This window comes from Helianthus annuus, chromosome 6 (genome assembly GCF_002127325.2).
Source record: "Helianthus annuus cultivar XRQ/B chromosome 6, HanXRQr2.0-SUNRISE, whole genome shotgun sequence".
Taxonomy (NCBI): domain Eukaryota; kingdom Viridiplantae; phylum Streptophyta; class Magnoliopsida; order Asterales; family Asteraceae; genus Helianthus; species Helianthus annuus.
Window position 1 is genome coordinate 33601438 of NC_035438.2, and position 72089 is coordinate 33673526.

General features: G+C 40.4%; 6 protein-coding genes across 6 annotated transcripts; 1 reads left to right on the forward strand and 5 right to left on the reverse strand.

Moving 5' to 3' along the window:
• Nucleotides 1-7799: 7799 nt before the first annotated feature.
• Nucleotides 7800-10761, forward strand: LOC110865198 (photosynthetic NDH subunit of lumenal location 5, chloroplastic). The gene is made up of 7 exons (XM_022114419.2): nt 7800-7957; nt 8046-8234; nt 9561-9711; nt 9801-9889; nt 10035-10089; nt 10161-10246; nt 10401-10761. Exons 1-7 carry the CDS (start codon nt 7934-7936, stop codon nt 10551-10553), a joined length of 747 nt encoding a protein of 248 aa, XP_021970111.1. The 5' UTR covers nt 7800-7933; the 3' UTR covers nt 10554-10761.
• Nucleotides 10762-11070: 309 nt separating this feature from the next.
• LOC110944609 (subtilisin-like protease) lies at nt 11071-15552 on the reverse strand. Its single transcript, XM_022186265.2, has 2 exons — nt 14577-15552; nt 11071-12293 (listed from the first exon to the last, which is right to left on the reverse strand). Exons 1-2 carry the CDS (start codon nt 15550-15552, stop codon nt 11071-11073), a joined length of 2199 nt encoding a protein of 732 aa, XP_022041957.1.
• Nucleotides 15553-17296: 1744 nt separating this feature from the next.
• LOC110865197 (subtilisin-like protease) lies at nt 17297-19355 on the reverse strand. The gene has a single exon (XM_022114418.2). The coding sequence runs from the start codon at nt 19338-19340 to the stop codon at nt 17343-17345; it is 1998 nt and encodes a 665-aa protein (XP_021970110.1). The 5' UTR covers nt 19341-19355; the 3' UTR covers nt 17297-17342.
• A 1776-nt stretch (nt 19356-21131) lies between these two features.
• Nucleotides 21132-23757, reverse strand: LOC110865194 (ubiquitin-conjugating enzyme E2 27). Its single transcript, XM_022114417.2, has 5 exons — nt 23423-23757; nt 21904-21952; nt 21625-21784; nt 21454-21543; nt 21132-21359 (listed from the first exon to the last, which is right to left on the reverse strand). Exons 1-5 carry the CDS (start codon nt 23598-23600, stop codon nt 21252-21254), a joined length of 585 nt encoding a protein of 194 aa, XP_021970109.1. The 5' UTR covers nt 23601-23757; the 3' UTR covers nt 21132-21251.
• A 1391-nt stretch (nt 23758-25148) lies between these two features.
• On the reverse strand, nt 25149-27520 carry LOC110865193 (tubulin-folding cofactor A). The gene is made up of 4 exons (XM_022114416.1): nt 27427-27520; nt 26600-26774; nt 26279-26365; nt 25149-25471 (listed from the first exon to the last, which is right to left on the reverse strand). The coding sequence occupies exons 2-4, from the start codon at nt 26750-26752 to the stop codon at nt 25370-25372; spliced, it is 342 nt and encodes a 113-aa protein (XP_021970108.1). The 5' UTR covers nt 26753-26774; nt 27427-27520; the 3' UTR covers nt 25149-25369.
• Nucleotides 27521-30922: 3402 nt separating this feature from the next.
• On the reverse strand, nt 30923-33537 carry LOC110865192 (GSH-induced LITAF domain protein). The gene is made up of 3 exons (XM_022114415.2): nt 33218-33537; nt 31333-31459; nt 30923-31241 (listed from the first exon to the last, which is right to left on the reverse strand). The coding sequence occupies exons 1-3, from the start codon at nt 33445-33447 to the stop codon at nt 31158-31160; spliced, it is 441 nt and encodes a 146-aa protein (XP_021970107.1). The 5' UTR covers nt 33448-33537; the 3' UTR covers nt 30923-31157.
• Between the last annotated feature and the right edge of the window lie 38552 nt (nt 33538-72089).

The following is a 72089-nucleotide window of genomic DNA, read 5'->3' on the forward strand; positions in this document are numbered from 1 at the left end:
ACCAACGGTAGATGCTTCTCCCAGTTCTTGCCAAAATCGATCACACATGCTCTAAGCATGTCTTCCAGGGTTTGGATGGTGCGTTCAGACTGCCCATCCGTTTGCGGGTGATAAGCGGTGCTCATGTCCAAACGTGAGCCAAAGGATTTGTGCATAGCTTGCCACAACTCGGAAGTAAAACGAGCGTCTCGGTCGGAAATAATAGAAGTTGGCACCCCGTGCCTGGAGACTACTTCCTTCAAATAGATTTCTGCCAAGGTAGAAAACTTGTCTGTTTCCTTAATGGCCAGAAAGTGTGCAGACTTAGTCAAACGATCTACTATCACCCAAATAGTATCATTCCCGCGTTGAGATCTAGGTAGCCCTGTAACAAAATCCATGGAAATCTGTTCCCATTTCCATTTCGGGATTTCGGGTTGCTGTAGTAGGCCTGCTGGTTTCTGATACTCGATCTTGACTCTTGCACAGGTCAAACATTTGCCAACATAGGTTGCTATGTGGGCTTTCATGCCAGGCCACCAGTATGTGGTTTTCAAGTCGTGGTACATCTTATCTGCACCAGGATGTACTGAATAACGGGACTTATGGGCTTCGTCCATCACAAGCTCTCGTAGGTCTCCGTAAAGTGGGACCCAAATGCGCCCTGCCACATAGTAGGCGCCGTCCTCTTTCTGTTCTAGCTGTTGTCTTGATCCTCGCAGGGACTCAGCCCTGATGTTTTCCGGTTTCAGAGCTTCAATCTGAGCATTTCGAATCTGGGTAGGGAGACTAGACTGGATGGTAAGTTGTAATGCTCGCACGCGCCGTGGTATAGTGTCCTTTCGGCTGAGGGCGTCTGCCACGACATTGGCCTTGCCCGGATGGTACTTGATGGCGCATTCATAATCATTCAGAAGTTCGACCCATCGACGTTGTCGCATGTTTAACTCCTTCTGCTTGAAGATATGCTCGAGACTCCTGTGATCGGTGTAAATGGTGCACTTGGTACCGTACAGGTAATGTCTCCATATCTTAAGCGCAAATATTACCGCTCCCAGTTCCAAATCATGCGTTGTGTAGTTCCTTTCATGTGTCTTAAGTTGTCGAGAGGCGTAAGCAATAACTTTCTCGCGTTGCATCAACACGCAACCGAGCCCACGAATAGACGCATCGCAGTAGACCACAAAGTCGTCAGTGCCTTCAGGTAACGAGAGAATAGGAGCATTGCAGAGGTTATCCTTAAGCCTCTGAAAAGCAGATTCCTGTGCTTCATTCCACTTGTAGGTGATGCCTTTCTGAGTGAGTGTCGTGAGAGGTTGTGCAATCTTAGAGAATCCCTGAATAAATCTGCGGTAGTAACCTGCCAATCCTAAGAATTGGCGAACTTCAGTGGGAGTCTTAGGGGTAGGCCAATTCTTTATAGAGTCGATCTTTGCAGGGTCGACGTGGATTCCGTCCTTGTTAACCACGTGCCCAAGGAAATGGACTTCTCGAAGCCAGAAGTCGCATTTCGAGAACTTGGCATACAGTTGCTCATTGCGAAGGAGTTCGAGGATGAGGCGTAGGTGTTGCTCATGCTCTTCCTGACTTTTCGAGTAGATCAGGATGTCGTCTATAAACACGATCACAAATTTGTCGAGGTAGGGTTTGCATACTCGGTTCATAAGATCCATGAACACTGCAGGGGCGTTGGTCATTCCGAAGGGCATAACGAGGAATTCATAGTGACCATAACGAGTTCTGAATGCAGTTTTGGAGACGTCTTCGTTACGGACCCTTAACTGATGGTAGCCTGATCGCAGGTCAATCTTAGAGTAGTAGCTCGATCCTTGCAGTTGATCAAACAAATCGTCGATTCGAGGGAGAGGGTAACGATTCTTGATGGTAACCTTGTTCAACTCACGATAGTCAATGCACATTCGGAACGTGCCATCCTTCTTCTTAACAAAGAGTACCGGTGCTCCCCAGGGTGATGAACTAGGGCGGATAAATCCTTTATCCAATAGTTCTTGTAGTTGCGTCGAGAGTTCCTTCAATTCTGCGGGGGCTAGTCGATAAGGCGCACGAGCTATAGGCGCTGCTCCGGGAGCTAGCTCGATTTGGAATTCGACCTGACGATGGGGAGGGAGTCCAGGTAATTCCTCAGGAAATACCTCGGGATAGTCGCGTACTACTGGAAAGTCTTCAATCCTCTTTTCCTTTTCCTGCGTGTTGGTAACAAGTGCCAAGATAGCGGTGTGCCCTTTCCGTAAACACTTCTGGGCCTTCAAGAACGAGATAACGCCTGAGACTTCTCCGCCTTTGCCACCTTGTACAATGAGGGGTTTGCCAGAACGGCGAGGAATACGAACTGCTTTCTCTTGACAAAGGATCTCAGCGCGATGCTTGGATAACCAATCCATACCAATAACGACGTCGAAGCTTCCAAGAGTAACAGGGAAAAGGTCGATACTAAATGTCTGACCAGACAACTCTAGTTTGCAACCCTTGACAACGTGTGAGGCCTCGATGTTTCTACCATTAGCTAACTCGACGACATGAGGAGAACTTAGTAACGAAAGCGGACGCTTAAGCTTCTTACTAATACGTAGGGATACATAACTAGCATCGGCACCGGAATCAAATAACACAGAAACATAACGATCATCGAGTAGGAACTTACCCGCCACGACATTGGGGTCATTCCTTGCTTCACCAGCTCCAATCACGAAAGCTCTTCCTCTAGCACCATTCCCAGCATTGTTGTTCTGATTGTTGTTCCCAGCTCCCTGATTATTGTTGCGGTTCTGATTCAGTTCAGGGCAATCCTTCTTAAAGTGTCCCTCAGCTCCACACTTAAAACATGCCCGGTTGTTTCCCTGCTGCTGTTGCTGTTGGGGTTGTTGCTGATTCTGTCTAGCTGGGAACTGACTTCTACAATCCTTGGCTTCGTGCCCCATCTTGTGGCATCGCTGACACTGGCCCTTGTTACACGCCCCATGGTGGTGTCTGTTACACTTGTTGCACTTTGGGTAGCTTCCCCGGTAGCCACCCTGTTGCTGGGTGCCTTTGCTGTTTTCAGTTTTCCTTTGCTGTGCTGGGGCCTGAGTGGGGTTAGCATCCTTGCTTTGACTTCCTTCCCACTTACGCTTGCTGTCACTAGAAGTTCCAACAATGGCACTAATCCTTTTGGGCAACCGGCCCTCTTCTACGGCCTGATCTGTAAGTTTGTGAGCAAGTCGAACAATCGGCTGAATGGTAGTGTGGTTGGCTGAAGTGACATGGCTTCGAATCTCTGGAGCCAAACCCTTGATGTACAGTTCGATCCTTCGGTACATTGGTCGTGACATGTTTGGGCAAAGAGCAGCATAGTCGTTGGACAACTTGGTGTAGGTTTCAATTTCTGACCCAACCATCTTGAGCTCATAGTACTCATTTTCAAGCTTGTGGATGTCATCCCGGTGACAGTATTCATCCTTAATCATATCCTTGAAATCCTCCCATGCCGTAGCATTTGCAGTTTCCAATCCAAACATCTGAATCTGCGCCTTCCACCAAGAAAGCGCGCTTCCTTCAAGCGTAGCAGTAGCAAACTTCACCCAGTTCGCAGGGGGACACTCGCAAACAGCAAAAACAGCTTCAATCTTCTCAATCCAATGCAGAAGACCTATGGCACCCTCAGTGCCGTTGAAAGGGAGAGGCTTGCAATCCATGAAAGTTTTGAAAGTACACACTGGTGGTTGCGCAGGTGCATGCTGACCTGTTCGTGAGAAGCGAAGCGTATAGGTTTAGAGGCGAAAAGTCGATGTGGCGGTAGGATCTAAACATCCTAAAACAACGAGCTTACCTATAGGGTGAGCTGCAAAAGCCGCAGCCACTGTGTTGAGCAGGTTAGTGAACTGAGCCTGCGTCATGTTAATGTTTCCTCTTCCGCGTCCACTCATTGTCTTCATAACCAGAAAACATAGTATGAGTGTGATGTCGTAGTGTAGCGAGAATGAGATAGAAGAGAGAGGTGTATCTATCTAGTTTAGGCACACTAGTACGTATAGCATAACAGGAACATAAAGCAAACAAGTAAACACTGGTCCGAGCTATGAGGTCAAAAGTGTCGAGCCTTGCACTTAGAGTGTAGTGTCGTTACGAGTCACGGGTTATAGTCTGGTTTTCTCCAAAAAGATTTTTCCTTTTTAAAACCAAGTTCACTATAACCAATGGCTCTGATACCAATCTGTCACACCCCCAAAATCCACCTGCGGATAACACCCGCTTCGGGGGCGTGACTGACCAGGATCCAGCCACCAATTATACCGAATACTTAAGTTGTTAACAAAAGTAATACTTACTATTCATAAGCTTAGCAAATATTAAGTTCAGAGTTTAAAGTTTTAAGTTCAAAACAGTAATAAGTAGCGGAAGCATAAGTAAGGTAGTTTAAAACAAAGTTCATGATTCAAAATAAGGTAACGCCCAACACAAGGGTGAACAGACACTACACGTTCCCAAGCTGCAAGCTCCATCGTCACTGGTTACCTGCAAAGCATGCAGTAAGGGGTCAACAATAATGCTGAGTGAGTTCACTAGTTGTCCAGTTTTAATTACCAAAAACTTTGTTTCACCGGTTAATTTATCCGTTTATACATGCCCTGGGGAGCTACCCCAAAAGTTAGCGACTAAACTGTTTTTCCAATACCGAACACTAGGTAACCGTTGCGTATCCGCAGGATGCCCCGATGTCAATGTTCTATCATCATTGACGAATATCTGAGTACATTAGTTCACGCCCGTCCCAAACCAGGGCACGGTGTGAGGCTGGTAAACACCTAAATAGCGCTATCAACTAATAACCCGCTCGCCTAACCCGGCGACTAATCGGTATCTGTAGTAGGGACTTGAGTGATAGAGTTTCGTTTAGTGCCGTTAGTTGCAATCCGTATAAACAGTAATTAACCAAAAGGTTTCCCAATATCCGGGAAGGAAAAGTAAGTTTTGTTCCCAATGACTAGGGAAGGTATGTAAATGGTATCCCCTTTTACCAGGGGATAGGATTGTTTTAGTCTCGTGTCCCAAACCACCGGGACGCATGCTTTTAAGTTGTGAACTCACCTTGGGTTGCTCGGTAGGTTTAGGTTACTTGTCAATCACGTTGGTCACCACGTCCTAACATGGTTACCGGTATAGGTCAGGTTCGGTGCACAAGCATTCACGTAAAACACATATAGGCACGTATCAAGCATATAAGTAAACAGTCATTGGGTTATTGGGCCGGCCTAAACAATTAAACAGTCAACCGCATCACATAGTCCATTTAACAGATAGTCCAAGTTAACACAGAATGGCCCAATAACCAAAATGGACAGCCCACTCGCAACTAGCTTGTCTCGAGTCGCAACCAGGTGGTCTCGGCTTGTCTCGTTATGGTTGCGAGTCGCAATCGTGGTCTCGAGTTGTCACGTGTTGGTTGCGAGTCGCAACCGTCGTAGTCTCGAGTCGAAATCTCGTGGTTTCGACTTGTCATGCTTTGGTTGCGAGTCGCAACCGTGTGGTTTCGAGTCGTAATGCCGTCGTTGCGAGTCGGAATGCTGTCGTTGCGAGTCGGAATGCTGTCGTTGCGAGTCGGAATGCTGTCGTTGCGAGTCGGAATGCTGTCGCTTTCATATACACGTGATGATGCAGAAAAGACAGTCCAAATTGTACATATGAAATCAGACCCATATTTGGAAACAGCCAATAGGGTTTCTACAAACACTTTTCCTAATTTTGACCATATACAACAATAGATCAAACATTACCATTTTAAAATCTTCAAACTATCTTCAACAAGTTCATCAAGTTCATAGTTTTTTTTTCTAGGGTTTTCATGCCAACATAATCACACATTTTGGACCGAAAATCACCTATTTCTAACAAGATTAATATGCAAGAACAAGTAAAACATACACTTAGTGGCATTAACATAACTCGGTTGGCCCTAAACATCCTTAAACCATTATTCCATAACCATTTAAGCATGTTAGCAAGTATCATACATAGGGTTTAACACACATAGTCAAAACTTCACAATCTTCCTAAAAATCATGCATAGTATTTCTAACCAAGCATAATACTTCTAGTTCATTTAACCAACATAAATCTTATACACAAAAGATACACAAAGATAACACTAACCGGTTATGAAAGGAGGAGCCGAAAACAAAGAAAAGAGAACCGAGAAGATGGAGTGTCCGAATTGATCTTGACCGAGTTTCCTTGTCCGAGATCCTTGAGCTTGAACCGAAAGTTTGGAAGAGTTTGGATGTTGTTGGCTTGGGGTTTTTAGTTGAGAGAAAATAGAAGAGGTGTGTGTTTGTTTGGTGTAACAAATGAAGGAAATGAGGAGGAGGTGGGATATATATTCATAGGGTGTTTCGGGTTGGGCTTGGGGGTTTCGACCCAAACCGGTTACGGCCCAAAGGCCCACTCGAAACCAAGAGGCCCACTCGCAACCGCCCGGTTGCGAGTCATGGTCTCGGGTCGTGGTTTCGGCTCTCATATAAATATATACATAATACATACATATCACACATATCATGCAAAAATCACGTTTCCATTTAATAATATATATATACACACAAAATATTACAAGGTGATCGTTCGGAAAGACCTCGAGTGTCACAGAAACCTCTTGTCGCACAATACCCTAGTGGCTGCTCTACATTTGCACCATCTAGCTTGGATGCGATCAACATCACTATCTGTCTCCCTATCTCTTTATACAAACGATCCTAAATATTTGAACTTAGTTGTCTGTGGAACCCTTTGACAGTCAATGGTAACATGAGTATCATCATCGCCGCCTACCTCACCAAAACCATCATAAAGATACTCAGTTTTAGAGCGACTAATCCTTAAACCACTAACCTTTAAAATTGCTCACCACTCCTCTAATTTGTCATTCAAGCTTTGTTTAGTCTCCGCTATTAACACAATATCATCTGCGAAAAGCATACACCATGGAACTGTCTCTTGAATCGATCTAGTCAACTCATCCAACACTACTGTGAAAAGAAACAGACTCAACGCAGATCCTTGGTGGAGTCCTACCTCCCCAAGGAAAAAATCGTCATCCCCTACAGGCAAACGCACCCTAGTTTGAGTCCTAACATACATATCCCTAATTATGTCTATATACTTCCAAGGAACTCCTCTACTCTCTAAACTATCCCAAATCAGGCCAAGTGTGCCACTGTCGTATGCCTTTTCAAGGTCAATAAACACAATATGTAGATCTCGCTTCTTTTCCCAATACCTTTCCACCAGTCTTCTTAGAACGTGTATTGCTTCTGTAGTTAACCGCCCTGACATGAAACCAAGTTGATTTACTGTAACCTGAGTTTCTCTTCTAATTCTAGTCTCGATTACTCTTTCCCATAGTTTCATAGTATGACTTAACAACTTAACCCCTCTAAAATTACCACGACATTGTGCGTCTCCTTTGTTCTTATATAAAGGCACCACGTCACTAGTCCTCCACTGATCCGACATCTTTCCAAACTTAAAAGTAAAGTCAAACAAACTAGTCAGCCAATAAACTTCTTCCTCTCTCAAACACTTCCACGCCTCTGTCGGTATATTATCTGGAACAAAAACAAAAGTGATATGAGTTTAACCATTACAAGTATAAAGCTACGTGGATATCAAAAACAAAATTAAAATGTGCCATTTCAAAATATAAAAACATCCATCCTACATAAAGTAGATACAAATGTGTCACCCCATGGCCCATTTGGATAAAATATATGTCATGTGCGACTTTGGGCTCAAGAACTCATCCACCAATTTTCAAAACCAAAGGGCTCACAAGTAATTTCCAAATTGACAGGCGAATATACCAATAATCCACCCACTAGTCATCTCCGTCATCCTTTCTTCTTCTGCCGCCTAAAAAACCCTCAAAACATAAACATTTATCCACAACAAAACCAATAACCAACCTATGGCACTCTCGTTCACATCTCTGGTAACTTTCCCAATCTATTTTCTATAATTATCTTTAGTATACATTACATTACATTGCTTCTTTAATTTGTTTCAATTTGCTCTTTCAGTCAAACATCGGTTCGCTCTCAGCTCCCCGAACCTCATCACCCGCACATCTGACCACAAACAAGTTCGGTAAATGTACGGTGTTAGCGTCTTCGAGCTCTTTATCAGGCTCGCTCCGGTTGTCCTGTTTAACAAACCCTAGGGTTGTTGAGAATAAGTCACGTGCCTTTTCTGTTAGGGCTAGTGCTCAGGTATGTATATGCATTTTGTGTAGTTGTATTTTTAAGTAATTATAATGTTTTTGGATGATTTTTTAATATGTTGAGTAGTTGTTGGTTACATTTATAGTTGTATATAGTTGAGTTGTATATGTGAAGTGTACTGTTTAAAAGATATTGAATGAATATTTTTAGGCTTGTCTTACAATTAGGGCTGGCAATTTTGAAACGAACACGATAACACGACACGAACCTACACGAAGTGATCATGTTTCGTGTTTGGTGTTTGGCCTTAACAGGTTTCGTGTCTAAAACAGGTCGACACGATAATACCTTAACAGGTTTCGTGTCTAAACAGGTTAAAACCCATTAACCTGTTAAGACCTGTTAAGTACATGTTAATGATTAAAAATTAAAAAATATTATATGTGGATTTGGACATGGGGTCATCAATCGTGGGACCTGGGATGAATTATACACAAACAAACGCGGTTCTTTTTCACAATCCAAACCCTAATTTTTAAATCACTCTCACAAACACCACCATTCCCAATTCGGTTCACAGCTTCCCCAATTTGGTCGTGTTCGTGTCTCAAACAGGTTGTGTTCGTGTCTTAACAGGTTGTGTTCATGTCTTAAACATGTCGTGTTCGTGTCTTAAGCAGGTCATGTTCGTGTCTTAACGAGTTGTGTTCGTGTCTTAAACAGGTCGTATGATACGTTGGTAATTTTTTCGTGTCTTAACATGTTGTTTCGTGTAACCTGTTTATTAACAGGTTCGTGTTCGTGTTTCGAAAATCTGACACGACAAGATTTTGTGTCGTGTTTACGTGTTTCGGGTTCGTGTCTTATCGTGTTCGTGTCTTAACAGATCGGGTTGACCTGTTATGCCAGCCCTACTTACAATTATAGATTTGGTTTTAAAAAGCGCGAGGCACACAAAAGCAATAGGGTCTAAAAATGAGGCGCAAAGCGCAGAAGCACACGGTTTTTTGTACGCGAGGCGCAATTTGTTATGTAATTTTTTTTTTTTTTTGTATATTTTCTTTAGGTTTCTAGCATAATTTAGACAATATTTTGACATAGATAAGCTTTATATATGTTTGAATATATAAATTATCTACATGTACAACCTAAAAAGCCAGCTGTACAACATCTTGTAAACGTCGTGCTTTATGTAGGCTGAAGCGATGACCCTTGCGCCTTTTTTAGACCAAGGTTATATAGATAAGGATTTGCAGATTTGAAAATCATGAACATTTAGAAAAAATGAGTCCAGTTGGTGCAACATACGTAGCTTATATTTTTAAGTGTTATTGAGTTTGTATTAGCTTATATTTATGGTTTTTCTACATATAGGAAGTGGCTACACAGGCTAAAGTAACCAACAAAGTCTTCTTTGACATAAGCATTGGAAACCCCGTGGGGAATTCCGTAGGAAGAATTGTGATTGGGCTCTTTGGTGATGATGTGCCTCAAACGGCTGAGAATTTCCGTGCTCTGTGTACAGGTTTACATTCATGTTATTTGTTAATTGGTTTTATTAAGTTTTGATGGACCCATGTAATGAACTTACGGGTAATCTGGTCTCACTTTCAGGAGAGAAAGGTTTTGGCTACAAGGGTTCTGCGTTTCATCGTGTCATCAAGGATTTCATGATTCAAGGAGGAGACTTTGACAAGGGCAATGTATGACTTATTGATCCCGTCTTTGTACTTGCACATTGTCCCGGTGTATTTAACCATGATCTTTGTTGCATTTATTCTGTACACTTGCATGATCATTCATTTGGACATGTCACGTAATATATCTGAATGCTTTTATATTATGCAGGGCACTGGTGGCAAGAGCATATATGGCCGGACATTTAAGGACGAAAACTTTAATCGTGAGTTCGTCTATCCTTAACAAGCCCGTATTAATATTTGGCACATCCTAATATATGTTGAAACATCGCAGTAACGCATACTGGACCTGGAATTGTTAGTATGGCTAATGCAGGACCCAATACTAACGGAAGTCAATTCTTCATATGCACAGTCAAGGTAACCACAATCTGCTGTAGAATGTAGATTATCTGATAACATGATTAAAGGTTAAAAAATGGTATCATATAATCAACGATAAAAAAACGTTATTGGTGTTATCGGTATGATATCGTCTCTTATTGACATTGTTCTGTAATTGTGTGGTGAGCAGACGCCATGGTTGGATCAGCGGCATGTTGTGTTTGGACAAGTTCTGGAGGGCATGGATGTAGTCAAGTTGATCGAGTCACAAGACACTGACAGAGGTGACCGCCCAACAAAGAGAGTTGTTATCAGTGATTGTGGTGAGCTTCCGTTGGTCTAGCCAACTAAGGTCGGCGGTTGTGAGTGTACGAGTTATTGTAGCCTTTTCAGGCAGAGTAGTTAGGACATGAAGAGGTGGTCGGACTATGAGGCTCTGTTCATTTGGATAACATAGATGTGTCAGCGACTATCTTTTAGCCTTCCGTCTATTGATACTGTTTCATAAACAGTTTTCGATTTTGAAATAAAGAGTGGCTTATTTCAGTTAAGATGTGTTTGGATTGTAGGTTCTTGGTATTATGGTTAAGTAATGATTGAAACCCTTGAATTGGGTTTCCTTCACCAAACCCTCCAAGATATATATGCTTCTAACACTTTCCTAAAGATGCAACTATATCGAATTCCTAAGTTTAATTTTCTAATCTATAGTAACTAATTGAAAACATATGTATTAAACGTCGACAATCGAACAAACATGTATGTTTGGATAAAAGATTTGTAATGTTATGGCATTCATTGATCTTTAATGTATCGCATCATGTATATGAGTATGACTTATATGCTTAAAAAGGCTACAATCATTCAAACTTGAAAGAAAATGGGGTTCTAACAGTGTATTTACCAGATATCCAGGTCATGTGTCCCTGACCATAAGGACCTTTTGCGTTATCCTCTTTACCTCGAGTAAATGTTACTTTATATGTCAACTTTTGGTGCAGCCCTGTGAAGCTCAGCTCTTGAGGATGACTGCTAATGCTTACACCCTGCGGGACAGAAATATCCCTGATGGCGTAAGTCGAGTTAGCCATACCAACGTTAGTCACTGTCCTCGAGTATGTTTTGCTATCACCTCTTTTCAGAGATATAGCGAACGAAGGATAATTCAGCTGGGCTTCAGGTATGGTTTTTGAGCAGTTAACTTTCTTTTTAACGATTGTTTGAACATGTTCGGGCGTATATCCTAATCCACAAAGATACGGAATGTAGTCATCAGGTTGGATATCAAAAACAAGCCCTGGCTCGTGAGCTTTCGGTGGGTTTACGTGACCCGAGCCGATGGCAAACACGTTTGCAGGGCGCTCTCTTTCTTCAATAATGGCATGTCCATTTCGATTCACTTGACTCGCCGTTGTCATTATAGCAGACTTGATAGCAGCAGGAGACCATTCCGGGTGGACGCTTTTGATCAGTGCTGCTATGCCTGCAAGATGAGGACAAGCCATTGATGTGCCACGTACGACGTTAAACGCTGCTTTGGTTCCTTTCTGGTGGTCAACCGACTCATTCCAAGCTGCGAGAATGTCAACACCGGGTCCAACAATGTCTGGCTTTAGGATTCCCGGACTTTGGGAATTAGGCCCCCTAGAAGTGAAATAGGATACCTCTGGATCGGTTTTTGCCCCTGCCACGGTTCCTTTGAAAAGGATAGTTGCAGTTGGTGAAGAAGTTGAATTTAGATACTTTTTAATCTCATCCCCTTCTTTGTAACCAACAAATGATGCGGGAAGAACATGAGCTTCGGCGGCTATACTCGCACCACAAAGAATATAATTAGCAATAATCATGGCGGCTCCTCCGGCATCCTTCACTACCTGGCCCTTTACGGTGTTGTCAATATTGCCCACATCACACACTACTACCTTCCCCTTGACGTCAATGCGGTCCAGTGATCCTTCCACGCACAGTGCTGCTAATATATCACCATCTTTGCCGGGGTAAACAAGAGGACGAAGCTTATGATCAAAACCCTTTGGTTGATATAACGATTCGCCATCAAATATCTTCTTGTTTCCGAGAAGAACTGATACGAAACCGATGTTGGGCCAAACCGGGCCAGGTCAAATTGGGTCAGAGCAGTTGCGATTGGATGGGGGGAAAAGAGGCGGAGGAAAAATAATTGGCGGGAAAAAAGACCAAGAAAACAGGGGATTAGTCGAGAATTAAGGAGGTGGAGACGTGGGCAGAAACTGCTGCATATTTTTAGTATTTATATTTCTAGATTTGTCAATTTTTAGGTCGTTGTTTTTGTTTATCTGAATTAGGGTTTTATACCTTAGAAGCGGAGATTAGCCTTCTCGAATTGGCCAACTATCCTGTTCTTGTTTTTGTTTGAATCAATCGAATTTCCAGTTTCTAACATTTGGTTCCATTGCCGGGAATCACACACTCCATCGGAAATTTCTGAAATCCGATACTCAACCGTTTCACCCTTTCAATTATCCAAAATCGAAGATGCCTGCTACACGAGGGAATCCAGATCCTACTCCTTCAAACCCTGACCCTGTGGCTGTCCAATTAGCAGCCATCGCGTCCTCTATGGAGTCCCTACAGAATGATGTTGCTGCTCTCAAGGCACGTGACAAAAAGAAGGAAAAAACTGGCGGGGGGTTTAACCGATTTGATGATGAAGATTCTTCCGGAAGCAATAATCGACACTTCAGACCTCATAACAAGATGGATTTTCCGACTTTCAGTGATGGAGATCCGCGTGGGTGGGTCCTTAAGGCCGAGAAGTATTTCCGGTATTACAACATTCCTGAGGATGAGAAGGTTGATGTGGCGACAATGCATTTTGAAGGTGACGCTCTTGATTTTTACTCATGGCTTTCTACAGATCAGGCGATTGAATTCTGGGATGAACTGGTCCATGCCCTTCATAAAAATTTTGGGCCTGCTGAGTTTCAGAATCCGGACGAACACTTATGCAATGTAAGGCAGACCGGTACTGTGCAAGAATACAGACAGGAATTCGCGAAACGGTCCTCTCGGGTGTCTAACTGGCCCGAGCACTGTCTACTAGGGGTGTTTTTGAATGGGTTAAAAGAAGAACTGAAGGCAGATGTCAGAATTCATAAACCAAGGACGGTTTACAAGGCCATGAGCATTGCCCTCGAGTTTGAGTCCAAATTCAGCCACACCTTATCAGGAAAAACTATCAAGTCTACGGGTGTAGCAACAACAGATTCACGACCAGCCTATTCAAGCAATGTTAACCAAGTTGTTCCCGTCCAAAAACCCACTGAAAACCGCCTCAGCGATGCAGAAAAACAGAGCCGTTACCTCAAGGGTGAATGTTTTCGATGTGGGGATAAATATGGCCCTGGACATCGTTGTAAAACGGGGACGTTCAAACTCCTTGAGATCACGAATGAGGAAGGAGCAGCTGAAAACGAGCAGGAGTGCACCGATGAGCTAGCTAAGATCAGCCTCCACGCGTTATTTGGTCAGACATCTCTAACAACCATGAAACTTCGGGGCCATATAGACAAGGCTGAAATCTTAGTTTTGATTGATAGTGGGTCCACTCACAATTTCATCTCAGATAAGTTGGTCAGTAACCTGAACCTCGTCACCCACTTCATCTCTCCTTTCGGAGTCCAAATCGGGAATGGTGATGTCCTAAAATGCAATCGTATTTGCAAGAATTTGGTGCTGCAGATTGCGAACCTACAAATCAAACAAGACTTCCACCCCTTTGATTTGGGAGGAGCTGATGCGGTACTCGGTATTCAATGGCTTGCAACGCTTAACACGGTTCAAGCAAACTGGAAGGAAATGTTTCTACAATTCACTATCAATGGGAAGGAGTACAAGCTTATGGGACTGCCACCGAATCTGCAGCCATCCGCAACATTTAACCACTTCACTATCGAACCCTTTGAAGAGCACACTTCTGGACCAGCAGCTCAGTTGATTGTCACCCAACTTGAGGACAAGTTGTTTTCCCCGGCAGGAAGTATTGATACGAAACCGATGTTGGGCCAAACCGGGCCAGGTCAAATTGGGTCAGAGCAGTTGCGATTGGATGGGGGGAAAAGAGGCGGAGGAAAAATAATTGGCGGGAAAAAAGACCAAGAAAACAGGGGATTAGTCGAGAATTAAGGAGGTGGAGACGTGGGCAGAAACTGCTGCATATTTTTAGTATTTATATTTCTAGATTTGTCAATTTTTAGGTCGTTGTTTTTGTTTATCTGAATTAGGGTTTTATACCTTAGAAGCGGAGATTAGCCTTCTCGAATTGGCCAACTATCCTGTTCTTGTTTTTGTTTGAATCAATCGAATTTCCAGTTTCTAACAAGAACACTGGTCGTTATTCTTCTATCAATGGTACTAGCCCCGACTGTAAGCATCCATGGGGCCTCATTTGATAATGAACTATCCAGAGGTCCCTCGTTACCTGCTGCGAAACTCACGAAGATCCCTTTCTGCATGGCATTGAATGCGCCTATTGCCATTGAATCTTCATGGAATGGCAACTGATCTCCGCCCAGTGAAAGTGACATCACGTTAACACCGTCTTTAATGGCTGCATCCATGCCTGCTAAGATGTCGCTCAACAAACAATCGTCGGTACATACTTTATACATGGCTAAGTGTGCTAGTGGTGCCATCCCGCTCGCAGTGCCGTTCGCCATGCCAAATACATTTGCGTTGTCTACTGAATTCCCTGCGGCAGTGCTTGAAGTGTGTGTCCCGTGGCCATCCTCGTCCATTGGAGAGATTCCATGAACAAAGCTTCTTAGTCCAATCAGTTTGTTATTACACCCGGCTACCTCACATTTACCCTTCCATGTTGATGGTGGAGCGGGGACGCCATTGTCGTTAAATGAAGGATGCCCGGGAGTAACTCCGGTGTCCATAATCCCAATTATGACCCCCTTCCCTTTGTTCGAGTCTTTCCACAAACCAGAATCTTGGCGCAAGCCCAGAAAGTATGATGACCGAGTTGTTTGCAGCTGATACACACCTTCAGGCCTTACGGATACAACTCCACTCAGGTTCTCAAGTGCCTCTGCTTGATCTACCGACAATTTAGCAGCAAATCCTGTAATCACATGGCGGTACGCATAAACCATCTTTGGCTTCTCGTTTGGGCGGGAAGGTATTTTGGACAAAAAGGAGTTGTACCATTCTTCAATCTCATGCGCCCGAGGAAAGTCTTGGCCTTCAGGTAAGCTTAGGTGAACAATGTAGGTTTTGAGGTCATCGGCTTTGGTTGGAAATACATTGAAAATGACGGTGCAAGTGAGAACTAACACTAAACTGATCGTTGGAAACATTTTGCTTATGATGGTGGAAGATTTTGAGGATATATGCCTAGAGCTGCTCTTGATGCATATTTATATATCATTGAGGGGGTAATCACCGATCAAGTGGACCCTTTTGCATATCGAACAACAGATAGTGATACACACATAAGCTTGAATATTATGCTCACTCAATCGCCTAGAAATAGGAAATTGTTTGTATATGTTTGCTTTAGTTGAGTTTGTTTATTCATACAAATTTCCTTCTCTAGTATATTTCTTGTTGCTTTTAGGATACATACTCAAGTTCCGCATATCGAACAAAAACATCAGTGCTATCCTGTAAAAACGCAAGGAATCACTTTGTGGGCCGGCCTCGAGTGTTTTGTGGCAGGATCTTAGTTGAGTAATCGTGCGTGCATATGGTTACTGCCATTACCGAAGGTTTTCTAAGTCTACAAGTTTGTTTATAAGAAAACGAAATGGCCTAAAACTTGGTAAAAAATGAACAGATGGACTGAACATGATTTATATAAATTGGAGAAGAATATAATTAGTTTTGTTGAACTCTACTGAACGCAAGAATCTTTTGCTAGTGCATTGCTATTTATTGCATTGTGACAAATTTCTTGCTTCAAGTTTTGAAGAACTACCAAAACTTCAATTATCTGAACAACCCAAATTTTAATTTTCTATACTATATCTTCAACTCAATAATAACTAATTTAGTGACGACCTATGCTTTGGTCCATAACACCACCAGTGACAAACACAAAGCCACCACTATAGTTAATTTTGTATGCTAAAAAAGGGAATTGTTTAGTGGCCATTTGACTTTCATAAAGTCAAAAGTAATCACACAATATGCAAAGAAAGTTTTCAGTTGAAATGAAAGCACTTAACAGTAATTTAACTAGTATTTTCAATTACAAGAAAAGATATTATGTAACACCTTAACTTTTATTTATTTGATTGTTTAACCAAGTTAAAATGATTATTAAAATAAATTTGAAAGTTTCTTAATTTGACCTATATTTCCTCCAAACAATTCTTGAATTCATCACTGCTAGGGTTATACTACTAGTCTTAATTTTGTTTTAAAGCTGCTGTGGAACATATAAGGTTAACCACATGAACAATTTCCTTTAACAAAAACAATTTAATAGTTAGTTAAATTGTGTTACTGAAAATAAAATTTAGAAAATTCGTTACTTCTATACGTAATGTGTCACTTTATTAATTATGTACTTGAATAAAATCATTTTAACTAAGATCTTTATATGGTTGAAGTAAGAGAGCAGAAAAAAATACTTTAATTAACTATATCATTTAAATATTTTAATCATTACCGGTTATCAGTGGCGGACCTTGGAATTATTTTCATGGGTGTCACTAATATTTAGTGTTCAAATATTTATCAACTTGATTATATATTTTTTTTCGGTTTGGGTCGGGTCAGACTATTTTGGAAACTCAAAACCAAGCATTATTCAAGCTCAAAATCCTGACCAGTAATTTCTGAAATTTGAATCTTCTTATTCATTCATTAATATACTATAAAATAATTTAGAAAAAAAACTTCAAAATGCCATAATCAAACAGGAATCATCGTACGAACTCTGGTTTGTAAGAATGTAAAAACTTATGTTATCTGATCCATCAGATCAATCCAAGATGCCATATAAATTAAACATTAAGAATTGAACAAACATGTACGTTTGGATAAAAGATTTGAAATGTTACAGCATTCTTTGATCTTTGCTGTATCCCATAATATTACTTATATGAATAAAAAGGCTACGATCGAACTCGGAAGGATCTATTCATTCAAACTTAAAAGAAAATGGGGTTCTAACGGTGTATTTACCAGAAATCCAGGTCATATGTCCTTGGCCATATGGATCTTTCCCCTTATCCTTATGGCTTCGAGTAAACGTTACTTTGAATATTAACTTTTGTTGCATGCCTGTGAAGCTGAGCTCTTGAGGTTGACTGCCATATAGACCTTCCACATTAATGCTTACGCCTGGTGGTACAGAGATATCCCCGATGGTGTAAGTCGAGTTTGCCACACCAACATTAGTGACCGTCCTTGTGTATGTCTTGCTATCTCCTCTTTTCAGAGATATTGCAAAAGAAGGATAATTCAGCTGGGCTTCAGGTATGGTTTTTGAGCAGTTGACTTTCTTTTTAACGATGAGTTGAATTTGTTTAGGTGTATAACCTAATCCACAAAGATAAGGAATGTAGTCGTCCGGTTGGATATCGAAAACAAGCCCTGGCTCATGGGCTTTTGGTGGGTTTACATGACCCGAGCCAGTGGCAAACACGTCTGCAGGGAGGTCTCTTTCGTCTATGATGGCATGTCCATTTCGGCCCACTTGACTTGCCGTGGTCATTATAGCAGACTTGATAGCAGCAGGAGACCATTCCGGGTGGACGCTTTTGATCAGTGCTGCTATGCCTGCAAGATGAGGACAAGCCATTGATGTGCCACGCACGACGTTAAATGCTGCTTTGGTTCCTGTCTGGTGATCGACTGACTCATTCCAAGCTGCGAGAATGTCAACCCCGGGTCCAATAATGTCTGGCTTTAGGATTCCAGGACTTGCAAAGTTAGGCCCCCTTGAAGAGAAACAAGACACCTCTGGATCGGTTTTTGTCCCTGACATGGTTCCAAAGCAGCATTTAACCCTTTGGTCCAGTGATCCTTCCACGCACAGTGCTGCTAATAAATCACCATCTTTGCCGGGGTGAACAAGAGGCCGAAGCTTATGATCAAAACCCTTTGGTTGATATAGCGATTCACCATCAAATATCTTTTTGTTTCCGAGAAGAACACTGGTCCTTATTCTTCTATCAATGGTACTAGCCCCGACTGTAAGCATCCATGGGGCCTCATTTGATAACGAACTATTTAAAGGCCCTCCATTACCTGCTGCAAAACTCACGAAGATCCCTTTCTGTATGGCACTGAATGCGGCTATTGCCGTAGAATCTTCATGGAATGGCAACTGACCTCCACCGAGTGAAATTGACATCACGTTAACACCATCCGCAATAGCTGCATCCATGCCTGCTAAGATGTCACTGGACCAACATTCCGTGCTGTAACATACTTTATACATGGCTAAGTGTGCTAGTGGTGCCATCCCACTTGCAGTGCCATTCGCCATGCCAAATACGTTTGCATTGTCTACTGAATTCCCTGCTGCAGTGCTTGAAGTGTGTGTCCCGTGACCGATCTTATCTATTGGAGAACTTCCGTTAACAAAGTTTCTTATTCCAATCAGTTTGTTATTACACCCTGCCACCTCACATTTACCTTTCCATGTTGATGGTGGAGTGGGGACGCCATTGTCGTTGAATGAAGGATGCCCGGGGGTAATTCCGGAGTCTATAACCCCAATAATGACCCCCTTCCCTTTGTTCGAGTCTTTCCACAAACCTGAATCTTGGCGCAAGCCCAGAAAGTAAGACGAACGAGTTGTTTGTAACTGGTACATACCTTCAGGCCTTACAGATGCAACTCCACTCAAATTCTCTATTGCCTTTGCTTGATCTACCGACATTTTAGCAGCAAATCCTGTAATCACATGGCGGTACACGTAAACCATCTTTGGATTCTCGTTTGAGAGGGAAGCTACTTTGGACAAAAAGGAGTTATACCATTCTTCAATCTCACGGGCCTGAGAAAAATCTTGGCCGTCAGGTAAGCTTAAGTGAACAATGTAGGTTTTGAGGTCATCAGCTTTGGTTGGAAATACATTTAAAATGGTGGTGCAAGTGAGAACTAACACTAAACCGATCGTTGGCAACATTTTGCTTATGAAGGCGGAAGAGTTTAAGGATATATGTCCAGAGCTGCTCTTGATCCATATTTATACAACATTGAGGGGGTGATCACTGATCAAGTGGACCCTGGTATATCGAACTACAGCTAGTTATACACACATGAGCTTGAATATTATGCTCACTCAAACGCCTAGAAGTAGGAAGTTTGTTTGTATAGTGCTATGTATGTTTGCTTTCATTTAGAGATTCTCCATTCATACAAGTTTCCTTCTCTAGTAATATATTTATTATTGATTTTAGGATTATATATTATACAATATTAGTTGTTACAGTTCTCCTTTTTGGTTTATCTAGGAGCATACTCAAGTTTGCATATCAACCAAAACTACAAAAGCAGCAGTGCCTATCCTGTAAACACGCATGGGATCATTTTGTGGGCCGGCCTTGAGTGTTATGTGGCAGGATCTTAGCTGCGTCGTCTTGTACAGTTGTATGCATATGGCTGTTGCCATTACTGAAGGTTCTCTACATCTACAAGTTTGTTTTTCAGAAAACGAAATGGCCTAAACTTGGTAAGAAAATAATTAAACAGACGGACGGACTGCACATGATTCATATAATTTGGAGAAGAATATAACTAGTTTTGTTGAGCTCTTCTGAATGGAAGAATCTTTCGCTGGTGCATTGCTATTTATTGCATTGTGACAACTTTCTTGCTTTTAAGTTTTGGAGAACTATCTACATGATGATGACAACCTAAGCACCTACCCTTCTTTCTGAACAACCAACATTTTAATTTTCTGTTAGTTCTTCAACTCAAGAATAACTAATTAGTAACACTTTAATTTTTATTGATTTAGTTATTTAACTAAGTTAAAACTTTTTTATTACATAATTTCTTTGACCCGTACCGATTTTTACCCGACCCGTTATTTCTTCCTTTCCAACAAAAATTCCTGTATTTTTTACTGCTCAGGTTTTAATAGCTTTGTGCCTTTCAGCCCTTAAAATCACCTAAACCATTATTTGACCATGTTGACCTTGGCTGTTGTGGAATATAATAATCTATTACTTGAACGACTTCCCTAAACAAAAACAATTTCATAGTTTAAACATTTTTACGGCTGTAAATAAATTTGTGCTTACTAAAAATAGAGTTAAGAAAAATCGTTACTTCTTTATGAAATTGTCACTTTATCAATTATATACTTGAATAATGTCATTTTAACTAAGATCTATATATAATTGACGAGAACAGAACTTATTACTTTAACTATCATTATTGGTTATTTAATGCAAGTGATTTAACCTTAAAGTAGTTATATTTTGAGCTAGCATCTTTTAGGGGTGTAGCCGAACTTGAGCTTGAGCTTGAGCTTGGCTTGTTTCAAGCTCTGTATCCAAAGCTTGAGCTCAGCTCGTGAAAAGTTAACGTGAAAAGTAGTAATGTGACAACAGAAACCAGATTTAGTCTTCAGCCTAAAGAGAATACAACTGAAACCAGTACTGACTCCACTAATTTGATCATATAATCAACCATGCATATTCTCTCATTGGCAACTACTTTTCAACCGTCAAAGGTAAGGTTTCCAAACGATCATGACGAGAGTCCTAGGGCTACAGAAGAACGACAACCGTCAGTACATCACCACCATGATATTCGGCTCAATTAGACAAGCTTTCTCAAGCTTCACAGGTTTTGATTTTGTTCACTGTCTTACATATGTCATATGTGTTTCAACGTAAATGTACTTTTCAGTTTTCACCTAATGTCACACTTAGGAAATGTATGACATCTTTTGTTTTGAATATAAGGATAGAAAAACATTTCCAAATATACGTGATTATCATAAATATAAATCCGTTCCAGATTAGAAGTTCCAATTCATCCATACCTCCGTTCCTATCAGAGCAAACCAACTATACAAATAAGCACCCTATTTCCGACACAACCGTTCAAGTGCCATGTTTTCATCACCGCCAAAAGCTTCCAGCGTCTTTTTTACCAACCCTTCAGGGAACCCCATTTCAACCAGCTTCTGCACCTGCGACAAAATTCATACCCCACTACTTATATTATTTAAAGTTTTCGACACAAGTTTGTTACACTTTTATGCATTATTTTTTTAATTTTAATACCTTCCCACTGAACCCACTGGATGAAGCCTTGGCAAAGTCCTCTGTCCAACGCCGAGCTGTAGCAACATATGTAGCATTATCGCTAAGATACTGCAGGGGAGGAAAAATAATTACAGTCGGATAAAAAATAGAAAAAGGTAAAAGTCAAGTGTGATGAGGTAAATGTGTAACCTGTTTGGCAACAACAGCATCTTGGGGATCGTTTGGTTCCGGGGTTGATAACAGAGCTTGTAAGGAAATCAGAGCGGTTTTCAGGTTTAGAGCTGGACTCCAGTTGTTCTTTAGGATATCAAGACATATAGCTCCAGTTTGGCTACTGATATTTGGATGCCTTGAATTTAAAAAAGGTTTACGTCTTAGAATGTAAATTTCGAGTGATAATGTAATAAAACTTCTTTTTCATTTTATTCCCAAATGGGGTTTATAATTTTTATATTTAATAATTCTTACCAAACTTTTGTAGTGAACTTCATTTTAGGAGGCACAAAGGGATACCCATCTGCAAAACATCAGTAAAAAATGAATATCTCAAGACCTAAAATAAACATAACACTATAGATTATAGAAGATGAGTTAAAGCGGTTTTGCAATCAAAGGATACTTTCTGACTTTCTTTCTTGAGTTAAATGCCATTTTAGTCCCTGTGGCTTGGGCCATTTTGCCAGTTTAGTCCAAAGGTTTCATTTTTTGCCTGTGGGTCCAAAAAGGTTTCACCGTTGCCATTTTAGTCCACTAGGTTAACTTCATCCATTTTTTCTGTTAACGTGAAGGGCAATTCGGTCATTTTATATGGCCGAATTGCCCTTCTAGTTCACAGAATTACATATCAAATGACCGAATTGCCCTTCTCGTTAACAGAGAAAATGGATGAAGTTAACCTAGTGAACTAAAATGGCAACGGTGAAACCTTTTTGGACCCACAGGCGAAAAATGAAACCTTTGGACTAAACTGGCAAAATGGCCCAAACCACAGGGACTAAAATGTCATTTAACTCTTCTTTCTTTCTTTCTAAAGCATTACTTGACCTGACTGGCTGGCTGACTCTACACTCTTAAAAGAACGACAAAAGTGATCAATCAAATGAGTAATCACAGCTCTAGGTACTGGCTGTCTCCTTAAACTATCAATGACCACTTAACTGTTAAATAAGAAGCTAAAACTTGCCACAGAAGCTGATATACGAAAATTTGGACTCTTCAAGCAAAACCGAGCATTATCACAGGAAGTAACATATAAACCTCTTCCCTTTGACCACATATGGGACAGCAATGTCTAGTGCTTCACCTATCAAAGTTACCTTGTAAAAGTTTAACATTCTCATTACCTAATTTCCTCAGTTCAATCCATGATCACTTCAGAACAAAGTATTGTAACTACTTTAGTGGAATACTATGGTGACCACTAACACTTTATTCATTGTACATAGTTGTCAATAGCGGTCGCTATAGCGAATAGCGTAGCATACAGGTCGAAGGTATAGGGTATGTAGCCATAAATAGCGGGATTTCAGTTTTTTGTGTTTGTTTTTAAATATAAATAGCGATTAAATATAGCTATAAAATAGCTGGATTTTAGGTTTTTGTTAAATATACATGTAAATTGTAAAATATGGGGTATTTAAATATAATATACATATAATTTTTTTTTTCTAGTGTATCGCTATTCGCCATGTGGCATAGCTATTTGTCGCTATTCGTCACTAACAAATATGATTTGAAGATAGTTAATTCGACAAAAAGTAAAAAAAAAACTACAAACATTCTCTCTTTATACATAATCATTCATTACATTCCTCCTCTTTATGTTTGTTAATCTACAAGTAAACACAGATGCTCAGCTAATAAGCTAGATCAATTTAACATATACAATCAATAAAGTTACAGATCATAAAATTAAACAACAAATCAACACAATCACATAACAACAAACAGCATAAACCGTACAAATATATATGTAAAGAAAATAGACCTGGTAAAGTAATATCGACACCGAATAATCCGCCTTCGTAGGGAGTGGAAAGAGGGCCGGGGATGGTGGCGGTGAGGTGGCGAATGTCGTTCTCGTCGGGAGTTAAAGTCATGCCTACTATGCTTTGATCTTTGTTGAAATGCGTCAGTTCCCTTTGGATCCTCGTTGCATCGGCCATTTTGTTGACAGAAGATCGTTCTAGTGTAAGAGAAGAAAACCCTAACAATTTTGAGTGTATGGCTGCTGCTGCTGTGGAAGTGAAGAAGAAGAACCCTAAATGAAATTGAAATTAGGAGACCCTACTACTCATTGAACAAACTCACTTGTAGGGGTTGCTGTACGTAACAGCTAGGCAACCTTGTCTAAAAATCATCTCTTTTTTTTAAATGTTTTTTTTTTTTCTTTTGAGGAAGTTGTTCACGAGTCGAGCCGAGCCGAGCCAGGGTAAGCTTCGGCTCGATTTTTTGGCTCAATTTTGAAAAGAAAAATAAAACATAACTCTCCAAATTCAGTAGTCTAAAATATTTTTTAATAGTTCAAAAGAACATACCCAAACCAAAATCAAGTTTAACAACACAAAATAAGTTCTAAATTTCAACGAAAGACAATATAGGTTCATTAGCATAGTCCGAGCTAAAAATAAAATATATTAAAAGTAAATTAATCCGAACTAAGCCAAGCTAGTAAGCAAGAGCCAACCGAGCCAATCTGACTCATTACGAGCTCCAAACCAAGCTATATCAAGAAGCTTTTTCCAAACTAAATTTAAGCGAGCACCAAACTACAAGCTTTTTGGATAACCCTATAAGGGAATACTAATTTGATAATAAAATACTGGATTTTTTATATTTAAAAATAGAAGAAGATAATAAAGTATAAAAGTAAATAAAATGTCAACAGTTGTAAGTTTATTGTATTCTTTAAAAGATGAAAAGGTATATTTTTATAAGATACTACATAAAGTTTGAAAGTAAATAAAACAAATGTAGATCACTCTGTCTCTCATATGTTTGTCTCTGAAGAAGTGAAGGAAAGGAAACGCGTGACCATGCATCATATGATCAAGAATTCAGAAATGACGAAGTATTAGTCAGCTACCTGACACTATTTTTTAATTGATGTAATATCAATGGTTACGTTTTTTTCCTCCTTTTTTGGATTCTATCTATGGAATTGTAGCCGATGTGAAGTTAATACACTTGATAGAGGCTCTTGCTTTTTAGTGGGGGTCTTGGGTTCAATCCTAAGCAAGATGATAATTTGGTGTAATTTAGTAGTGATTAGGAGTTGTGTACCATTAGCCATTCAAAAAAAGTCTATGGAATTGGAACCGCCTCTGTTTTATTATTTATTACACTTTTTATTTGAATAAATAATGAATATATACAATTACAAATTGCATTATAATATCGATTTTACTAACGGCTATAGAATATGCTGCCAGTATTGTTAATGACACGCTTGTAATGGAATTGGTAACAATATTTCCTCAGTATTTTTCAAATAAGGTCAACTTCTTAAAGACTATGTTAAGAAAATCATTATAATAATTGAACAGAGTTCGGTCAATTTATGTATTTGAACAGAGTTTTGCCCAGTTTGACTAAACCAGCAGGGTTTGATCAGGTTAAAGTGCGGTGTTTACAGAACCTGTTTAGGACCCGGTTCCAGCGGGTTTGGTCTGATTTCAAAACCATAAGATTAGCCAACTTCAAACTCAGGTATCTTAAGAACAACATATCCATATTGCAGAAACCAGACTTTTAACAACAATTACATTGTGCAAACAGCAAAGTTAGTGTCTTATTATGACAGGTTTCAAACATTCAAATTTCTCCCTGCACCTGACTGTAGACAAGTAAAGATGTCGGGATGAAAAACTAGATAGCCATCAGCAAAACAAACACAGAATATGAATAGGAGTATCTAGGATTTGTAAAGTACATTCTAAGATTGTGTTGTTTCAAATAGCTTCTCGATGTCAACAACAGTGGTTTCAGCTTCAGTGACTTCGGGTCCTTCCTTTTGGTTTGCTTCTTCCAGCTCAGCCTGAAATCAACAGAGCCTATCTCATATATATATCCTATAAAAAGCCCGGCTCATGATTTTTCAAAAACATTAACAGAAATAATAATGGTGACAAATTTAACCCGCTTAATTACAAATGGGTTGATTCCGATTAACAGGTTAAAATCAGAAAAACGTAGCTTAAATGGCGACCTGTTGAAAGTCACCGAAGTGTAGTTTCAATGCATTCAACCTCCTAAATTACTTTGTATCAAAACATTAGATTAATACTGTAATAATATAGTTTTATTATCATGCTTAACATATATATTTACTTAAAAGGTTATAAAAAATGTTCGCGATCTGACCCGACCCACAATAAAAATGACCCATACACAATCCGCCCTAATATGCTACCTTTTCACCTCTAAAATCTAAATTAAACATTACACAAAATCAACAGTCCCTATTGAACACTGCATACAAAGTCGTTTTGTTATGTAGAATTTTTGCAAATAAATAGTCTTCCCCTTTCTAATTTTTAAGTTGATCTTTATTTGGAATTGGATATTAATGGAGTGCTCTCTTTGTCTGTTTAACGAAAGGTATTCATGTGGGGATCCAAACTACATCACTTTCTTCAACAGTTGATAAATACTTTTTTTGGTTTGTGATATTATAGTTATCAGAATACAAACTTAAATCAGCCCACATAAGAAACGAGACACTTATATAGTTATATCCTATGTTCTGGCTATTGACTAATACAATCTTCCACAGCAGATAGTGAGTTTTGTCAGACAATTATCATACTAAAATAAAATATAAACTAATATATAAACTGCATACCAATATTCCTTTTAGGTCAGCTAGCGAGGACTCAAGGCGTTTGCGACAGTCAGGAATCATCATCCTTGATTCAGCCAACACATTTTCCTATTCAAATAAACAAAAAAAGTACTTTAATCATAGAAAACATCTCAATCACAATTGCAAGTTCACTAAATGAACAAACATTCGTAATTAAAAAAAAAAAAGATAGTACCAAAGCTGCAATTGTTGTTACCCCAATGACACTTTCACCATCAAAACACCATATGTCGAAATACATCTTTTAAACACTTTTTAAGAGTTTATTGAGATAATGAGTTAGATGTATATGAAGTTTACCTGTTGTTTAAGATCATAAGGATCAGCACCCTTCTCCTTCATGTCAGCCGTTTTGGCTGCTTCCCTCTCAACCTCTTTCTCATAAGAGTGTAGCTCCTTGACAATACGCTTGCATGCTGCTGTCTTGATTTTCAGATTTCTAATAGTTGCCATATTTCCTTATAGCAAATGTTACCTACCAGAATAAAACAAAAACATTCACATCACAAAGTCCACTTCAAATCTGACAACTGTAAGCCTATAACTTTGCAGATTTAATTAAAACGTGACATATATAGCGTGTTATAAGTAGAGAACTGCAACAACCGCACAAATACTTTAACTGTGATACACAGGGTGGTCATGTAACCGGATAACTGTCTCTCTCTCCTACTATGTCTATAAATCACTACGTACAACATTGGTTATGCGATGAGCGTGTCTTGTATCTCAAATCATTTAATTGTGTGGTTTTCGACATGTATACAGCTTAATATTTGTCTATTCTTCTAAGACAATGCAATTATTCTCAATTCAGAAGTACAAATATGAGATCTATATATATAAGCATACAGCCTCACAGCATAAATCCATGAGGTAATTATTCAACTATAAGTTGTTGAAAATTCCTTTTAACAAATAAATAAATTAGTTGCAGGTGGATCATATGGTATAAAACTTCGAACTATCATAATAAACAATCATACATTTGTCAATAAACTATAAACAATGAAGATTGGATCAAGTAGAAAACCTAATTTTGACAAATACGGGGCATAAACATACAACAGTTTAAGAAATACAAAGCATAATCATATAATCGAATGATGAAACGAGTGATTGTGTACCTGCAAAGATGAATCGAGTGATGATCGGCTGCAAATTGCAGATTGCCGGTAGTTGCTCTCGGTATACAAATAAGGGCTAAATCATTAAAAAGGTAAAAAAAAAAAAAAATACAAATTACTAATTGTAAACATAAAAAATTAAAAAAAAAAGTTGCATTTTGAAACAATTTGGTAGGTATGATCGTGATACCGGTACCGAACACCCGCATTGAAAATAGTCTGGGTACTAGTACTGAATATGTTGGGTACAGCCCGTCATTATCGTTTGACGCACAAACATGTAATTGTTCGTCGAATAATTAGAATGATACATCCAATTTATGAGGATTTATTTTTGTAATAAGTTTTGATGCATATTTGTAGAACAATACATTTAACCCATTACATCACTATATCTAATTTTTTGTGTTTGATTTAGTGTTATAATAAGTTTTGACATACATGCATATAATGACGCATCTATTACAACGATGCGTTTTTCTTATATGTTGATTTATTATTTTAATTCGTTTTGATATACATACATATAATGATGTATCTAACTCATTACAATAGTTGTCAACCTATTTCATTGGTGATGTTTAACTTCTTATGTGTAGATTCAGTGTTGTAGTTAGATTTGATGCATATGTGCATTAAGGTGTGTTTAACCCACTACAATTGTGAATCCAACTTAACACGTCTGGTTCGATGTAGTAATGAGTTTTGATGCACATGTATATAATGATGTTTTTAAAGGCATTTAATGGTGTATGTATTTAAGCCATTACAATGGTGAGTCTAACTTCACATGTTTGATCGAATTCATTATCATGTATATAATAGTGTATTTAACTAATTACATCCAACCACACAACTTCAATGCACGGATTCAAAGGCGCTCTATGAACCCTTGCCCCGACCAATCAATCGGCGCCATGTCAAGTTCTTTATAAAGTACATTACACTAAAAACATTGATGACACCTTAAACCACACGGTGTGAAGGGGCTTGAAGATGGGACAATATGCGATACGTAGACCAAACCTCATAATATGGTGTGGTGTTTAAACCGACAGTGTGGCACGCAGCGTTGATGCTTGGTTTCCGACATCTGGCACAACCTTTGTGCTTATTTTATAATTCAAATTCTATAAAATCTATTAAAATATTATAAAAAACATTACTAGAAATTAAACTAATAACATTACTATATAAACATTACATAACATTAAAATTAAAAACATTACATAAAATAAAAAACTAAAAAACACAGAAAATAAACATTATATAATATAAAAATTAGAAAACACATAATTTATATAAAAAAACCTAATGATTTGTCACTCCGAAACGTGTTTGAATTCACGTCCAACCTCGTGCCGATAGTTGATGAAAGCAACTTGCATGGTCTTGTCCTCCCTGGGGTCACCCCCTTGGTGCTCCACAGCGGTGTGGAGTTGCTCGAATCTTTCACAATCCATATGGATTGTCCTAAAACGAGAAGATAGGGCGTCGACTGTTCGGGTGTGATCACCCCTATGGATCGAGAAGTGTTGCAGAATTCTCCCCCAAAACGGACCGTTTGATCGACTGTGTGGTGTGTAGTGGCTTAAAGCTTCGACCCACAACTCACAAAGTGCGATGTCTTCTTCTTGCGTCCACGAATGGCTGCCATCATGTCGGTTTTTGGGTGTGGAAGTAAAGGGTTTTATAAAAAGTTTGGATATATAAAATAATAAAATGGTTGGTTCAATAAAAGAAGAGAGGCCGCCAATTTCAACCAATGGCAGGGAAACACTATTCCCTGCCATGTAACATATACAAAAGGGAGTTTGAGGAATAGTGCCACGCAGGTGCGTGGCACTCCTCTATTGGACCAACCTTTTATTCTTTTATATTCGTTTTAAAATTACGGTTTCGTCCTTGATTTAAAATAAAATTTCGTTTTTGCCGTCACTTCAAAATAATTATGTTTTTGTCCCTTGCTCAAAATTATGATTTTGCCCTCGGTTCAAAATTATGCTTTTATCCCCATATTACAATTACAATTTTGGCCCAAGTTCTAAAAATTTTTGCTTTTGCCCCGAACTAAAAAGGACGATTTTGCATTTTCGCCCCGTTTCAAAAATTATGATTTCGTCTTCAGTTTAAAATTATGTTTTTACCCGGTTCAAAATAAAAGTATGCTTTTGTCCCCCAATTCAAAATTACGATTTTGCCCCAGTTCATATTAAAAATATAGTTTTGTCCCCAGCTTAAAATTACGATTTTGTCCTTAGTGCAAAGTTATATTTGAGAAAAAAACTAATGGCAAAACTGTAAATTTAAACGGGGCAAAATCGTAATTTTGAACCGATGGCAAAAGCGTAATTTTAAGCTAGGGGCAAAATTATAATTTCATTTTGAGCTGGGGACAAAAACGTAATTTTAAACAAAGGACGAAAGCGTAATTTTAAACTGAGAATAAAATTAAATTAAAAATTGGCTGGTCCAATAGGGAAGTGACAGGCAAGCTGCCTGGCACTATTCCCTCAAGTTACGAAAGCGTAATTTTAAACTGAGAATAAAATTAAATTAAAATTGGCTGGTCCAATAGGGAAGTGCCAGGCAGAAATAAGTTTTTGAATCGAGGGCAAAAGCGTAATTTTGAGCTAAGGTCAAAATTATAATTTTATTTTGAGCTTGGGGCGAAAACGTAATTTTAGTGTGAAGATGTGTAAAAAAGAAAGAGGTGTGTGGTATTTATAGAGGTAAAAATTGAATTTTAGAAAGTTAATATTTTTAATTTTTAGATAGTAACCGTTGGGGTTAAACGACTCGTCTCCACGTCAAATCAACACGTGCCACCTCAACGCGAAGTTTAACTCAATGCCGGTGGAAATCCAGTCACGCACAGGACAATGCCGTTAACAACGCTGGGCACGTGGTGGAAAAGTGAGCGTGGACTGGCAACAACGCCAGGTTTCAACACCCCCACGGCCCCACCGTAGGATCTTACCCTTACACTACAAAGTAGCTTGAACAAATGAGGTTACTTTTCTCAAAGGCAAGAACATTTTATGTGCAAACATAAATAATATAACAAACAATGTTATTTTTCATTGAATATGATTTTACAAAATGCAGAAACGACACATTCTAGAAACAAAAAACCCTAGACCATCGTTGTTGAATAAGTGCAAGTTGTCATTGTTATCAAGATAGAAGCATATGTGCGACATTAAAGAGTCGTGCATATTAAGAATTGGGTCATAATTTATAGAAATATTTTACTTTTTATAACTGTAATTTAGTTAAATCAAGGTTTTTTGTAATTTAGTTAAATCAAAGTTTTTTGGCAGTGACGGATCTAGGAATTATTTGCTAGGGGTGCGGAGGAGGGGTTTTTTTTGCCTAAAAGATACACTATTTTTCTTTTCAATGGGTGTGCCCGCCCACCCACAGCGCCCCTTATTTTTGTTACGAGTCATTTCTTCTAGAAGAGCAAGTTGCTTCAAATGTAATAACGATTTGGTGAAAATCAAATATGGCAAAGTATTACTCGTGTAAAAAATACAAGTTATAATCACAAGAAAGCTATACAATATGCAAGTTCTAATAATATACAACATTCATCAACATCATGTCCTTCTGTAAAAGTACCCTGACCTTCACTCAAAACTTATAATACAATGAAAGGTTCAACATGAATGTGCTCTCATCCAAATATCTAAGTATATGGAGAGCCCATCTACATACATGTTGCATGATTATGCAGGCAACGCGAAACTCGGTAGACACCAACTTGGTGGATCCATCACCAAACACACGTCATTTTTCTCAAAATCAGCAAGCTGCATCAAAAACAATTATTATAATTCGTTTTTGGAAAGAATAAAATTGCAGAAATTTTTTAGCTAAAATACAGTTAAAGAGAGCGTATACCTTCTCGTTACAGTGAGGGCAATAGTGATATTTGTGCCAAAGGCAATCCATTGAAGGACAAAGAAAGCATACTCCAAGAAAGAATGGTGTCATGCAACCAACAACAGCAGCCAGACTTGGCTTTGATCTACAAGACATTGTTCAATAAAGATAAGTCAGAAAGTTTGCAACAGTGAAGTATGTTTAGTAACATCTGGTTCTCAATTAGTCATGATTACAACCCACTGAACCATAAAAGAAGATATCTTTAATCATGTTTAAAGATCATAAAAATGTTCGAATACCCTACAACAACGCTTCTGAAAAACAAACAGGGTCAGGATTTCCCCCAAGAAATCAAGTCCATATTTTCATCCCGTAAGCAGGACATGAAAAAAGAACATCAAATCTAAAGTAAATGAGTAAAAATACAGCGTGTATAAAAGGTACCAAGAGTAAACCTTTTCATGTAGCAAAATGTTAGTTAGCTTAATGTTTAAAAACATCACAAGTTGATTTCTTATTGTTTTTCCTCTGATAATAATAATCAAATGCAATGCAAACACAAGGTCTCTGCAGTCTGCACCAATATATAATTAATAGACCACAGTGTCTCTTCTAAAAAAAGTCCAAGATTTTAAGTTTCCTGAACCAAAATATTAAGAGAAAATCATGAAAGTAGCCCTTTTTTCTAGTTGTGTTATAGCGCTATGAACGTGTCAGAGTTAAAGGGAGCGCTCTCCTTGGCTTCCGCCAAAAGAATAGCGCGCGAGAGGATGAAATCAAGGGGCCCCACCTAAAGTCAACCAATCAGATTTATTTATTTATTTATTTTTTAATATAGTTAAAACGGGGCTTTATAAGGGGCGTTATTCCACACCGTGTAGGTTAGCGATAAAGCCCCCTGCTTATGTCGCCTATGTGGCGCTTATGTGGCGTAATAAAGCCCCTAGGGCTTTAAACCACACCCTCTAGCTTTATAATAGTTCAAACATTATCAAATTCACATATTTACTTTTACTACTCGTGTTTCTCATGGTTATATACATGACTATAAAGTTGCATATCTCATGGCTATAACTGTAAATTTGTTCTAACCATAGTTATCAAAAGCGTGCGCTTTTGGCGCCTAGGCGTTTTTTCTGGGCGATTCCCAGTAATTGCGCTTTTGCTTCCAAGCTAATTATAGCGCAGCCTAAATCCTATTGATATTTAATATTTTTCTTTATTAAGTCGTAATATCCCTTTTTTCTGCAGTATTTATAGGGGGATTTTACTAACAAATGATATCACTACAGATCAAAATCTAGTTTAGTAATATTCAGTTTGTATTAATTCGTAAATTCCACTTTTTCTGCAGTATTTATAGGGCTTTACTGCAGTATTTTTTTGCTTACTCTTTTATTACTTTAATGAACTATTTGTTTTCGAATATTAACATGTTGGTTTTGAGTATTTTGTTATCTAAGACTTTTAAATGCGAGTATGAACATTTTTGTTTTGGTTTTGAGTACTTTATTGTTTTAATGAACTTTTTTAATTTTTTTTATTTAAGTGCGCCTTTTTTTTTTTTCAGGCCCACGCTTTTTTCGCCTATCGCCTAGGCCCTAAGCGGAGCCTAAGCGCCTTGAGTGCGCTTCGCGCCTTTGATAACTATGGTTCTAACATGACAACAGAGTCGTAAAAATGGCTACTTTGGCGATTTTCTCTAAATTAAACTCCAACTTGTGGCTAGATTATCGAACTAACCCTTCATAAGCCATACAAAACAAGAAACCCAAATTCATAACAGTTTCAAAATTACCTATAACAAGCGTGCATCAATTTTTCATCAAAATAAATCATTCAAACTACAGACAACAGAATAACAGTTAGTTTTGTATGTAGAATGAAAGGGATTGAATACCTGACGGTGGTGAGACCGGAACTGCCACAAAAGGCGCAGTTAACTGGAGCAGGGGTATCTCTGTAAATAGTCTGCTGAATTGGAATACCTTTGGGGTCGCCGTAAACGGCGTTAGGTGGGATCTGGCCGGCCTGATAGGGGTTATGTCCAACGTAGTATTGCGGCTGTGGAGGTTGATAGTTGGAGTTGTAAGGGATCCCCATCACCGGTTCCTCGTTCTTCTTTTCCATCTCCGATTGATTATTAAAGTCTACACAACACGTTTTTGGGGGGTTTGTTGAGACTAAATGAGGGGTTATAGTTATATAGATGGAATGTCGGCGGCCAGAATGGTCATGGATGACGCTTTTTTACTTTTACAAGTCTTCTATCCATTTTCCAGGGAGGTTTTAATACTGGGTTCAAATCTGATGGTTACAGATTTCATTCAGTTTTCGCACATTAGGGGGCATGGTCTTATGACGGTCGAAAAGTCGACATTGAACATAGCTCCAAGCATGGTGTGTTTACAGGTGAGATTCTTGGCGTTCAAAAAAAAAGTTGGACTCATTTCTTTCTGGAAGCTGTCACATTAGCTCAATTGGTAAGACGGCTAGATCGAGCCAATGCTTTTGGCTGAAAAAGACGAGACAGCTTGGAAAGCGTCGACTAAGCCTACGATTTTGGATGCCGGATGGCTTAGTCCGTGCTTCCTAGGACGGGTAAATTACACGTATGTGTTTGAAAGTATTTAATCAACTTTGACCATTTTGGGGTTTTTTTCTTTTTGCTAAACTTCATATTATGTATTTTTTTTAACTGTTTATTTTTCCCCTTAAATAATTACAACTCCTAAGAATTAAATTTGTCTTCCCATAAAAGATAATTCTTCTTGATCACTAGGCTATAGTCTAATGTCTCTTAACTTAATTGGACACTTTTGTGCTCCACTTTAATTTCCGGATAATAAATTTACAAATACAATGCCTCATGCAGTGTCGAAAACATACAATAAAAGTAACATATAAACGGTTACATAACTTATCCCGATTAAAAATAATAGTTACAAACAATAATGTAATTTTTATAACTATATATATATTTTTTGGAACGACGACTTTCGTGTCAGGTCACTCCACTTCTCAAATTGGAGAGCTCTGTTGCCCCACTCCGGCCAAACTATGTTGTCTTAACCGGGCCTACGCTGGCTTCAGAGTTTGGCTTGGGCGTTCCACCGGGAAAACATACAGCCGACTACCACTTGACAGTCGTTGTGCCACCACAAGAGTTGAACACTCTCTGGCGTAACAATCGATGGGACGAAAACCCGGGTGAGCTCAGGATTGAATCTAACACTTCTGTAAAGAGGTTAGACTATATTCATCATTGCCTAATCCATCAAAATAGGGATTGAACTTACGTCTGTAGAACCCAAGCCTTTCAATCACTGGTGGATTATAATTATAAATTTAAAATTATTTTTGTTTTTTATCCCTTAGTTGGTATACAAACCTATTATTTCAATTTTTTTAATTATTGTGGAGGTAATGAAAATAAGTACAAGGGCAATATTGTCACTTGAATGAAATGTTTCTAAGAAAATGAATTGACAACTTTGTAATTTCTTGTATGGACTATGAATAGCGAAGGAACTACGAAGAAAAGACATCGAAATTTCAAAAAGCTCTAGAATGCGTGATTAACAATATAATATTGCCTTTGAAATTTTGCATGGTTCCATCTATAACATCCATTTAGTCATTTAGATCCTATGGATGTGGTATTAGTTCTTAAATGTTCTTTTTATAAAAAATTTCAAGGTATTTTTATACACAATGTTTTATTCATAACTTAATATTAACCAGATATTTAATTCTTTTTCAAAGATAGACGAAATATTTATAAATCTGCAGTTGAATATAAGGTTTTTTTATACAAAATAATGCAATATGTTAACAGACTTGTATTGATTTGTCAATAAACATCATTAGTCAGTGGGGTGTTTATCGGATCGGATAACAGGATTATCCGAATCGGATTATTCGGATTTCAAAATTTTAGGAACCTATCCGAAATCCAATCCGAAATGGAAATATTCACATCCGACCCGAATCTATCCGAATTTAATTTGAATCGTATTCAGATAACTCCAAATAACCCGAATGGATATCCAAATAATCCAAACTAAAGCGAATGACAATTTTTCCAAGTTTTTTTTTTTTTTATTTTTACTCTATTTTCTAGTTTGTAACATTTTACTAATTTAGATTCACAATAAACATACAAAACCTGAAAAGTACTCTTAAAACATAAATACAAAGTTCAAACTTCAAAACACACTCCTCTTAATATAAATTAGTCTTAAAACACAAATAAAAAGTTAAACTTCAAAACATATATTAAAGCTTATTCGGTTTATTCAGATATATGAATAACCCAAATAATCGAATATTTTTAATTCTAAAATTCGAATCCGGTCCGAATATCCGAACAAGAATTCGGATTCGTATAGATCCGATCCGAATATCCAAATAAGATTTTGGATCGGTTTTTTGGGATTCAGATTCGGTTCAGATTTCTGTTTATTCAGATTTCGGATTTTCTGAACACCCCCAATTAGTCATTTAGAATTTCAGACGCATCTACTCATGGAGATCACATTTGCTTTCCGTTATAACAAATGGGCCCGACTACTTTTCTGAAGCAGATAGCCCAATTTTAGAACTATTTGGGCCCAAAAACATGTAATTTATGTGAAATTATTTCATTAAGTTTAGAGCTGATAAAAACTAAAGAGAAATAGAGATAAACTGAATTCAATTCTTCATTCTATTCAACATTACAATATATAGAGATAAACATAACCATAAACCCTAAAGCTCATAAGTAATGGGTTGGGCCTAAAATGTCTGGTTTATAACACTCCCCCTCAGACATTTAGAATTATACACAGTTTAACAACATACTTCAGGATGATGTTAAATAGGTACTTCAGGACCTGAATAAATAAATTGATACTACTGGATCAACTATGTTGCCTCATTAAAAAACCTTATTAAGAAAACCCAGTGGGACAAAACTTAGTTAAGGGAAAAAGAGTACAGCATGTACAATTCTCCCCCTTAATTCAACAAACATCTTTCAATCTACGAAGACCGATCTTGTGTGATAGCTGCTCGAAACTGCTTCTAGGTAAAGATTTCGTGAACAGATCAACTAGATTTTCACTTGACTTAATCTGGTGAACATCAATTTCCCCTTCTTTTTGCAAGTCATATGTTGAGAAAATTTTTGGTGAGATGTGTTTTGTTCGATCACCCTTGATATAACCTTCTCTGATCTAAGCTATGCAAGCAGCGTTATCTTCATAAATAATCGTCGGCTCCTTATTGATCTGTTCCAATCCGCATGCTTCTTGTATGTATCATTGATCTCAATCACACGCATTCTCGACCAACATCATATAGTGCTATCAATTCCGCATGATTTGATGATGTTGCTGTAAGTGTTTGCTTAGTTGACTTCCAAGAAATTGTTGTGCCGCCGTATGTGAATACATAACCTGTCTGAGATTTTGCTTTATGAGGATCTGATAGATATCCGGCATCAGCATACCCAACAAGCTGGGACTTTTGATCTTTCTGATAGAAAAGACGTAAGTCTTGTGTCCCGCAAATATACCGGAATATATGTTTTACACCATTCTAGTGTCTACTTGTTGGATTCGAACTGTATCTCGCTAGTACATGTACTGCAAATGCAATGTCAGGTCTTGTGTTATTTGCGAGATACATAAGAGCACCGATCGCGCTTAAGTACGGTACTTCTCGACCAAGTACTTCTTCGCCTTTTTCTTGAGGGCGATAAAGATCCTTGTGTGGATCTAGCAGTCGAACAACCATAGGTACGTTATACGGATGTGCTTTGTCCATATTGAAACGTACTAACATCTTCTGGATGTAGTTTGATTGATGGACAAATGTGCCATTGCACAGATACTCAAATTGTAGTCCGATACATAATTCCGTCATACCAAGATCTTTCATTTCAAATTCCTTCTTTAACAAGTGAGCAGCTTTCTCTATCTCTTCAGGAGATCCGATGATGTTGATATCATCAACATAGACTGCTATTATAGTGAAATTTGAGACTGATCTTTTTATAAAGACACATGGACTGATTACATCAGACTTGTATCCTTCTTTTTCGAGATATTCACTAAGTCGATTGTACCACATACGACCAGATTGTTTGAGACCATATAAAGATCTCTGGACCTTTATAGAACACATTTCTCGAGGTGTTGATTTTAATGCTTCAGGCAATTTTAATCCTTTAGGGATTTTCATGTAGATGTCATTTTCAAGTGTCCCATATAAGTATGCGGTGACGACATCCATTAGTCTCATATGAAGTCCTTCAGAGATTGTGAGGCCGATTAGGAACCTAAGGGTTATCGCATCCACTACAGGGGAATACGTTTCCTCATAATCAACTCCTGGGATTTGGGAAAACCCTTGTGCTACAAGTCGAGCCTTATATCGTACAATCTCATTCTTTTCATTTCTCTTTATTGCAAACACCCATTTATAACCTACTAGTTTGACGTCTATGGGCGTTCGGACTACAGGTCCGAAAACATGTCGCTTTTCGAGCGAATTTAATTCGGCATTTATGGCTTCTTGCCATCTTGGCCAATCATTTCTGTGCATGCACTCTTCTAAAGTTTTAGGTACGTAATCATTTTCATTGATTACATCCGTTGCTATAGCATATGCGAATATATCATCAACACGTGTTTTATTCCGGTTCCACATTGTACTATCTTGTACATAATTAATAGAGATCCCATTTTCGTTCGGTACTGGTGTTTCTTCTAAAACTTCATTTTCCTCTGGATTCATAGTTGTCTCTTCTGGGACATTACCTCTACCGAGGTTTCACTTATAATCTTTTGTGAGTTTTCACCAACTGCGTTACTTTGCTCTTTTCATTTTCGTGGGTTTTTGTCTTTGGAACCGATTGGTCTCCCACGCTTTTGTTTTATAGTAATTGCTTCTGGGATTACTTCAATTCGAGCAGGTGCATTTGATGCTGGTACATGTGACTTTGTCACTCTATTCGTGTCCGTGAATGCATCTGGTAATTCATTCGCTATTCTTTGCAAATGTATGATCTTTTGGACTTCATATTCACATTGACCACTTCGTGGGGTCGAGATTTGATAGTGATGATGCATTCCACGTTATTTCTTGTGTTACCAGTCTTTCTTTGTCCTTATCTCTCCCTAAGACTGGGAACATTGTTTCATCAAAATGACAGTCAGCATACCGTGCTGTAAACATATCTCCCTTCATTGGTTCTAAATATTTAATTATGGACGGGGAGTTAAAACCAATATAGATACCCAGTCTTCTTTGGGGTCCCATTGTAGTACGTTGTGGTGGCGGTATTGATACATATACCGCACAACCAAAGATTCTAAGGCGGGACAAACTTGGTTCTCGTCCGGAGACCAGTTGCAATGGGGAGTATTCGTGATCAGCAGTTGGTCTCAATCTAATCAGTGCAGCGGCATGCAAAATAGCATGACCCCATGCAGAAGATGGTAGTTTACATCTCATTAAGAGTGGTCTAGCGATTATTTGTAATCGTTTGATCAGAGATTCAGCTAAACCGTTTTGTGTGTGAACATGAGATACTGAATGTTCAACATTGATCCCGATTGACATACAATAGTCATTAAAAGCTTGAGATGTGAACTCTCCCGCATTATCCATCCGGATGTTTCTAATTTCATTATCGGGGAAATTGGCTCTTAATTGTATGATTTGAGCTAAAAGTCGGGTAAATGCTACATTTCGAGTAACCTGGAGGATGCGTCTATTAAGACCAAGAAATAGCGAAATGGTCCGCACGAAGGATGGATAGGCCCACAAATATCCCCTTGGATTATTTCCAAAAATGAGGGGGTTTCATGTATCAATTTAGTTTGTGAGGGTCGAGTTATAAGTTTGCCCAAAGAGCATGCTGCACATAATAAGTCTTGTGGTAGCAAAACTTTTAAGTTTTTGAGAGGGTGCCCGGTTGCACTTTTGATTATTCGTCTCATCATTATGCTACCAGGGTGACCTAGACGGTCATGCCATATATTGAATGTATCTTTATCTAACAGTTTTTGGTTACTCACCATGTATAATTCGATAGGATTGATATTAGTACAATATAACCCAGAGGATAAGGCTTCTAATTGTTCAACAATTGTTTCTTTGCCATTTTTGTTTGAAGTAATTTGAAGATATTCAATATTATTTTCAGATATTGTTTTTAGGTGGTAACCGTTTTTTCGAATATCTTTAAAGCTGGGTAAATTTCTTCTGGATTTACTAGAATATAATGCACTATCAATAGTTAATTGGGTACCCGAAGATAATGTTATGCGTGCTCTACCGGAGCCTTCGATAAGGTTACTGACACCAGATATAGTACTAATCGGTGTCTCTGCCGGAGACAACTCGGAGAAAAAATTTCATATCTTTGAGAATAGTGTTAGTACTACCGCTATCTACCAGACATTCATCACCAATAATAGCTCTGCTGGAGCTGGTATACATATTTCTTCTGGAAATAATAAAACACATTAAATATAAGAAATTGAATGTTTGAGTATCATAAAAACATCATACAACTTTGAATCATAATATATTAGTTTCAACAAAAATACCGTAGACAAATGAAAACAAAATTAAAACAAGGAAAAGAAAAAAAAACATAGTCTAGAAAGACATTAGATAAGTGGTCGCATTTACTAATTTTGTAGATGGAGCTGTTATTTTGCCCCGCGGCTAACAAACATGGTATTAGATTAGTATATTTGGTAAATTTACGTTCTCAGTAATACTGCGTCAGGAGCATGTTGGATGAATGGAACGTTGAGAAAATTTTCTCTAACATGTCTTCATCGGTGATTTGTTCACCGCATAATTTAACCTTAGAGGTGATACGAAAAGGACAGGATTGTACACACTAACAATTTTATGATCTTGTAGCCTTAAATGAACCAATTCATAGTGAGTTTTAGAGAGTAAGACCAACTTCAGGTGGTCAAATCGTTCTTGAATGTTTTTCCATAACTCGAGAGGTCCTCGACAGTAAGGTATTCCCTCTTCAGGTCTTCATCAAGATGATGATGAAGGAATGCCATAGCTTTAGCTTTTTTTTATATATAATGGATACTATAGGAGAACTTCGGGTTCTTTATAATTAGAACTTCGGGTTCTATTCAAGAAGACAATTTTCATATGTAGTGATGAGTTTGTATTTTTTTTCATTAAAAATAAGATCACACCAAATTGGTTGATATTATATAATAATTCTTTTTAACATGTTTTCTCGTTGGGTTTCTTTGTATCGGAATTGGTGCATTTTCAAAGAACTCTTCCAAAATGATTTTTCATTTTCAGAATTTAAAGGGTGTATGATTTATTATTTATGGTGTATAATCAATTACTGTTATATAAAGATCTACCACCCAAAATATTAGCCCAAAACGAAATATCCACATAATATTCTGCCTACATATCTATATTTTAAACTTTAAATTTTATTAAATATTAACGTATATAATAAACTCATTAATTAAAAGCTTTACAACATAGTAATATATATATATTTTTTAACGGCAAATTTGGATCACTGACGGACCACTGGAGTATCATCGTGCCACCAGCAGAATCACCCGATCATATCAATTGCCACCAGCAGAACCACCCGATCATATCCATCTCCACTAGGCAATAATGCCTATACACCAATTCAGGAGGAAACCCAATAAATCTGGGAAAACCCCCTTTGTGAGAATCGAACCCATAACCTAATGGTCATAAGTTTTATTCCACCCCCAAGATACCACTAGGCTATAATGCCATGGGTACAAGATAGTAATATTATATGCAAATATTATATGCTGTATGTATCATATATACAGATGTGTTCCATATCATGGTGAACATAGTAAATGAAAAAAAAATCATCAGATTCACATCCCAATCTGATAAGATGTAACACCTTGCGTAAACCTTGCGAGTAAAAAGACCACCGGAGTTCCGGCGACTCCGTCATCGGACCACAACTTCATGTCGCGATGAACCGTGATTTTATTGAATCTGCTGGAAGAACCCACCGGATCTCCAAAGAACCGTCATCTCCGGCGACGGTTAAGCAGCCGGAGATCGGCGTCGTCGCTGCCGGTTAATGTGCCGAACTGACATCATTGATGATGATGAGGAGGAGGATGATTGTAGCGTCGGTTAACCGGTGAGTTGAATCGCCGGGGGAAGATTTTCGGGTAAGAGATTGTTATGCGTGACGGTAGGAACCGTGGCCGATGATAATCGTTAGGGCCGTCTCTGAAAATGTTAAAACAATTTTGGGCCCTGGGCGAGATAAAATAATTGGGCCCTAACATTGAAAGTTTCAATTGAATACAATATTAGCTTTTTACACGTGCATTGACTATCGCGAAGTAAACATAGGGTCTGTCTCAGCCGTGACTATGGAATCTGATTTCCTAGCGACTATGTTCCCCTTTTTTCCTGCAGTCTTTCCAGCTATGGATCCTACAACGGCGACGCCATACCCGACGAATAAATTATAGACCGCTGTTAACCCGACTCGTTTCCGAACTAAATTCATGTTGGAACGTAAAGTAATCCAAATTCATACCATTGAATGAAAATATATTAAACTAGTTTAAGAACCTGCAAATTTCGCGGGTTGATAAAAGAAAATTTCTTCATTAATACCGCCGACATTAAATATTATTATTTTATACACGTTAAAACACAAACGAATATATTAGATTACAACGAAAAATTGAAATACATGAATATGCAACAATCACGATTCGTTGAAAATCTCTATATAAATCACATTAGTTGTTTTATCTGTAGGTTTTCCGTTGTCAATTATTAGTATTTTGACTCCATCTCATGTTTTTGCCCTTGATAAAGCAACATATAATTCAACATACAATTGTCATAATTTGAAAAGCTTTATAACCTTGATACATTAGTTTACTTGTCTATGTTTACAAAAAGATAATAAAAAGTACATAGGCTACCACTATATTTCTTCAAGTGAATTTCTTATAATTTTAAACTATGAACGTTTGTAAGTGTACTAAGTATCACAGGGTCGGTATACTATACCTTACTTGCATTTAGTAATCTCCGTTCGGGTTATAGCATAATACAAAGTTGAGCGGCAACTGATTTTCACAGCCATCATGGATCAATGATACTTGTCCGTCTTCCTGAACATAGCAAAACAAACACACACCGCCAAGGCCTTAACTTTATGTTATGCTAAGAACAAACACAATAAGAAAAAACTTTGTGTAGAAATTATACATAGTTAAGTGGTAAAGTATTAGTTCTCACTAAAACACATTCTGAATAACACGTATTCAACCTAAACAGGCGCGTTATCTCAATTCTGAAATGGGTCAAAATTAAAAGTTTTAGCTAAAAAAACAATGGGTCAACTACTGAATAGATAACATCATAAATAACATATTACTTAAACATGTACTTTATCTCAATTCTCAAATGGGTAAAACTAAAATTTTAAGCTAAAAAGATATCGGGTCAAACATGTCAAAGGTTTCCCAAACAGTACCGAACCGGTACCGAAAATCCTAAGAAATGGGTACCGTTACCGGTAGCGAAAATATCCAGTACAGTACCAGTATTTAAAGGTAAAAACCGGTACCGAAAATGCAAAATGTCGGTACCGAAAATCGCCGGGTTGTGATATTCAGTACCCGGTTCCGAACCGGTACCATTTGCTCATTCCTTGATTCGTTGTTCAATTTGATTATTTTTTGGTTGGTTGTCTCACCGGTACAAAGCGTATATAATTGTAGTTGTTGCAATTCAACATAATCCTACAGATTTCAAACATATCATTCTTAATCTATATGTAGACCATAATTGACAGTAAAAACTTAATGAACACATACCAACAGGTTCTGTGGTGTTGGAGTAAGGAATGAAACTTTTGCACCATTAGACCCTTTAATTGCAACAATTAAACCATCATAATGAATAAGAATTAAAGGATCCAGTTTTGAGATCATTCAATCATGTGCCTTTGCCCATTCTTTGACCTGTACATAATCGATCAAAATTAGCATATAGATAGTTCTTTGCATCACTTATAGCTAGTAAAAAATAAAAATAAAAACCCTGCCACGAAAACAAACATCAATCTAATTCATCCAAAGCAACAATTTTGACTACATTTGACAAAAAATGTGAATACTACCTTAACAATGATTTTTAACCTTTATGTCACACCCCGATTTCCACGTATCTCTCCGGTGGGCCCGGTGGGGGATTACCGTGACGTGGTTGGCAACATAATAGTCAAACAACACAATTATATGAATGCACAGCGGAAGCAAAAGGTAAAATATATTACAATCCGAATATAAGTAATATGCAGTATTACAACGGAGAGTAAAAAGATCCACAGGCGGATCGATAATAAAACAGAAACAATAGTTCAACAGACTTTGACATCTAGAGCTTGCGAGACTTGAGTAATGATGTCTGGAGTAGCCAGCCTATTACGTCTAGCACCTGCACTTAACCTTTTTGGAAAATACGTCAGTTTACACTGGTAAATACAACTCAACTGACTCGTTTTGAAAAGAGTTTGTAAATTAATTTGAATGCACTTCGGCAAAAATATCTTTATAACTTGGGACAATTATTTGTATATAATCTTGTATACAGATTTACTTATTTGCCGTCCACTAGTACCGGTTAGAAGAGCCGGTTTAAGTTATCTGACACACCACCGGTATAATGCCCACAAGGTAGATTCCTTTAGTGGATTACCAGTTTTTACATAATGCATCTGTCAGGTGTACGCCTACACCCCGTGCTTAGGTCGTGGCCATTTTGTAAAATGATGCCAAGGATATCCGGGACATGGTCATTTAACCCCAAGGGCCATACATCAAATAATACAGAACAAAGCAGGTTATGTAAATACATTAATCACAATCCGATTTAAATGACTACATACCCGACCAAGCGGTACTTTTATAGTACCGTATCCCAAGCCCGTATAGGGAAATAAGTTAAGAGTATTTACCTGAGCAAAGTATCAATCAAATACAGCAAATGCAAGTACTTTACTGGGCTCCTAATCTGGAACGAAGGTTTATAATAACCTATTAAATCCTAACGGGTCTTTAATTTAGTCTTAGCTTAGACCGGTCAGTTTCAAAGGATAACTATGGTTTAATCGCGTGAAAGGCGAAAACCGGGAATGGAATGTGATTTGGACCCAACAAGTTTGAAGACGTGTTTTATATGGGTAATATAACCACACTCTGGATTTTGAGGTCAAAACAATAAGGTTTGACCCGTGTCGGCTAGTTTATGTAAACTAGTTACATAAGCCGAACCGTGCGCGCAAAAGGCGTAACGGTTAACCGTAAGAGTCCTACACAAGATTCCTAAGTCAATATGCCTTAAAGAGATTGTGGTATCCGTAGGATACCTTCCATAATTGTCACACCCCCAAATTCCACCTGCGGAGTATCATCCGCTTGAGGGCGTGACTGACCAGGATCCAGCCACCAATTATACTAAGCATTGGTTAATAGTAAAGTAATTGCTATCTAAAGTAGTTAGCAACATCGTAGTTCGAGTTCGATAGTAAGTTTAAACAAAATAGCGGAAGCATAAACCAAATAGTTTTAAAAGATAGTTCATGGTTCAAGATAAGTAAAACCCAACACACGGGTTTTGACGAACACTACACATCCCCAAGCAGCAGCTCCTCAGTCATTGGTTACCTGCAAAGCATGCAGTAAGGTGTCAACTGTGACAACTCGAATTTCCAAGATTCGATTTCGCATTTATTGCACGTTCTTGTATTATTTAGTTGATTGATTTCACAGTTAGTTGTTATGAAATTGTATATGTTTTGATACAATGAAGTGTGTTGTGTGACTTTGCATGGTTGTTTGTTAATTGTGATAGACTTGTCAATTATGTGAACTTGGTGGTGAAACTGTGAAATTGATTGAGATGGTGTACCTTTGCAAAATAGAATAATTGAGGGTGTGAAGAGTTATTAGTGAAAACTTAATTATACTTAACCCTAATCCCCTTTTCACTAATCATTCTCTCAAAATCAAAACACGTACTTGTAACTCTCTAACCCCTAGCAAGCAATCATCACCATCATCATTGACAAGCTAATCATCACTTTTGACTTCGCATTTCTCTAGGATCATCACAAGGTAAATGATTATTGTTTGTTGATTTCTTGATTCTATCAAATGATTATTGCTTATTGATGTCTTGGTTATGTGTTCATGGAAAACCCTAGTTTCTCATGTGATATTCTGTGATTTGATCTTGAATAGTTGAGATTATGACATGATTGGATGCATGCTGGATAGATTGTCATTGTGATGATTGTTGTTGTTTAGAATCTGTCGAATAATTCGTGATTTCTGCCGTTGATATGATTGGATATAGGGTTTTTGCTTGAACAATGGAACGTAACTGTTGAATAATATACGTAACTGCTTTAATCGCAAAGGTTGTAGACTTGAAATGTTTGTCTGAGTTTTTATTGGTGCTTGTACTCCGAGTTTAATACTTGAATATGGTCCGAGCTTTAACAAGATATTAGGGTCCGAGTTTCACAACCAGTATGTTGCCTGAGTTTCTGAATGAATATCAAGTGGTCCGATGTTAAACATATATAATAACATGCCCGACCTTAAAAGGGCTTTAGGGTCCGAGTTTAATGGACATGTTTAGGTCCGAATATAATGCTCACATATAGACCGAGTTTAATGTTGGAGGTGTAGACCGAGTTTAATGATTAGATGTGGACCGAGTTTAATGTTAGAGTGGTGGACCGAGTTTATAAACTCTCCTCTTGTCCGAGTTTAATGAAGGAAACCCTCCCCGAGTTTAACTTTATGTCCGAGTTTAATCCCTTAGTGATGTGGTCCGAGTTTAAAAAGAGGAGGCATGTCCGAGTTTAAGGAGCCTCCCCTTGTCCGACTTTCATGTAGATGTGAACCAATATTTCATGTCCGAGTTTCTTAACCCTCCTTTGGTCCGAGTTTCACCTTACTTGTAATAAGAGGTTATAAACTGATACATGGTTTGACTTTCTTATAATGCTGAATGTGATCCAAAGTTTATAAATGGTATATGTGATCCGACCTTCTTATGATGTAGTATGTGTTCCGAATATTGAGTGTTATATTGTTCCGACCTTATGCTTGAATGTAAATATAATCCAACATTTGATAATGAGCCCATGATCCGGGCTTGATGATGCTATATGTACGAATAGGTGAATAAGTGTCTGAGCTATGACAAACACATGTGATAAACCTCACTGTATGTCCCTGATTATAATCGCATACTATTGTTTGTTACTGTATGTAACTGTATGATATTGAATGTTACCGGATGATACCGTATACGTGAACAAACTATCTCATGCTATTCAGTACACAATTATCACACGAATCACATTTATTGGAATACCAAGGACTTGCAAACCCTAATTGAATGGAAAGCTTGAGTTGCATGAATGTGATTAGCTGTTTATGTGATACATGATGTTAACTGTCTAACGTTTTGTGACATAGATCATCTGTGTAACATTGCGAACATGAACTGATTTGTTATACGTGCATACAATAGGACTTGATTAATTACTTGTGAGTGCATAACCTAGCATACCGAGCAAACCAAGGTGAGTTCACACTCCTACTAAGGCATGGGATTCCCGGGTCGTGGGAATGGGATAAAGGTTACCATTGACTAAGAACGTATATATGCTTATCCTAGACTATCACCTACCATGGTCCTCGGATGTCAGGACGGTTCCGTAGGTTAGGATAACACCTACGTGGTCATATGCCAATTACTGCCTCGGATGTCAGGCACGCACGTAAAACCTACGTGTACGCATTACTTATTTCTATCCTCGGTTGTGAAGGATACGTGCGTAAAACCTACGCACACCCCATACGCGCTACTGTTCTCGGACGAAGAACAGGGATGATACGAGTAGTTGATACGAATAGTCTAGTGGTCACATAACATGGGAAGCCCCCACCTGTATAACTTACTATTGGCCCAGTAGAGCCACCCGTTACTTACTGTTACGCACTTACTTACTGTGAACTCGCTCAACTAGTTTGTTGATCATTCTGTTACATGCCTTGCAGATCGTTAGGTACTTGGAGCTTGCACTGGAGAAGCGGGTCGTTGTGGACAAGGATCGTGGTTTCTACGTTGAACTATTATGACATTTAAAACTATTAACTATTGTTGGATTATTTACTATGCTTCCGCTACATTTTGAAACTATGGTTATGTTTTGAACACCTATCGTATTGGATGGATGGTTTACATTTATTTTACTTAATATTAATTACATGTTCAATATGATTGGTGGCTTGATCCTGGTCAGTCACGCTCCCAAGCGGTGATACTCCGCAGGTGGATTTTGGGGGTGGGACAGATTGGTATCAGAGCCATTGGTTATAGAGAACTTGGTTTTAATATGGGGAAAACGTTTTTATTAAAACCAGACTATAACCAGAACAGTGCTCTCAACGATCCACAACGACGCTTCGCTCCACGTGCAAGACTCAACTTCCTAGGTAATAAGGTTTATGTTTATTGCCTACATGCTAGAATTTGCATAGAACTTTGCTCGTAGTATGCTTACATTACTTTGCTCACAACTTGTTATTGCATGAGAATACTTATGTGCTTACACTCTTCTGTCATCGCACTATTCGCGAACCTTTCTCACTTATGTTGCCTTTGATGTGAAGATCAATGGCCGCACGAATTAACATGACTCAAGCCCAGCTAGAGGCTCTCATTGCTGCGGCAGTTGCAGCCGCTCAAGCAGGTAGTATACCCTGCAGTATAGACACTAGGATCTTTAGATCCTACAATAATTCTCGTATTTAACTTTGTCCTATTCGTACACAATAGGTCAACATGCGCAGCAGTCTGTCTGCACTTTCAAGAATTTCATGGATTGTCGTCCTAACACGTTCAGTGGCACGGAGGGAGCAGTTGGACTCCTCCATTGGTTTGAAAAGCTAGAGTCAGTATTCGAAATGTGCGAGTGCCCTGAGGCTCGCAAGGTCAAGTACGCCACTGGCACTTTGGAAGGAATCGCGTTGACTTGGTGGAACGCGCAAGTACAGATCTTAGGGTTGGCAGTTGCTAACGCCACACCCTGGAATGATTTCAAAGAACTGATCAAGAGGGAATACTGCACTAGAGAAGACATTCACAAGTTGGAGGACGAGCTGTATAACTTGAAAATGGTGGGTTCAGAGATCGAAGCTTACACCAAGAGATCAAATGAGTTGGCTGTGTTATGTTCAACTATGGTGGACCCTCCATACAAGCGAATTGAGTTGTATCTCAAAGGTTTGGCACCAGAAATACAGAGCCACGTTACCTCGGCTAACCTCGACAACATCCAGGAAATCCAGCGTCTCGCTCATCGCATCACCGATCAGGCAGTGGATCAGAATAAACTGCCTAAGCGTATCAGTGCTACTGCTACCGCTACTGCTTCTACTACACTTGCTACTCCCAGTGAAAGTAAGAGAAAATGGGATGGGGATTCTAGCAAGGGATCAGCTTCAGTGCAGTCGCAAGCTCAACAGCGAAAGACAGACAGTTACCAGAGTCCAAGTCAGCACTCCTCAGGCAGCCACAGACAGGGAGGGTATCGAGGAAATCTCCCAAAGTGTAACACCTGCAACAAGCATCACAGTGGCCAGTGTAATAAGGGCCGTTGTCAAAGATGCCTCAAGATGGGTCACGAGGCCAAAGACTGTAGAAGCCCTCGTCCTGCGAATCAGGATCAGCAGCAGCCACCGGCACAGCAGAATCAGCAACAGGGCAACAAGGGGTGCTATAATTGTGGTGATGAAGGTCACATCAAGAGACACTGCCCTCAGCTAAACAGGAACCAGAACAACAACAACAACAATCAGGGCAACGGGAACAATAACAACAACAACGGGGGAAACAACAACATCAATGGCAACGAGGCAAGAGGTCGAGTTTTCGTGTTAGGAGGAGGAGACGCAATGAACGCTAATTGAACTTATAACTTGTCTTGGGTTTTCATTATTATGTTTACGCTACTCAAACAAAGTTTGGTTTGAACATTAATCATGTTGGGTTTTATGAATTATTTTACCTGTATATTTTATGTTTGGTATGATGGATGGTTTGATATTATTGAGCGCACCTGCCGTATTTATGGACCTTACAAACAGGGTGTGCAAACCCTACCTGGACAAATTTGTCATTGTCTTCATCGACGGCATTCAGATCTACTCCAAGGGTCAGGAGGAGCGCGAGCAGCACTTACGTCTTATCTTGGAACTCCTTCGAAAGGAGCAATTGTACGCAAAGTTTTCTAAATGCGACTTCTGGCTACGTGAAGTCCACTCCTTAGACCATGTAGTGAACAGGGATGCGATCCATGTCGACCCATCCAAGGTGGATTCGATCAGAAACTGGCCAGCACCGCGTACACCGACAGAAATACGCCAATTCTTGGGTTTGGCGGGTTACTACAGACGATTCATCAAAGACTTCTCCAAGATCGCGCAGCCGCTTACTATGCTAACACAGAAAGGTGTCGTTTACAGATGGGGTAATACGCAGGAGACCGCTTTTCAGTACTTAAAGGATAGGCTTTGCAGCGCACCTATTCTTTCACTGCCCGAGGGCACGGATGACTACGTGGTTTATTGTGACGCATCGATACAGGGGCTTGGTTGTGTATTGATGCAGCGGGATAAAGTTATTGCCTACGCTTCGCGGCAACTCAAGGTGCATGAACGAAACTACACGACGCACGATTTAGAGCTGGGAGCTGTTGTTTTCGCGCTTAAGATATGGCGACACTACCTGTACGGTACCAGGTGCACGATTTACACCGATCACAGGAGTCTCGAGCATATCCTTAAGCAGAAGGATTTGAACATGCGTCAACGACGATGGGTCGAGTTACTTAACGACTACGAATGCGCCATCAAGTACCATCCAGGCAAAGCCAATGTTGTGGCTGATGCCCTCAGTCGAAAGGACACTTTACCTCGGCGCGTGCGAGCGCTACAGCTTACAATTCAGTCTAGCCTTCCTGCAAAGATACGAGCTGCTCAGACAGAAGCACTGAAGCCCGAAAACGTCAAGGCTGAAGCCTTACGCGGCTCACGACAACAAATGGAACAGAAGGCAGACGGCGCCTACTATGTAACGGGGCGTGTTTGGGTCCCACTTTATGGCGGTCTACGCGAACTTGTAATGGACGAAGCGCACAAGTCTCGCTACTCGGTACATCCAGGTGCGGATAAAATGTACCACGATATCAAAACAACATACTGGTGGCCAAGTATGAAAGCCCACATCGCCACCTATGTTGGCAAGTGCTTGACCTGTGCGAGAGTCAAGGTTGAATATCAGAAACCAGCAGGCCTACTTCAACAGCCCAAGATACCTCAATGGAAATGGGAAGAAATTTCCATGGATTTCGTTACAGGCCTACCTAGATCTCAGCGTGGGAACGATACAATATGGGTAATCGTTGACCGACTCACAAAGTCTGCTCACTTCTTGGCTATCAAAGAAACGGATAAGTTTTCTACCTTAGCAGACATTTATTTGAAAGAAGTTGTTTCAAGGCACGGGGTGCCCATCTCTATCATTTCAGATCGCGATGCACGATTTACGTCAGAGCTATGGCAAGCGATGCACAAATCCTTTGGCTCACGATTAGACATGAGCACGGCATATCACCCTCAGACGGATGGGCAGTCTGAGCGAACGATTCAAACACTTGAAGACATGCTTCGGGCATGTGTTATCGATTTCGGCAACGGCTGGGAAAAGCATCTTCCTTTGGTGGAGTTTTCATACAATAACAGTTACCATACTAGCATTCAAGCCGCTCCATTCGAGGCATTGTACGGACGTAAATGCCGGTCACCTCTCTGTTGGGCAGAGGTGGGGGATAGTCAAATTACGGGTCCAGAGATTGTAGTGGACGCCACAGAAAAGATAGCACAGATACGACAACGCATGGCGGCAGCACGCGACCGTCAGAAAGCCTACGCGGACAAGCGTAGAAAGCCTTTGGAATTTCAGGTCGGGGACCGGGTATTATTGAAAGTCTCACCCTGGAAGGGTGTGGTACGTTTTGGCAAAAGGGGCAAACTGAATCCGCGGTACGTCGGACCATTCGAAATCTTAGAAAAGATTGGCAAAGTAGCCTACAAGTTGAACTTACCAGCTGAACTCGGAGCAGTTCACAATGTCTTTCATGTGTCGAACTTAAAGAAGTGCTTATCAGATGAAACCCTCATCATTCCTTTTAAGGAACTCACTATCGACGAGCGGTTGCAGTTCGTCGAGGAACCAATTGAAATCACGGACCGGGATGTTAAGGTCCTCAAACACAAGAGAATCCCTCTTGTTCGAGTTCGTTGGAACTCCCAACGTGGCCCAGAGTACACCTGGGAACGCGAAGACCAAATGAAAGAAAAGCACCCCCAGTTATTCGAAACCAATGCAACCACTACTGAGGCTGAAGCTACTACTACTGAATTTCGGGACGAAATTCCAAATCAACGGGGGGATGATGTGACACCCCGGGAAAACCAGGGAACGATATAACTTACCTAGCTTCCTCAGTGAGTGCGTACCAAATTTCGGGACGAAATTTCTTTCAAGTTGGGGATAATGTGACAACTCGAATTTCCAAGATTCGATTTCGCATTTATTGCACGTTCTTGTATTATTTAGTTGATTGATTTCACAGTTAGTTGTTATGAAATTGTATATGTTTTGATACAATGAAGTGTGTTGTGTGACTTTGCATGGTTGTTTGTTAATTGTGATAGACTTGTCAATTATGTGAACTTGGTGGTGAAACTGTGAAATTGATTGAGATGGTGTACCTTTGCAAAATAGAATAATTGAGGGTGTGAAGAGTTATTAGTGAAAACTTAATTATACTTAACCCTAATCCCCTTTTCACTAATCATTCTCTCAAAATCAAAACACGTACTTGTAACTCTCTAACCCCTAGCAAGCAATCATCACCATCATCATTGACAAGCTAATCATCACTTTTGACTTCGCATTTCTCTAGGATCATCACAAGGTAAATGATTATTGTTTGTTGATTTCTTGATTCTATCAAATGATTATTGCTTATTGATGTCTTGGTTATGTGTTCATGGAAAACCCTAGTTTCTCATGTGATATTCTGTGATTTGATCTTGAATAGTTGAGATTATGACATGATTGGATGCATGCTGGATAGATTGTCATTGTGATGATTGTTGTTGTTTAGAATCTGTCGAATAATTCATGATTTCTGCCGTTGATATGATTGGATATAGGGTTTTTGCTTGAACAATGGAACGTAACTGTTGAATAATATACGTAACTGCTTTAATCGCAAAGGTTGTAGACTTGAAATGTTTGTCTGAGTTTTTATTGGTGCTTGTACTCCGAGTTTAATACTTGAATATGGTCCGAGCTTTAACAAGATATTAGGGTCCGAGTTTCACAACCAGTATGTTGCCTGAGTTTCTGAATGAATATCAAGTGGTCCGATGTTAAACATATATAATAACATGCCCGACCTTAAAAGGGCTTTAGGGTCCGAGTTTAATGGACATGTTTAGGTCCGAATATAATGCTCACATATAGACCGAGTTTAATGTTGGAGGTGTAGACCGAGTTTAATGATTAGATGTGGACCGAGTTTAATGTTAGAGTGGTGGACCGAGTTTATAAACTCTCCTCTTGTCCGAGTTTAATGAAGGAAACCCTCCCCGAGTTTAACTTTATGTCCGAGTTTAATCCCTTAGTGATGTGGTCCGAGTTTAAAAAGAGGAGGCATGTCCGAGTTTAAGGAGCCTCCCCTTGTCCGACTTTCATGTAGATGTGAACCAATATTTCATGTCCGAGTTTCTTAACCCTCCTTTGGTCCGAGTTTCACCTTACTTGTAATAAGAGGTTATAAACTGATACATGGTTTGACTTTCTTATAATGCTGAATGTGATCCAAAGTTTATAAATGGTATATGTGATCCGACCTTCTTATGATGTAGTATGTGTTCCGAATATTGAGTGTTATATTGTTCCGACCTTATGCTTGAATGTAAATATAATCCAACATTTGATAATGAGCCCATGATCCGGGCTTGATGATGCTATATGTACGAATAGGTGAATAAGTGTCTGAGCTATGACAAACACATGTGATAAACCTCACTGTATGTCCCTGATTATAATCGCATACTATTGTTTGTTACTGTATGTAACTGTATGATATTGAATGTTACCGGATGATACCGTATACGTGAACAAACTATCTCATGCTATTCAGTACACAATTATCACACGAATCACATTTATTGGAATACCAAGGACTTGCAAACCCTAATTGAATGGAAAGCTTGAGTTGCATGAATGTGATTAGCTGTTTATGTGATACATGATGTTAACTGTCTAACGTTTTGTGACATAGATCATCTGTGTAACATTGCGAACATGAACTGATTTGTTATACGTGCATACAATAGGACTTGATTAATTACTTGTGAGTGCATAACCTAGCATACCGAGCAAACCAAGGTGAGTTCACACTCCTACTAAGGCATGGGATTCCCGGGTCGTGGGAATGGGATAAAGGTTACCATTGACTAAGAACGTATATATGCTTATCCTAGACTATCACCTACCATGGTCCTCGGATGTCAGGACGGTTCCGTAGGTTAGGATAACACCTACGTGGTCATATGCCAATTACTGCCTCGGATGTCAGGCACGCACGTAAAACCTACGTGTACGCATTACTTATTTCTATCCTCGGTTGTGAAGGATACGTGCGTAAAACCTACGCACACCCCATACGCGCTACTGTTCTCGGACGAAGAACAGGGATGATACGAGTAGTTGATACGAATAGTCTAGTGGTCACATAACATGGGAAGCCCCCACCTGTATAACTTACTATTGGCCCAGTAGAGCCACCCGTTACTTACTGTTACGCACTTACTTACTGTGAACTCGCTCAACTAGTTTGTTGATCATTCTGTTACATGCCTTGCAGATCGTTAGGTACTTGGAGCTTGCACTGGAGAAGCGGGTCGTTGTGGACAAGGATCGTGGTTTCTACGTTGAACTATTATGACATTTAAAACTATTAACTATTGTTGGATTATTTACTATGCTTCCGCTACATTTTGAAACTATGGTTATGTTTTGAACACCTATCGTATTGGATGGATGGTTTACATTTATTTTACTTAATATTAATTACATGTTCAATATGATTGGTGGCTTGATCCTGGTCAGTCACGCTCCCAAGCGGTGATACTCCGCAGGTGGATTTTGGGGGTGGGACAGATTGGTATCAGAGCCATTGGTTATAGAGAACTTGGTTTTAATATGGGGAAAACGTTTTTATTAAAACCAGACTATAACCAGAACAGTGCTCTCAACGATCCACAACGACGCTTCGCTCCACGTGCAAGACTCAACTTCCTAGGTAATAAGGTTTATGTTTATTGCCTACATGCTAGAATTTGCATAGAACTTTGCTCGTAGTATGCTTACATTACTTTGCTCACAACTTGTTATTGCATGAGAATACTTATGTGCTTACACTCTTCTGTCATCGCACTATTCGCGAACCTTTCTCACTTATGTTGCCTTTGATGTGAAGATCAATGGCCGCACGAATTAACATGACTCAAGCCCAGCTAGAGGCTCTCATTGCTGCGGCAGTTGCAGCCGCTCAAGCAGGTAGTATACCCTGCAGTATAGACACTAGGATCTTTAGATCCTACAATAATTCTCGTATTTAACTTTGTCCTATTCGTACACAATAGGTCAACATGCGCAGCAGTCTGTCTGCACTTTCAAGAATTTCATGGATTGTCGTCCTAACACGTTCAGTGGCACGGAGGGAGCAGTTGGACTCCTCCATTGGTTTGAAAAGCTAGAGTCAGTATTCGAAATGTGCGAGTGCCCTGAGGCTCGCAAGGTCAAGTACGCCACTGGCACTTTGGAAGGAATCGCGTTGACTTGGTGGAACGCGCAAGTACAGATCTTAGGGTTGGCAGTTGCTAACGCCACACCCTGGAATGATTTCAAAGAACTGATCAAGAGGGAATACTGCACTAGAGAAGACATTCACAAGTTGGAGGACGAGCTGTATAACTTGAAAATGGTGGGTTCAGAGATCGAAGCTTACACCAAGAGATCAAATGAGTTGGCTGTGTTATGTTCAACTATGGTGGACCCTCCATACAAGCGAATTGAGTTGTATCTCAAAGGTTTGGCACCAGAAATACAGAGCCACGTTACCTCGGCTAACCTCGACAACATCCAGGAAATCCAGCGTCTCGCTCATCGCATCACCGATCAGGCAGTGGATCAGAATAAACTGCCTAAGCGTATCAGTGCTACTGCTACCGCTACTGCTTCTACTACACTTGCTACTCCCAGTGAAAGTAAGAGAAAATGGGATGGGGATTCTAGCAAGGGATCAGCTTCAGTGCAGTCGCAAGCTCAACAGCGAAAGACAGACAGTTACCAGAGTCCAAGTCAGCACTCCTCAGGCAGCCACAGACAGGGAGGGTATCGAGGAAATCTCCCAAAGTGTAACACCTGCAACAAGCATCACAGTGGCCAGTGTAATAAGGGCCGTTGTCAAAGATGCCTCAAGATGGGTCACGAGGCCAAAGACTGTAGAAGCCCTCGTCCTGCGAATCAGGATCAGCAGCAGCCACCGGCACAGCAGAATCAGCAACAGGGCAACAAGGGGTGCTATAATTGTGGTGCTGAAGGTCACATCAAGAGACACTGCCCTCAGCTAAACAGGAACCAGAACAACAACAACAACAATCAGGGCAATGGGAACAATAACAACAACAACGGGGGAAACAACAACATCAATGGCAACGAGGCAAGAGGTCGAGTTTTCGTGTTAGGAGGAGGAGACGCAATGAACGCTAATTGAACTTATAACTTGTCTTGGGTTTTCATTATTATGTTTACGCTACTCAAACAAAGTTTGGTTTGAACATTAATCATGTTGGGTTTTATGAATTATTTTACCTGTATATTTTATGTTTGGTATGATGGATGGTTTGATATTATTGAGCGCACCTGCCGTATTTATGGACCTTACAAACAGGGTGTGCAAACCCTACCTGGACAAATTTGTCATTGTCTTCATCGACGGCATTCAGATCTACTCCAAGGGTCAGGAGGAGCGCGAGCAGCACTTACGTCTTATCTTGGAACTCCTTCGAAAGGAGCAATTGTACGCAAAGTTTTCTAAATGCGACTTCTGGCTACGTGAAGTCCACTCCTTAGACCATGTAGTGAACAGGGATGCGATCCATGTCGACCCATCCAAGGTGGATTCGATCAGAAACTGGCCAGCACCGCGTACACCGACAGAAATACGCCAATTCTTGGGTTTGGCGGGTTACTACAGACGATTCATCAAAGACTTCTCCAAGATCGCGCAGCCGCTTACTATGCTAACACAGAAAGGTGTCGTTTACAGATGGGGTAATACGCAGGAGACCGCTTTTCAGTACTTAAAGGATAGGCTTTGCAGCGCACCTATTCTTTCACTGCCCGAGGGCACGGATGACTACGTGGTTTATTGTGACGCATCGATACAGGGGCTTGGTTGTGTATTGATGCAGCGGGATAAAGTTATTGCCTACGCTTCGCGGCAACTCAAGGTGCATGAACGAAACTACACGACGCACGATTTAGAGCTGGGAGCTGTTGTTTTCGCGCTTAAGATATGGCGACACTACCTGTACGGTACCAGGTGCACGATTTACACCGATCACAGGAGTCTCGAGCATATCCTTAAGCAGAAGGATTTGAACATGCGTCAACGACGATGGGTCGAGTTACTTAACGACTACGAATGCGCCATCAAGTACCATCCAGGCAAAGCCAATGTTGTGGCTGATGCCCTCAGTCGAAAGGACACTTTACCTCGGCGCGTGCGAGCGCTACAGCTTACAATTCAGTCTAGCCTTCCTGCAAAGATACGAGCTGCTCAGACAGAAGCACTGAAGCCCGAAAACGTCAAGGCTGAAGCCTTACGCGGCTCACGACAACAAATGGAACAGAAGGCAGACGGCGCCTACTATGTAACGGGGCGTGTTTGGGTCCCACTTTATGGCGGTCTACGCGAACTTGTAATGGACGAAGCGCACAAGTCTCGCTACTCGGTACATCCAGGTGCGGATAAAATGTACCACGATATCAAAACAACATACTGGTGGCCAAGTATGAAAGCCCACATCGCCACCTATGTTGGCAAGTGCTTGACCTGTGCGAGAGTCAAGGTTGAATATCAGAAACCAGCAGGCCTACTTCAACAGCCCAAGATACCTCAATGGAAATGGGAAGAAATTTCCATGGATTTCGTTACAGGCCTACCTAGATCTCAGCGTGGGAACGATACAATATGGGTAATCGTTGACCGACTCACAAAGTCTGCTCACTTCTTGGCTATCAAAGAAACGGATAAGTTTTCTACCTTAGCAGACATTTATTTGAAAGAAGTTGTTTCAAGGCACGGGGTGCCCATCTCTATCATTTCAGATCGCGATGCACGATTTACGTCAGAGCTATGGCAAGCGATGCACAAATCCTTTGGCTCACGATTAGACATGAGCACGGCATATCACCCTCAGACGGATGGGCAGTCTGAGCGAACGATTCAAACACTTGAAGACATGCTTCGGGCATGTGTTATCGATTTCGGCAACGGCTGGGAAAAGCATCTTCCTTTGGTGGAGTTTTCATACAATAACAGTTACCATACTAGCATTCAAGCCGCTCCATTCGAGGCATTGTACGGACGTAAATGCCGGTCACCTCTCTGTTGGGCAGAGGTGGGGGATAGTCAAATTACGGGTCCAGAGATTGTAGTGGACGCCACAGAAAAGATAGCACAGATACGACAACGCATGGCGGCAGCACGCGACCGTCAGAAAGCCTACGCGGACAAGCGTAGAAAGCCTTTGGAATTTCAGGTCGGGGACCGGGTATTATTGAAAGTCTCACCCTGGAAGGGTGTGGTACGTTTTGGCAAAAGGGGCAAACTGAATCCGCGGTACGTCGGACCATTCGAAATCTTAGAAAAGATTGGCAAAGTAGCCTACAAGTTGAACTTACCAGCTGAACTCGGAGCAGTTCACAATGTCTTTCATGTGTCGAACTTAAAGAAGTGCTTATCAGATGAAACCCTCATCATTCCTTTTAAGGAACTCACTATCGACGAGCGGTTGCAGTTCGTCGAGGAACCAATTGAAATCACGGACCGGGATGTTAAGGTCCTCAAACACAAGAGAATCCCTCTTGTTCGAGTTCGTTGGAACTCCCAACGTGGCCCAGAGTACACCTGGGAACGCGAAGACCAAATGAAAGAAAAGCACCCCCAGTTATTCGAAACCAATGCAACCACTACTGAGGCTGAAGCTACTACTACTGAATTTCGGGACGAAATTCCAAATCAACGGGGGGATGATGTGACACCCCGGGAAAACCAGGGAACGATATAACTTACCTAGCTTCCTCAGTGAGTGCGTACCAAATTTCGGGACGAAATTTCTTTCAAGTTGGGGATAATGTGACAACTCGAATTTCCAAGATTCGATTTCGCATTTATTGCACGTTCTTGTATTATTTAGTTGATTGATTTCACAGTTAGTTGTTATGAAATTGTATATGTTTTGATACAATGAAGTGTGTTGTGTGACTTTGCATGGTTGTTTGTTAATTGTGATAGACTTGTCAATTATGTGAACTTGGTGGTGAAACTGTGAAATTGATTGAGATGGTGTACCTTTGCAAAATAGAATAATTGAGGGTGTGAAGAGTTATTAGTGAAAACTTAATTATACTTAACCCTAATCCCCTTTTCACTAATCATTCTCTCAAAATCAAAACACGTACTTGTAACTCTCTAACCCCTAGCAAGCAATCATCACCATCATCATTGACAAGCTAATCATCACTTTTGACTTCGCATTTCTCTAGGATCATCACAAGGTAAATGATTATTGTTTGTTGATTTCTTGATTCTATCAAATGATTATTGCTTATTGATGTCTTGGTTATGTGTTCATGGAAAACCCTAGTTTCTCATGTGATATTCTGTGATTTGATCTTGAATAGTTGAGATTATGACATGATTGGATGCATGCTGGATAGATTGTCATTGTGATGATTGTTGTTGTTTAGAATCTGTCGAATAATTCGTGATTTCTGCCGTTGATATGATTGGATATAGGGTTTTTGCTTGAACAATGGAACGTAACTGTTGAATAATATACGTAACTGCTTTAATCGCAAAGGTTGTAGACTTGAAATGTTTGTCTGAGTTTTTATTGGTGCTTGTACTCCGAGTTTAATACTTGAATATGGTCCGAGCTTTAACAAGATATTAGGGTCCGAGTTTCACAACCAGTATGTTGCCTGAGTTTCTGAATGAATATCAAGTGGTCCGATGTTAAACATATATAATAACATGCCCGACCTTAAAAGGGCTTTAGGGTCCGAGTTTAATGGACATGTTTAGGTCCGAATATAATGCTCACATATAGACCGAGTTTAATGTTGGAGGTGTAGACCGAGTTTAATGATTAGATGTGGACCGAGTTTAATGTTAGAGTGGTGGACCGAGTTTATAAACTCTCCTCTTGTCCGAGTTTAATGAAGGAAACCCTCCCCGAGTTTAACTTTATGTCCGAGTTTAATCCCTTAGTGATGTGGTCCGAGTTTAAAAAGAGGAGGCATGTCCGAGTTTAAGGAGCCTCCCCTTGTCCGACTTTCATGTAGATATGAACCAATATTTCATGTCCGAGTTTCTTAACCCTCCTTTGGTCCGAGTTTCACCTTACTTGTAATAAGAGGTTATAAACTGATACATGGTTTGACTTTCTTATAATGCTGAATGTGATCCAAAGTTTATAAATGGTATATGTGATCCGACCTTCTTATGATGTAGTATGTGTTCCGAATATTGAGTGTTATATTGTTCCGACCTTATGCTTGAATGTAAATATAATCCAACATTTGATAATGAGCCCATGATCCGGGCTTGATGATGCTATATGTACGAATAGGTGAATAAGTGTCTGAGCTATGACAAACACATGTGATAAACCTCACTGTATGTCCCTGATTATAATCGCATACTATTGTTTGTTACTGTATGTAACTGTATGATATTGAATGTTACCGGATGATACCGTATACGTGAACAAACTATCTCATGCTATTCAGTACACAATTATCACACGAATCACATTTATTGGAATACCAAGGACTTGCAAACCCTAATTGAATGGAAAGCTTGAGTTGCATGAATGTGATTAGCTGTTTATGTGATACATGATGTTAACTGTCTAACGTTTTGTGACATAGATCATCTGTGTAACATTGCGAACATGAACTGATTTGTTATACGTGCATACAATAGGACTTGATTAATTACTTGTGAGTGCATAACCTAGCATACCGAGCAAACCAAGGTGAGTTCACACTCCTACTAAGGCATGGGATTCCCGGGTCGTGGGAATGGGATAAAGGTTACCATTGACTAAGAACGTATATATGCTTATCCTAGACTATCACCTACCATGGTCCTCGGATGTCAGGACGGTTCCGTAGGTTAGGATAACACCTACGTGGTCATATGCCAATTACTGCCTCGGATGTCAGGCACGCACGTAAAACCTACGTGTACGCATTACTTATTTCTATCCTCGGTTGTGAAGGATACGTGCGTAAAACCTACGCACACCCCATACGCGCTACTGTTCTCGGACGAAGAACAGGGATGATACGAGTAGTTGATACGAATAGTCTAGTGGTCACATAACATGGGAAGCCCCCACCTGTATAACTTACTATTGGCCCAGTAGAGCCACCCGTTACTTACTGTTACGCACTTACTTACTGTGAACTCGCTCAACTAGTTTGTTGATCATTCTGTTACATGCCTTGCAGATCGTTAGGTACTTGGAGCTTGCACTGGAGAAGCGGGTCGTTGTGGACAAGGATCGTGGTTTCTACGTTGAACTATTATGACATTTAAAACTATTAACTATTGTTGGATTATTTACTATGCTTCCGCTACATTTTGAAACTATGGTTATGTTTTGAACACCTATCGTATTGGATGGATGGTTTACATTTATTTTACTTAATATTAATTACATGTTCAATATGATTGGTGGCTTGATCCTGGTCAGTCACGCTCCCAAGCGGTGATACTCCGCAGGTGGATTTTGGGGGTGTGACATCAACAATAATGCTGAGTGAGTTCACTAGTTGTCCAGTTTTAATTACCAAAAACTTGTTTCACCAGTTAATTTACTCGTTTATACATGCCATGGGGAGCTACCCCAAAAGTTAGCGACTAAACTGTTTTTCCAATACCGAACACTAGGTAACCGTTTGCGTTTCCGCAGGATGCCCCGATGTCAATGTTCTATCATCATTGACGGATGCCTGAGTACATTAGTTCACGACCGATCCCAAACCATGGCACGGTGTGAGGTTGGTAAAACCTAAATAGCGCTATCAACTAATAACCCGTTCGCCTGGCCCCGGCGACTAATCAGTATTATGTAGTAGGGACTTGAGTGATAGAGTTTCGTTTAGTGCCGTTAGTTGCAATCCGTATAAACAGTAATTAACTAAAGGTTCCCAATAACAAGGGAAGAAAAGTAAGTTGTATCCCTCGTAGGGGATAGCGTTGTTTGTAGTTCCGTTTCCCAAACCACCGGGAACGCATGCTGTAGGTTGTGAACTCACCTTGGGTTGCTCGGTAGATTAAATACCCGGTCAATCACGTTGGTCACCACGTCCTAGCATGGTTACCAAATATAGGTCAAGTTAGGGTACAAGTAATCACGTATAGCGAACACGTATAGACACACTTAGAATGCATACAATCAAACAGTTGGGTTATTGGGCCTGTCCTAACATTTTCGCAAACAGTAACAGATATACATGTAGTTCAGTCAACAGATAGCCCAACAAGTCATGGCCCAATAACACTTAGGCAGCCCAGTCGAGACAAGGGCGGTTTCGACTCGAGAATGCATGGTTTCGAGTCGCAACCGGGGGATTCCGACTCGCAACCCTGGTTTCAGTTCATCATGCTTGGTCTCGAGTGTGCTACTTGCGAGTCGCAACCGGGAGATCTCGAAGGATCACGTTCTGGTCTCGAGTCGCAACCAAGGGTTCCGACTCGCAACCGCTGTTACGTGCACCTGAATCCTTCTAGAACCTGGCAAATGTACTAGCCAATAGCATTTTGATTTCATGAAATTTTGTACTACCCAATCAGAATTCACAAACATGTTTTATTGTCTAAATCATAACAAAATTAGATCAAAACAAGCATATTTGAATATTCATATCACCTTCAAACTTGTTCTTCATATGTTCATCATAATTATGAACTTTCAAGTCCTAAATCTAGCATGCACAACCCGAAACAGCATGTTTACACAAGATTATCCACCAATCATTCATTTTTCAGTTATGCATATCATTTGGTAACAAAACCATCTATCCTAACATCTAGTTCATCATATATTCAAGCATATCATTCAACCAGCACATCAACATTGAACAATCTTTTCAAAGATCAACTTGTTAACATCACAACCATTCGGTAAATAGGCACTCTTAATTAGAACATGAATATCATCAACAATAACAACACTTGATTCGATTTCCACTTAGCATTAAAGATCATCATTCATGTTATCACAATACAAGGGGTTGTATAATATGTAAATCTTCACATTATAGCTAAAACACATTGTTTCTATCATGCTAAAATCCCTAATGCACTTTATCATCAACAACCCAAAAAAATCATGGTAAACACTTAAGACACTAACCGGTTAGATGGAGGAGTACAAGAGATTGATGAGCCAAGTCCCGAGTGATAATCTCGAGCTAGAATCCGAGAGCCTTGATATTTCGGTTGGATCCGAGAGAGGGGAGAGGGTGATGCTTGGTTGCTAGGGTTTTAGGGTTTTAGTGAGAGGTAGAGAGTGTGAGAGTTGTGAGGGTGAAATGAATGAGAGTGTAAAGGAGAGTGTGGTGAGGGTTTTGGGTTTTTATACCCGTTTCAAGACCGGCACACCCCTAGTGGGTTTCTCCAACCATGTTGCGAGTGGGGCTCAACGGCCCAACCGGCCCAACTGTTCACCCGGTCTCGAGTTGGGTATCGTGGTCTCGGCCCACTACACACACACGTATCTATATATATATATATATATATCATGCTGATGTGCGTTAGGTGTAATATTATTTTGATGAGTATTTAAGCCCTTTTTACACTTTTAGCCAAGTTTTAAATTTATAAAACACGATATTCACTAACACTAAACACACATATGGGCAAGTGCACCCATCGTGGACGTAGTATAGTGTTGGTAAGATACCGAGGTCGTCCAAGGACACAAGAGCTTTTAATACCGGTTTATCCTCAACGTCTAATCAAATCAAAAAGGTTAGAAAAATGTTTTAAACTAAGAAAAATAAAAACTAACTAAATGCTGAAAATAAAAATAAAATAAAAACAGATAGACAAGATGAATCACTTGGATCCGACACGTGTATTAGTATAACCTTTGATTATTTTCGCACTTTTGCACTTGTTTAAGAGATTATCTTAGTTATTGTAGTAGGCCCCTCTTTTGAAGGCGACGTTACCCTCAACCCAGTAGTTTGAGTCAGCAAGGATACAATCCTAAAGGGTCGGATTATTGAAAGATAATGAATTAAGTTATTAATGCAAATTATGGTAGGCCCCGCTTCTGGCGGTGACGTTACCCTCGGCTAAGTAGTCTGAGTCAGCAGGGATACAGTCCTAAATAGCCGGGTTATAGTATTAATAGTAGTTAACTTATGAGGGGGTCAAAGAGTTTGGATCCCCGCCATCCAATACCTATGGGCATTGAAGGAGATCCTACTAAATTTGACCCAGGTCCCAAGCAGGACCTCTAAACGCTGAACAAGGGCAAGACCTTTACCAAACCGTTCCCTTAACCCCTGACCAGGTAGCCAACATACCTCCATATAGACCGTGGAGATATGAATGGTGAAAATCTTTTATTTTATATAGACAGTAAAATAACGCCAAGACACCACGGACAAACGATAAGGAAAGATCACCTTCAACATAAGTAACTAGTTATTAAAGTCATTAATACAAAACCAAATAAAAAGTGCAAAAGATTAAAAATAAAAAGTATTATACTAAACACTTGTCTTCACCAAGTGATGTAAGAGACTTAGGCAAACATGGCCTTGATTGTCAAGAACTCTTACGATCAATCTTGGATCCCGAGACGACTCACACACTCTACGATGGACAATGGATGATGGTGGTGGATGATGGTGTTATGGTGGTGGTGGGTGGTGGATGAGGTGTGAGAGAGGTGGTGTGCCAAGGGATGAGAGAGAATGAAGCCAAACTCCTCTATTTATAGGCTGAACAGAAGGCTGGACACGGCCCCGTGTCCGCTGGACACGGCCCCGTGCCCGCCTGACACTCTCTCTCCTCATTAATTGTAATTGCGAATTACAATTAATGCGCCTGCTGTACTTTCACCACGCCCCCGTGCTCGCTGGACACGGCCCCGTGGTGGGCAATGGAAGCTTCTACTGGTTTGTCTTTTCTGCTGCTTCCTGGGCACGCCCCCGTGTTCGCTGGACACGGGGCGTGTTCAGACTCTGTTTCTTCCTTTTTGCTTTGGGAGGTGCCGTTGAGGGTCCGGGCAGTCTACTTTTGTTCCTTTTCTTGTATTTATGGTAGAATTAGTGGTCTTTTTGCTTCTTTTGTGATTTTGAGCTCATTTCATCCTGAAAATACAAAAGGAAGACAAAAACACTCTTTTTCCAACATTAGTACTTAAAAAGGGTTAGTTTTATGCCTTAATTGATGTGTTTTATATGTTGCATTTTACACACATCACATACATACATACAACACATTACCGGCACATAGCACAAAAGAAATCACCACTTTCATTTTATAACACATATACACGCAAAGTTACATCAAAGGTTTCCCGGGAAAATCCGAAGTGTCACATTATCCCCAAGTTTTAAGAACTTTCGTCCCGAAAGTTAAGGCAGTCACTGTCAAGCTAGTGTAAGTGAGAACGTTTCAACGGGGTGTCACATCATCCCCCCGTTAGTTTGGAATTTCGTCCCGAAATTCGGTTGTAGCTTCAGTGCTGGGGTTTTCGTTTGGGAACAACTGGGGATACTTGTGCCTCATCTGGTCTTCCCGCTCCCAGGTATACTCTGGGCCACGTCGCGAGTTCCAATGGACTCGTACAAGAGGTATCTGGCTACGTTTGAGGATTTTGATCTCTCGATCCGTGATCTCAATCGGTTCCTCAGTAAAGTGTAGCAGTTCATCAATAGTTAGTTCCTTGAAAGGAATCACGAGCGTTTCATCTGATAGACACTTCTTCAGATTAGATACGTGAAAAACGTTGTGTACCGCACTCAGTTCTTCAGGCAGGTTCAATCTATAAGCAACCTTACCAATTTTCTCGGTAACTTTGAATGGTCCGATATATCGCGGATTAAGCTTGCCCCTTTTTCCAAAGCGAACCACACCCTTCCAGGGTGAGACTTTAAGTAGAACCCGGTCACCGACCTGGAATTCTAGTGGTTTCCTATGCTTATCAGCGTAACTCTTCTGACGGTCACGAGCTGCCGCCATGCGTTGTCTGATCTGGGCAATCTTTTCCGTTGTATCTACCACCATCTCTGGGCCCGTGATTTGACTATCACCAATTTCCGCCCAGCAGAGAGGTGACCGGCATTTACGACCGTTCAATGCCTCAAAAGGTGCTGCCTGAATACTAGTGTGGTAGCTGTTGTTGTAGGAGAACTCCACTAGCGGTAGATGCTTCTCCCAATTCTTGCCAAAATCGATCACACACGCTCTAAGCATGTCTTCTAGGGTTTGGATGGTGCGTTTGGACTGTCCATCCGTTTGCGGGTGATAAGCGGTGCTCATGTCCAAACGTGAGCCAAAGGATTTGTGCATAGCTTGCCATAATTCCGAAGTAAAACGAGCGTCTCGGTCGGAGATAATTGAGGTTGGCACTCCGTGCCTCGAAACTACTTCCTTTAAGTAAATCTCCGCCAGGGTAGAAAACTTGTCTGTTTCCTTAATAGCCAGAAAGTGCGCGGACTTGGTCAATTGATCTACTATTACCCAAATAGTATCATTTCCGCGTTGAGACCTAGGTAGCCCTGTAACAAAATCCATGGAAATTTGCTCCCATTTCCATTTCAGGATTTCTGGTTGTTGGAGTAGGCCTGCTGGCTTCTAGTACTCTGTCTTGACTCTTGCGCAAGTCAAACATTTGCTGACGTACGTTGCTATGTGGGCCTTCATGCTAGGCCACCAATATGTAGTCCTCAAGTCGTGGTACATCTTGTCCGAGCTAGGATGTACTGAGTAGCGGGACTTATGGGCTTCGTCCATCACGAGTTCACGTAAACCTCCAAAGAGTGGAACCCAAATGCGCCCTGTGACGTAGTAAGCGCCATCTTCCTTCCGTTCTAATCGCCGTCTCGATCCTCGCAGAGACTCAGCCCTGATGTTTTCCGGTTTCAATGCTTCGATTTGAGCATTGCGGATCTGGGTAGGGAGGTTAGACTGGATGGTAAGTTGCAATGCTCGCACGCGCTTTGGTATAGTGTCCTTTCGACTGAGGGCGTCTGCCACGACATTGGCCTTGCCCGGATGGTACTTGATGGCGCATTCGTAGTCATTCAAGAGTTCGACCCATCGACGTTGTCGCATGTTTAATTCCTTTTGCCTAAAGATATGCTCGAGACTCCTGTGATCGGTGTAGATAGTGCACTTGGTACCGTACAGGTAATGTCTCCATATCTTAAGAGCAAAGATCACTGCTCCCAGTTCCAAATCATGCGTAGTGTAGTTCCTTTCATGCGTCTTAAGTTGGCGAGAGGCGTAGGCAATAACTTTATCGCGTTGCATTAACACGCAACCGAGCCCATGGATAGACGCGTCACAGTAAACCACAAAGTCATCAGTGCCTTCAGGCAACGAGAGAATAGGAGCGCTACAGAGGTTATCCTTTAGCCTTTGAAAGGCCGACTCCTGAGCTTCATTCCACTTGTAAACAATGCCTTTCTGAGTAAGAGTCGTGAGGGGTTGTGCAATCTTTGAGAATCCCTTGATGAATCTGCGGTAGTACCCTGCCAATCCCAAGAACTGGCGAACTTCGGTTGGAGTCTTGGGTGTAGGCCAATTCTTTATCGAGTCGATCTTAGCGGGGTCGACGTGAATTCCGTCCTTATTGACCACATGCCCAAGGAAATGGACCTCTCGAAGCCAGAAGTCACACTTCGAGAATTTGGCGTACAATTGCTCATTGCGTAAGAGTTCGAGGATAAGGCGTAGGTGTCGTTCATGCTCTTCTTGACTTTTCGAGTAGATCAGGATGTCGTCGATAAACACAATCACGAATTTGTCGAGGTACGGCTTGCACACTCGGTTCATGAGATCCATGAAAACCGCAGGTGCGTTAGTCATTCCAAAAGGCATAACGAGGAACTCGTAATGACCATAACGAGTCCTGAACGCAGTCTTAGAGATGTCTTCATTACGAACTCTCAGCTGATGATAGCCTGATCGCAGGTCAATCTTAGAATAGTAGCTCGATCCTTGCAACTGATCGAATAGGTCGTCGATGCGCGGGAGAGGGTAACGATTCTTGATGGTAACCTTGTTCAACTCACGATAGTCGATGCACATTCGGAATGTGCCATCCTTCTTCTTGACAAAGAGTACTGGTGCTCCCCAGGGTGATGAACTAGGACGGATAAATCCTTTATCCAATAGTTCTTGTAGTTGCGTAGAGAGTTCCTTCAGTTCTGCAGGGGCTAGACGATAAGGCGCACGAGCTATGGGTGCTGCTCCGGGAGCTAGCTCGATCTGGAATTCGACCTGACGGTGGGGAGGGAGTCCAGGTAGTTCCTCAGGAAATACTTCGGGATAGTCACGTACTACAGGAAAATCTTCAATCCTCTTTTCCTTTTCGTGGGTGTCAGTGACCAGTGCTAGGATAGCGGTGTGCCCTTTTTGTAAACACTTCTGGGCTTTTAAAAGCGAGATAATGCCTGTGACTTCTCCACCTTTGTTGCCTTGGACGATGAGGGGTTGGCCCGAACGGCGAGGAATACGAACCGCTTTCTCTTGACAGAGGATCTCAGCGCGATGTTTGGATAACCAATCCATACCGATGACGACGTCGAAGTTTCCAAGTTTGACGGGGAAAAGATCGATACTAAACGTGTGACCAGACAATTCTAGTGTGCAGTCGTAGATCACGTGCGTGGCCTCGATGTTCCTACCATTAGCTATCTCGACGACGTGCTTAGAACTTAATAATGCAGGCGGGTGCTTAAGTTTCTTACTAATGCGAAGGGATACATAACTGGCATCGGCACCGGAATCAAATAACACAGAAACGTAACGATCATCAAGTAGGAACTTACCCGCCACGACGTTGGGGTCGTTCCTTGCTTCTCCAGCTCCAATCACGAAAGCTCTTCCCCTTGCACCATTCCCAGCATTGTTGTTTTGCTCATTGTTCCCAGCTCCCTGATTGTTGTTGCGATTCTGATTCAGTTCAGGGCAATCCTTTCGCATGTGCCCTGTTGCCCCGCATTTAAAACATCCGCGGTTGTTTCCCTGCTGCTGTTGCTGTTGGGGTTGTTGCTGATTCTGCCTTGCTGGGAACTGACTTCTACAATCCTTGGCTTCGTGCCCCATCTTGTTGCATCGCTGACACTGACTTTTGTTACATGCCCCATTGTGGTGCCTGTTACACTTGTTGCACTTAGGGTAGCTTCCCCGGTAGCCACCCTGTTACTGAGTGCCTTTGTTGTTGTCAGTTTTCCTTTGCTGAGCTGGGGCCTGAGTAGAGTTAGCATCTTTGCCCTGATTTCCATCCCACTTTCGTTTGCCATCACTAGAAGTTCCTTCCGCAGCACTGATCCTTTTGGGCAACCTGCCCTCCTCCACAGCCTGGTTGGTGAGTTTGTGGGCAAGACGAACCACAGGCTGTATGGTAGTGAGGTTGGCCGAGGTTACATGGCTCCTGATTTCTGGGACTAGCCCTTGACGTACAATTCGATCCTTCGATACATGGGTCGGGACATGTTTGGGCAAAGAGCAGCGTAGTCGTTGGACAGCTTGGTGTAGGTCTCAATCTCTGACCCAACCATCTTGAGACCATAGTACTCGTCCTCGGGTTTGTGGATGTCATCCCGGTGACAATACTCTTCCTTGATCATATCCTTGAAATCTTCCCATGCAGTGGCGTTAGCAGTCTCCAAACCAAGCATTTGAATTTGCGCCTTCCACCACGAAAGTGCGCTTCCCTCAAGAGTACCAGTAGCAAACTTCACCCAATTAGCAGGGGGACACTCACAGACAGCGAAGACAACTTCGACCTTCTCGATCCAGTGCAGAAGACCTATGGCACCCTCAGTGCCATTGAATGGAAGAGGCTTGCAATCCATGAAGGTCTTGAAGGTACAGACACGTGGTTGCACAGGCGCATGCTGACCTGTTGTGGGAGCGATACGAATAGGTTTAGAGGTGAAAAGACAATGCGGCGGTAGGATCTAAACATCCTAAAACAACAAGCTTACCTCCTGGGTGAGCTGCGAAAGCTGCAGCCACCGTGTTGATCAGGTTAGTAAACTGAGCCTGAGTCATGTTGACGTTTCCTCGTCCGCGTCCACTCATTGTCTTCATAACCAGAAAACGTAGTATGAGTGTGGTGTCGTAAAATAGCGAGAATGAGATAGAAAAGGGGAGGCGTATCTATCTAATCAGGCAACTAGTACGTATAGTAAAGCAGAAAGCATAAGACAAACAAGCAAGTAAATATGGGTCCGAGCTATGAGGTCAGATAAGTCGAGCCTTGCACTTGGAGTGTAGTGTCGTCACAAGCCGCGGGTTATAGTCTGGTTTTTCTCAAAAAGATTTTCCCCTTTTTAAAACCAAGTTCACTATAACCAATGGCTCTGATACCAATCTGTCACACCCCCAAATTCCACCTGCGGAGTATCATCCGCTTGAGGGCGTGACTGACCAGGATCCAGCCAACAATTATACTAAGCATTGGTTAATAGTAAAGTAATTTCTATCTAAAGTAGTTAGCAACATCGTAGTTCGAGTTCGATAGTAAGTTTAAACAAAACAGCGGAAGCATAAACCAAATAGTTTTAAAAGATAGTTCATGGTTCAAGATAAGTAAAACCCAACACACGGGTTTTGACGAACACTACACATCCCCAAGCAGCAGCTCCTCAGTCATTGGTTACCTGCAAAGCATGCAGTAAGGTGTCAACAATAATGCTGAGTGAGTTCACTAGTTGTCCAGTTTTAATTACCAAAAACTTGTTTCACCAGTTAATTTACTCGTTTATACATGCCATGGGGAGCTACCCCAAAAGTTAGCGACTAAACTGCTTTTCCAATACCGAACACTAGGTAACCGTTTACGTTTCCGCAGGATGCCCCGATGTCAATGTTCTATCATCATTGACGGATGCCTGAGTACATTAGTTCACGACCGATCCCAAACCATGGCACGGTGTGAGGTTGGTAAAACCTAAATAGCGCTATCAACTAATAACCCGTTCGCCTGGCCCCGGCGACTAATCGGTATTATGTAGTAGGGACTTGAGTGATAGAGTTTCGTTTAGTGCCGTTAGTTGCAATCCGTATAAACAGTAATTAACTAAAGGTTCCCAATAACAAGGGAAGAAAAGTAAGTTGTATCCCTCGTAGGGGATAGTGTTGTTTGTAGTTCCGTTTCCCAAACCACCGGGAACGCATGCTGTAGGTTGTGAACTCACCTTGGGTTGCTCGGTAGATTAAATACCCGGTCAATCACGTTGGTCACCACGTCCTAGCATGGTTACCAAATATAGGTCAAGTTGGGGTACAAGTAATCACGTGTAGCGAACACGTATAGACACACTTAGAATGCATACAATCAAACAGTTGGGTTATTGGGCCTGTCCTAACATTTTCGCAAACAGTAACAGATATACATGTAGTTCAGTCAACAGATAGCCCAACAAGTCATGGCCCAATAACACTTAGGCAGCCCAGTCGAGACAAGGGCGGTTTCGACTCGAGAATGCATGGTTTCGAGTCGCAACCGGGGGATTCCGACTCGCAACCCTGGTTTCGGTTCATCATGCTTGGTCTCGAGTCGCAACCAAGGAATGCCGACTCGCAACCCTGGTTTCGGTTCATCATGCTTGGTCTCGAGTGTGCTGCTTGCGAGTCGCAACCGGGAGATCTCGAAGGATCACGTTCTGGTCTCGAGTCGCAACCAAGGGTTCCGACTCGCAACCGCTGTTACGTGCACCTGAATCCTTCTAGAACCTGGCAAATGTACTAGCCAATAGCATTTTGATTTCATGAAATTTTGTACTACCCAATCAGAATTCACAAACATGTTTTATTGTCTAAATCATAACAAAATTAGATCAAAACAAGCATATTTGAATATTCATATCACCTTCAAACTTGTTCTTCATATGTTCATCATAATTATGAACTTTCAAGTCCTAAATCTAGCATGCACAACCCGAAACAGCATGTTTACACAAGA

Coding starts and splice junctions, on each gene's coding strand:
- LOC110865197 (XM_022114418.2), bottom strand. CDS start 19,340: ATGTTGCCAACGATCGGTTTAGTGTTAGTTCTCACTTGCACCACCATT.
- LOC110865192 (XM_022114415.2), bottom strand. CDS start 33,447: ATGGAAAAGAAGAACGAGGAACCGGTGATGGGGATCCCTTACAACTCC. Junction 31,460..33,217: donor TCCGGTCTCACCACCGTCAG/GTATTCAATCCC, acceptor AATGTCTTGTAG/ATCAAAGCCAAGTCTGGCTG. Junction 31,242..31,332: donor GCCCTCACTGTAACGAGAAG/GTATACGCTCTC, acceptor TTTTTGATGCAG/CTTGCTGATTTTGAGAAAAA.
- LOC110865198 (XM_022114419.2), top strand. CDS start 7,934: ATGGCACTCTCGTTCACATCTCTG. Junction 7,958..8,045: donor CACTCTCGTTCACATCTCTG/GTAACTTTCCCA, acceptor TTGCTCTTTCAG/TCAAACATCGGTTCGCTCTC. Junction 9,712..9,800: donor TTTCCGTGCTCTGTGTACAG/GTTTACATTCAT, acceptor TCTCACTTTCAG/GAGAGAAAGGTTTTGGCTAC.
- LOC110944609 (XM_022186265.2), bottom strand. CDS start 15,552: ATGTTTCCAACGATCAGTTTAGTGTTAGTTCTCACTTGCACCGTCATT. Junction 12,294..14,576: donor TGATAGAAGAATAACGACCA/GTGTTCTTGTTA, acceptor GTTTCGTATCAG/TTCTTCTCGGAAACAAGAAG.
- LOC110865193 (XM_022114416.1), bottom strand. CDS start 26,752: ATGGCAACTATTAGAAATCTGAAAATCAAGACAGCAGCATGCAAGCGT. Junction 26,366..26,599: donor CTTATGATCTTAAACAACAG/GTAAACTTCATA, acceptor TTATTTGAATAG/GAAAATGTGTTGGCTGAATC. Junction 25,472..26,278: donor CTGACCTAAAAGGAATATTG/GTATGCAGTTTA, acceptor TGTTGATTTCAG/GCTGAGCTGGAAGAAGCAAA.
- LOC110865194 (XM_022114417.2), bottom strand. CDS start 23,600: ATGGCCGATGCAACGAGGATCCAAAGGGAACTGACGCATTTCAACAAA. Junction 21,544..21,624: donor ATGCTGTTGTTGCCAAACAG/GTTACACATTTA, acceptor CCTCCCCTGCAG/TATCTTAGCGATAATGCTAC. Junction 21,360..21,453: donor CCAGTGGGTTCAGTGGGAAG/GTATTAAAATTA, acceptor ATTTTGTCGCAG/GTGCAGAAGCTGGTTGAAAT.